General features: G+C 46.2%; 1 long non-coding RNA gene across 1 annotated transcript; it reads right to left on the bottom strand.

Moving 5' to 3' along the window:
• Positions 1 to 37,544: 37,544 nt before the first annotated feature.
• LOC138510998 (uncharacterized) lies at positions 37,545 to 71,758 on the bottom strand. Its single transcript, XR_011280524.1, has 2 exons — positions 71,509 to 71,758; positions 37,545 to 37,962 (listed from the first exon to the last, which is right to left on the bottom strand). It is a non-coding gene; the product is annotated as an uncharacterized lncRNA (long non-coding RNA).
• Between the last annotated feature and the right edge of the window lie 331 nt (positions 71,759 to 72,089).

Raw genomic sequence — 72,089 nt, 5'->3', positions numbered from 1 at the left:
GATACCTGCTCATTAGCATAAGCAAAACATATCAGATACCACATAATCCCACGTTCCCCATTGGCTAAAATGTAAACAAAATTTGAAACACCTGCTATAGTTCATCACCCCATTGGTAAGGCATATCTAAACACAATGGGGGTCATTTCGAGGTTGGAGGTAAGGGAAAAAGGATGCCGGTAAAGGATTACCGGCATCACTTACCGCTACAGGCTATTCTGACCAACCAGACCGCTTTTTACAGCATCGCACTTAACAATGCCATAAATAGAGGTCTGGGCACGTGCGCGCGACACACCATGCCGGCATTAGTGCTATGCCGTAAACCGGAGCTGATCCCAAGTAATGCGGACATGCAAATAACGGCGCCCTGAAGGCCGAAAAAGAGCTTACCAGCATGGAGTAAATACCGGCATCTCCGAGAAGGTGTTAAGAACCCTGAGCAGTGTTTAGAAGTGCCACAGGTGCACACAATCAACACAGGTGGAGTCAATGGAGAGAGGTTCAGCACAAAAGGAGAGCACCCACACACCACACCCCCTCCCACACCAAGATGATACCAATAGTAGTAGCATTACTGGAGCTGGAGGCCCTGCTTGCAAGGCCTCAACAACAACAACAACATCCCCCACCACAGAGGAGACACAGGAGGAGAAGGAGGGTGACACAGGCCCAGCATGCCAACCAGTGCAGCCACCATTACCATGCCGGCAGCCCCCAATCCCTTGCATCAGAGCCCCCTTCTTCAACCTAACACCTGAGCAGATCCAAACCCTTTACTGGCTTGACCGTGACACCATCACCACCGTAGTGGACCTGATACACAACGACATAGTGAGCCTCATAGAAATACGCACTGCCATCCCCCCTCTACTGAAGGTAGTGTCGGTGCTCCACTTCCTTGCCACAGGCACCTACCAGCACACAGTGGGGCACATGCATGGCATATCACAACCCTTATTTTCCCGGATACTGAACCAAGTGCTGGATGCCCTCCTCAAGCACACAAGGGACTACATATCCCTACCGCAGACTCCCCAGGAGATATTCGATACAAAAGTTGCCTTCCATGCACTGGCAGGCATGCCAAATTGTGTAGGTGCCCTTGACTGCACCCACGTGGAGTTGGTAGTCCCGCATGCCATGGAGGTGGTGTATCGCAACCGCAAGCAATACCACTCCGTCAATGTGCAGATGGTATGCAATGCCAGCAAAATCATCACACATTGCTGTGCCCGATATCCAGGATCAACTCATGACTCTTTGGTCCTGCGGAACTCCACGCTACCACGCTTCATGGAGCGACCTGCTGGACGCTGTGCCTGGCTGCTTGGTGAGTTGCCTGACTGGCCCATGGCAGTGCATCTGGGTTGTGAGGCGGGTGGCTGCATACTCCACCTGGGTGGGAAGGGGGGTGCATACTCCACCTGGGTGGGAAGGGGGGATGCATGCTCCACCTGGGTGGGAAGGGGGGATGCATACTCCACCTGGGTGGGAAGGGGGGATGCATACTCCACCTAGGTGGAAATGTTGATGTCACTGCATGATGTGCACATCACCGAACGCTGTACCCCAAAGCAACTGAAACGGCACATGACAACCAAATTCCATACTGATGAAGTAAGTCTGACACCTATCACTACATGACTAACAGTTAACCAGCCCACATCCCACAACACATGCACCACTCAACGGCGGCCCTCACACACCATAAGGCCATCCTGCACTATGCACTGCATATGCACTATGTTGCTGTATCCAGCATATCACCACACATGACAGTCATCCCTGGGAGTGCATTGAATTGAGCCAACCAGGGATACCACAGTGTTTCCCTTGTTCTGCACACCCATAGGAGCGCTGCAAGTCACCATGGAACTGATCTGTGCAGAATGACTAATATATGGTACTGACTACAGCCAACACTCCCTACTACAAAAGTCTCACCGGACACGACATATGAATGGTTTTACTCCAACACTGCTGCATGTATATATGATGCGCGTGCAACAAGATGCCAGTGCACACCATGACCCATCTCGTAGATGCAACCCACTCCATCAATCCATTGCACAGGACACATAGGGTGGCCAAAAATGGGGCAAATGCATCCAGGGACATGTGCGTGTGGGCAGAAATTACCTGCTGCCATGTGAGACTAGGTCTGGAAATATCGCAAGCAGTAAATTATGCACTGGAACGGAATTGGATTTCCCCCAAGGAAGCAGATTTTCTTACAACACCGGGAGGTAGGACTCCATGCTTTTACGCCCTACCAAAGATACACAAGGACTCAATCAACCCACCAGGGAGACCGATAGTCTCAGGGTGTGGATCGATATTAGAACCATTGAGCAAGTTTGTGGATAAATTCCTGCAACCACTTAGCATCCAAACAAATACGTACCTGAGGGACACCGCACATACCATCAGCATATTCGAGAACTTACCCTTCGATCCTGACACCCAATACCTGGTTACGATGGATATAAAAGCACTTTACTCCAACATCCCATAAGAAGAGGCTATAGAGTGCATGAGGGAGTGGCTTACCAGCAACCCTACCCAAGACAGGGTCCCAACAAACTTTATTATTGAACTGATGTCTTTGGCCCTCCAGCGCAACATCTTCAAACTAAGGGCACGGCAATGGGGGCAGCATTTGCCCCCAGTCTAGCCATTTTGTACATGGCGAAGTACGAAGAACAACATGTATTCTCCCAACAGAACCAATGGAAAGAACAGATACACCATTGGTATAGATACATCAACAATGTGATCTTCATTTGGACAGGGCCATTGGACCAACTTTTACAATTCTGGGAATGGTTGAACTCGTGTAGCAGCGACATACAGTTCACCATAGAACACGATAAATCCCAGATAACTTTCCTTGACCTCACGATCCAACACCACGTTGGCAGACTGATTTGCAATCTACACCGGAAAAGCACAGATAGGAATACTCTTCTCCACCACATGAGCAACCACCCGATGCACATTAAACAAAATTTGCCCTATGGTCAATTCTTAAGGATACGCAGAAACTGCACACAGAAAGAAGACTTTCAAACGCATGCAGAGACCCTATCCGTGAGACTGAAAGACAGGGGGGATCCTAAAAGACTTTTAAATCAATCCATGAAGAGAGCCTTGAACATGAATAGAGAACAGCTCATTCAAAGAGGAAGAACTCAACAAAGGTGAGGACCGGCTCACATGTGCTGTGACACATGGCAAACACACTGCAGCAATCAAAAGAATAGTGCAGAAACACTGGCACATTGCCAAACTAAACCTCCCGGAGGAAGAACCTCCCAGATTTGCCTATAAGAGGGCTAAAAACCTGAAAGAACACCTTACACACTCACTATTTCAGGCCGAACCATTCCGCACAGGACAGAGAACACTACGACCCATACAGGGACATTATCCATGTGGTAACTGTGTGGCTTGTCGTTTTACCATGAAAATGAGATCTTTCAAGATTGGACAAAGGAACTGGATTCTAAAGGACTTCACGAACTGCAAAAGTGCCCAAGTGATTTACTGTATTGAATGTCCATGTGGTCTTAAATATGTCAGACAGACAATGAGATCTGTCCATTTGAGAATCTCTGAGCACAGATCTAAGATCAGGTGCAAAACACTGACAGCACCACTGGTCCACACTTCTTAGAGACTAGACATGCACCCAATGATATTAAGTGGTGGGTTCTAGAAAAAGTCAAAGGAGGACCGGATCTTACACATAGCCTACTGAATGAGGAATCGCGGTGGATACACCGTTTAAATACATACCACCAAGGACTCAATGAAATCTTCCATCCGGTCACTTAGCTAATAGCCACAGAGTACACAGGGAAATTTAGCTCCCACACACAAATTCTTGCACACAAAGGCACGAGTTACTTGCCCAACTACAATAAGAGAGCACACATGTACCAGCACCTCCCTTTCTCCCCGTAACCGTAGGTTCCACATTCAGTCTCTTCACAGCTAGTCAATAGAGCTCTAACGTGTCACGCTCACCGGTACACTTGCATCTACCGTTATTGCTTCCCTCAGGTAACCTGCTACCTCGGATAAGCAGGATGCGAGTCAAACACAACGCTTTGGCAACCACAATAATCAAAGCTACCACTTAGCTCCCAGGCAGCAATTACAGTGCCATAGGCTCTCACAATGCCCACCTGTGAGTTGCACACACCCGCAGCGCCCAGCAACAAGTGTTCACTGCCCTGGACTACAACTCCCAATGAGTACTGTAGTCCTTTCGCCACCAGGACCTTCGGGAACACGTACCCCAATCAGACACGCGTTCCCAGTTCTCATGGCAACGAACGCCGCGTATGCGTACGCGGCTTTCGTTTACATGACAACGCAAGCCGCTCAGCAACACCATAGCTGACGGCCATAGACAGAGACACGGAAAGGCTTTGTTCCCCTCGCGAACAAGTTACTGCCACAGACAAACAAGTAAGTGATATGCCCGTGGCAGTCTCTATGCGCACGAACACACAGAGGCAACATGTAACAAATCACTCTCATGGGACTAACACTTCCACGCTGAGTTCCGCGTTGTCCTTCTGCTGCAATAAGCGATGTACACGCTCACGGGGCAGATGTACTTGTCCTCCTGGTCGCTTCTCAATTTCACTATGCCCGGTCACGACTTGTAATTAGCTGAATACGCTCCGTAGTAGTATGCATCAAGGAGACCCACACTCCCGCATTTAAGCACTGCCGCTAGCTACTATATTATTTGCCAGATAACCACCGGCTGACAAACGTTTTTATATATAATAATATACATACATACCCTTCTCTCAGGCCTATGCAGATGCGAGTATCAATCCCGGGAAAATCAAGAACCCCCAACCAAGATGCATACACAGCGCCAGAGCCACTTGTCGGACCTTAACGGCCAGCATATCGGATCAACCCCCGAACAAGGGCACAATTGTTGACTTGGGAACAGGTATGTCCTTTATGTGCACAATGGATTCCAGTTACCTACATGCAGAAATCAGAGTTACACTAGGCGTTGACCAGCATTCCTCTTTCATTGTTCTTTTTCTTCTCTTTCTTCTTCTTTCTTGCTACCCCCTTGGTCCCCTAGAGATCCACAACAATCTGAACCAGAACCAAGGAAGGGATTACGGACATCTCACCACAGACCACTAGTGCCTACATTAGGCATAGCAGTAACTCCACAGGAAGACAAGGGGTGTCTCGCCTCTCCATCCCACTCTACAACCCAGACCTTGGGATTAGCTCAAAGGCAGGTAAAACTACTATCATTAGAGCAGAGAAATATTTGTTTAAGTGTCAGTATTATTCTGACAGGTAATATGAGGGATTACCTCAACCTTATTTTTTGTTTTTTCCACACCTACACAGGGTCCCGAAATAATACGCCCTGACGAAGGTGGATGCATGCGTGAGCTGCAAGACCGCCGAAACGTGAATACCTGGGACATTCCCACCCAGCACCACGTTGGCAAAGAATTCTTTTACCGCACAAAGACCCACAGGTTGGGCAAAACTGAAGCCCAAAGAAAATAAATTTAGCCAACCCTATGGACAAAGGATCAGTTTAGTCATACCTATCCATACAGGGAATCAAGGGAATCCAACTAGAGAAGAATTTCCCATACACCCAGGGACAACTACCGTTTGAGTTTCCCCCTAGTTTTGTTGTGTGTTTTTCGTACCCCCGTATTTTTCGTTGGATTATATTTAGATGCACACTTGTTGTAATTTTAACTTTTGTTTGTCAAGTTGTTCTAATGTTTTGAAACAATTTCATTATGTTTTTCTTATTTTTCTTGCACAATGAATCATGCAAGTGAATGATCTCTGTTATGTGTATTCATGTACTATACTTTGAAGCAATCAATATAAAGTTTTTTAAAAAATGTACAAATGTGTTGAACTAAATTACTTCTCCGAATGAGTACTTTATTTATGATTTTGAATCCTTCAATGATTATAGGTCAAATACAGGATTGTTGTTTTCTCCCTCTAACCAGCTCAATCTCATTAAAACGAGGACAAATGTCAGCATTAGTGAATTGGGACAATTTATAGCACTCTCGAAAAGAAATTGTCATTTGTTTGCACCCCCAGAATTTACTTTAAATCAGATTGAACCAAGGGGGTAGGGTACACTTATGGTTTATTAGCCATGTGAGACTAGTACAGTTGTCCACCATGAATGTACGTACACTTACCTTCATTCCCCTCTCATGCAGGTGATGGTGGCTATCCCTTGAAGCCATGGCTCATGACCCCTGTCCGAAACCCACAGAACAGGCACGAAGAGGACTACAATTGTTCCCATACCCGTACACATGTGGTGATTGAGCAGGCCTTCGGCCTGTTGAAGGCACGATTTTGCTGCCTCAGTCGGTCGGGTGGGGCACTCCTCTGCAGCCATGAGAATGTGTCCAAGATCACCATGGCATGTCTAATGCTGCAAAATATGTGCATCTGCCGGAACGTGCCCCTGCCCCCTGACATGGACCTGCTACCACCAGATGATGATGAAGGGTAGGAGGAAGATGTGGCAGGACATCATCAGGGTGCCGATGCACAGGAAGGAAGTGCCGTGCGCCAGTCATTGATTGGACAATATTTCTGACACACAAGTCAGCAGAGGGTGTCATAATCTGAGGACATAGGGCACTGGGTGTGGGGATACATGTACACTATGCACTGTTATATATTAAATGGCACATGCGCAATGATGAATGTCCACTCTGGTTTTTCTTTGCAACACAACCAGTGTATTAAAAGTAAAAATGTCTAAGTGAAAAACAAACCCTCCACCACCCTACCCCCTCCCCCTCCCCCCAACTCCCCCACACACCCTCAGCCCCCTCCCCCTCCCCTTCCCCCAAAACTCCCCCACACACCCTCAACCCCCTCACACTCCCCCCAACTCCCCCACACACCCTCCACCTTCTCCCCCTCCCCCCAACTCCCCCACACACCCTCACCCCCCTCCCCCCAACTCCCCAACCCTAGTCCCATATGGTCCACGTAGCCCACATGTGACTGGCAGTAAAGTCACTCTGTGCTCCCGGAGCCAGGGGGAGGCATGTCCCGGCGGTGCTGGCCACGGAGCGACCGACGGAGAGGGCTGGTCAGGGCCGAGTTGCTCGTTAAAGGGGTGTCCTCATGCTGGGGCTGTTGGGCAGGATGAGCAGCCTCCAGAGCATTGGCTATGCGGCCGAGCACCTCACAGAGCCGGTTGGTGCTGTCCATTATTACCTGGCCCAGTGCCCTCAATTCATCATGCCACTCCTCCCTGGCCTGCCAATTGTCTTGCACACAATCTGTGATCAGGGCTGTGAGCTGCTCAGCCTGCTGTGCATCTGCGGATGAGGTAGTGGCCCTGCTGGGGGTCGGGCTGACATGTCCTGCCGGCGTTTCCTGAAGGGAACTGGGCACGGGACTGGCATGTCCCTGTGTTGGTCCTTGGCCAGATTGCTCAAGTGTGCCGGTCTCACCCGAGTCACTAAAGGAGACCTGGGGGTTAGAGTAGGCTTCAGGGGTGTGTACGACTTCAACTGTGGGGGCCATGGCTGCCACCTCCCCAGCCACACTCGACTCCTCAGACCGCGGCGTTGGGCATGTGTCTGCAGCCAGTGCAGGGAGGGGTGGTGGTGGGAGTGGTGCACCATCCACGGGCCTTGCTGGAGCTGGTGGTGTACGTCCAGGTGTTGTCTTCCTCGCAGGGAGACGGCAGCCACTGCCTTGGCCCCTGGAAGTGATGGGACGGTTGCTCTCCTGCTCCTCGCTGTCATGCTCACTGCCTGTGGGGGTGGAAGAGAGGGACAGCATGAGTGATGATTTGAGTGCCAGCATTTATACAGGGCTACAATGGCACATTCAGATATTTGTGGGTTATCGGCATTTAGGTAGGGAACGGCACAGCATTCAATACTTGGGTGGTAAATGTGAGCATATGTCGGTGTCACTCATGTTGGCCGGGAACTGTGCTGTCTAACATGCGCACTGTCTACATCAACTGCCCTGTGTACCTCATGGAATGGGCGACTTTGTGTGGTATGTGTCATATACGTTACGGCCTTGCACCTGGCACTAGCTTGGATCTCACTTGCTTCGGCATGATTTACAGGGGGGGTGGCCGACCATGCCGTGACTCCTTGGCCAGACCTTAGCAGTGACTTTCATAACATTGGCGTTGGCAGTATTGACTTTGGACACTCACCTCCATCAGCGGATGATGTTGCACCACACTCCATTTCTCCGACTCCTTCAATGGATTCGGAGCCTATCATGGCCGCGGCATGAGTTTCATGGGCGAACTTGGGCATCCTCCAGTCTCCAAGGCATGGCTTCTATTCACAGAGAGGATGCTCTGCACCCTCAGCCACAGGTCGTCCCACCTTTTGCTGCAGTCCTTTGTGGTGCGGGGGTATTGCCCACAACGCTCACCTTCTGGGCCACTAGCGCCCAGATGTCTTTTTTTTTAAGCACTGCCACCCTCCGCATGTCATTGCTGAAAACAGTTCCAGCATGCTTGTGGAATTTGCAGCTCATCTGGGCTGAACCGCACCTTTCGGAGGCGGGCAGCTCCCTTCTTTGGCACTTTGGGCATTCCTCAGTAGTAGTGGTAACTTTCCGGTAGGTCAACAGTGTGCCAGGGATCCTGTCTGGTGAGGATGGCAATGGATTGTGTTTTTAAAGATGGCCGCCCTGCTCCTTACAGTTCCTGTGCTATGATGCTATTTCCGGTTCCACATTTTAACGGTGACTGCATTTACTGTCACTGCTAATGCCGCATTGCTCTAAGGCGGTAGTGTTCGCTACGGTGCGGTCCATGCCGGTAGGGTGTTTTTCGGGCATTTTTGCAGCATGCCGCTACATCCATCATTGACATGGCGCAAAGCTTGTGCCCGCAAACTCGTAATAGTGCGCTTTTAGCGGTCTATTGACAGCTCGGACACGCTATTTGCGCCATGCCGGTAATGGACGGCACTTACCTCCAAACTCGGAATGAGGGCCAATGCCTTACATAATGACCTAATTGTGCAGTAAGCAGTAAAAACTATTATGTGATTGGCCCACTGCATTCATGTACTTTGTTGCAACAATGGGTTCTCCTTGTTTGCCAAGATAACAATGACCAATTTATGATTTGGATACCACTGATTGGACCGAATCAGGGAGCTAGTGTGAATAACCAACTCAACCCTGCCTGTTAATAAAATGGCTTCCTCATACAACCAGACAGTTTTGAACTCCCGAATGGCTTTTTCGGCCTTGCAACTGTACTCTTTTGGCATCACCTCTTGCTACACCCATCTGAGAACATGGTGCATCCCTAGCAGACCTCCTACTCCATATATCTCATGGGAACTGGGTGCTTTATAGAGACACAGTCAAGGCACTGTTCTTGGGAATTCATTTCTCATATTTATTCACTCTATTTACTCAAACACCTGTAGTTCAAATGAACCAACCACTTCTCAATGGGCTCAATGGGGGCAGTTGTACTCCAAAACCTAGCTCTCATCCTGGCCCAATACCAGGCCTTCTTCTCCTTCACAACTGCAGCACTAATCTAATTGTCTGAAACATTCCGTTCCCAGTTCGTCTGCGCTGCACAACCTGACACAATTAACTAGCTATCTCCTTCTTTCCTCAACCTTGGCTGTCTGATCGATTGCTGGGATGAAGTATGTATAAACTCTAATTAAATGAACCGAGCAAAAGCTCTGATAGCTGGCCTAATTCTCTACAACGACCTATCCCCAAAAAGGCCTCAATCAAAATGGCAGAACTCACACGTCACACAGCCCTCATGTTCCTACAACACAACCCATACGGTGGGATATTTTGACCCATTCCAATGTGCCCCACTGCATCACTTTACACATGGTGAACGAAATAGCCCAAAATGGATGCACTGACTCCTGTGCATGCCAAAATCTTCAAAACTGCGTTTGGGTCACAACCGGAAAAAGCTGCACACCCTGCCACACACAGTCAGGCGGGGGTGAAAATAGAGTTCTCATTGCAGGAGCATGCCAGTGGGCTCTGCCACATTCAACATGGAGCAAAGCAGCAGAATTGTGCTGAAAACCAAAAATGCCTTTTAAAATGTTAGCTTTGCAACCTTCAAAAGTGCTGTTTTCAGCACTAGATCCATTTATTTCCATTGAATCATTGAGATTAAAAGGGTACTGCAATGCCCAGGTTCATCCAGTGTGGCTCAGAGGAACTGGGCCTCATTGACTGACAGCTCTATAAAATGTATCTAAGGAAAAAGCAGCCCAGGAACCTTTGTTCTCATTTCCACGGGAAAACCCGGCTAACATTACAACAAGTGACAGAATCAGCTGTGCAGAGATAAACTCTAAACAAAGGCAGGATACATGTATCCAGACTGCAAACAAACCCAACACTCAAGGGAAGAAAGAATGTTGAATCAAGTGTGTATGTGCTGCATAGGAAAATCAGATTTAAAGAGATCAGTCTGATGTGCTTTTTATGAATGAAGTGCAAAATCGCCTGTTGTGAACACATGTTTTTGTTTAAAGGCTTAATTTTTTAAGAAATGTCAAAGGATTGCTAATACAAAAATCCACCTATAAACTGGGTTCATTTTATATGTTTAAATGGAAGATTTATGTGAAACTTAAAGTTAAAACCCAGTCTTGAATTAATTAACTATTTAAAAAAAACAATTCTGCTTTGATAGTCTGGGAAAGGTTGACACTTCACTGCTGGCAGGAAAGGACTTGTTGCTACTGGGAGGCCTCGCATGCTCATGACAATGCACTTCATTAGGCATTCATCTGGTTCCCAGGCAAAGACAATAGAAGGTTTGGACACTCATCCTTCCAGGGGAGGAGTAGGATGCCCCATTCTCCTGGGAGAGGCTTCTCATTGAACTTCAAAGGACTTGCCATTTGCTCACACTTGGGAAGGAAGAATAAAAAACTGTGTTATTTTTGGATTTAAAATGCTTATTTACCACTCAACTTCAAGACATTTAACTTGGCAGCAGAAATAAGTAAACGAGTGAAAAGGACATACTTATAAATCTGAACTTATGCTAGCCATTTGAAGACTTGGTAGGATTTCTTACTGCATAAGGAACAGAAGTTATTAAAAATGACTAATCACGCAGAAACTATTAATGCTGCAAATCTAATATTGTGTACCCACGTACAAGGGGTGATTGCACATATATGTACCGACTTAGGAATTGTTAGGCCAAACTTTTGTGATGAAAAATTGAAAGAATTCAACCGAAAGGCAGAAACAGGTCCTACCGACTTGGGAGTTGGATGTAAATGTGACCCACAGAAATATGTAATTTGTTGGATGTCCTGACCCACGTTTGGACTATTATGCTGCAACATTTGGTGCTCTGGGCTTAGGAAATCCAAGAGGGCGGAAAAGCCCACATTTGCACCAGAATCCTGGAGAACCGTGCAGTTTTGCACACAGCAAAATGGTCCCCTGACCTGCCACCCACCAGTGCAAAGAAAGATGGTTCTGTTCAAAACCCGTTTTTATGAATGTCAAAAATTGCTAAGATCATGGGCCCGGAACCACCAAACAAAAATCCAACTATGGTTGAGTGTTTTACTTTACTCTACTACAGATCCACATCAATGCCATGTCAAGCAAGGATCATATACTATCAAGTAAAATCCTTTCCTTTTGAAATGTATTAATTCAAGACAGCTGTCAAAAATAGGTGCAAGACTGGCATTGGACACTGACCGGCGCTGGCGCTCTATAAATCCTGACAGGAGAGCTGTCTTGCAGAACTGTGCAGTGAACAGAAAGGGTCTTATGTAATTAAAAGTTCAAAAGACATGCCTTTCCTGAGAACTCTTAACACCCCAGAGACCCACACCAGGAGGCAGGATATCACATGGCCCTGTTAATTGAGAGGGAGGGGTTTCCCTGCAGCCTGCTGGACCCAACACAATAGACCCTTTCAATTTGAATCTAAACTCAATCCCGTACGATGTTCTGGGACCAAACCCCACAATTCTTTCATGTTGCAGACACTGGGTTTAAGCTAGAGACATGGAAATTTACTGGAATATGTGTAGAGAGACAGGGTACCTCTCTGTAAATTTGGGTAAAAGTCCAATATTGGGAAACCAACCAAAAAGCGCAAAATGTTGTCATATCTTAATCCAAGCTCTTAGAAACATCAGAGTTGGAACAGAGACTACCTTATGTGATATATGTTGTGTGTATGTAATGTCAACCACTTGTGTATCTGGGAAATGTGTTTAGTTATGAAAATGATTTTCTAAGGTAAAAGCAAAGGGGAGTGTTCTTTCTGTATTCCATAAAGATGACTCACTCTGACTCACTGCTCCCTTCTCAAATCAGGTCAAAGAGAAATCCTTGACCTATCAAATCGTGAGTGGGTTGGGCAAAGAAAGTTAGCATCCACACCCATTTTCAAAAGACATAAAAAGAGCCACTGGAAGCCAGACAGGAGATTCACTTTCCACTTTCTTGCGGGACGCTTTGCCGGAAGACTCCAGACTTCAAATCCATCAATCTCCAGAGACCAGAACTTTGAATCCAGACTCCAGAACTTGTAGCAGAGAGGCCTGAATCAACAAGCTGCATCCTTTTTCAGCAGGCCTCAAAATCATTTGCAAACTATTCAACAGCCGGGCGAGCTGTTTGAATTCTTTGCCAAGAACTTTTGCCAGAACCGTTAGCAGAAACACCCAGAAAGCAGAGCTGTATCCAGAACCGCAGACCGGACCCAGACCAGATCGCTGTGAGCAGAACCAGAGATCCAGACCAGACCAGAACCAGAGATCCGGAATCAGAGAACCAGTACCAGAAACCGCCCAGAAGTCCAGTCCAACCTGACCCGATCCGTGATGAAGTCGCATTCCTGTCCAAAATATAGTGTGAGTACTCAGCCAGAACTGTGCAAAACCAATCTCTTAGTTTAAAATAATCTAATTCAAACTATTTTAACCTATTGAGAACTGCATCATAGAAATCGTGTCCCTCCTGTTGATTCAAAGCTGCAAAATTGTCATCTGTCATTCTGAGCTTTACTTTTATTTTGAGAATCTACCTTCACAAAATCGCCTGTATCTCTTGAACAGTTTGTCATAGCGTGATTTAACTTTTATTTTAAAGCTGAGATTCTAAGCTTTCCAACAAGCTCTAAACCGACTTGCTACTCCCTATACTTCCTCCGTAATTGCGCTCGACGCACGCGACTAAATTGCCGCGATTTGACATTTTGCTTCATTCCAGCCACATGTAAAAACATTTGTCTTTTGCTTCCATTACGGAATTCCGTTTTCAATCTGGTAGCCATCCCTGAATCATTGATAGGGCTGGCCTGAACTGATTTAAAGTATCTCTCACTCACCCTGAACCTATAGAGGGAATTCAAATAATTTTTAGCATATTTTTCCCTTCTTTGCATACCACCTTTAAAGTACTTTGCCTGTGTTTAAAATCATCCCTGTTGCTCTCAGCTTGCTAGGGGGGAACTGAATTCGTATTGTACTGTGATTGTATTCCTGAAGACTGTATGTGTTACTTCCACCTCCTTACATTGCATAGAGGGGGGTGAATTGCCAAAAGGGGAAAAGTGATTATATTATGTTTTGGTGAAATCATATCAAGTTTATTCCTGTGTTGCTTCTTTTCCACCTTGCATTTCCTTGTACCATATAAAGCATTCTCAGCTACCTTATCCTCTATACTACTCCTAAGTAATTAAACCAGTATGCTAGTCTAACATCATCCATTGTTGATCACTCACTGTTATATGTCTAAGTGTGATATCAAATATTAAATTATTATAAAAGTGTGATATATATCTATTATTTAATTTTTCAAATAAACCTTTTTAATTTGCAAAACAAACCTACTTCTTGGCTCAGTGGGGTCAGGGGGATTCTAAGAGAGGGGCGTTATATAAGGGTTTATCATCCAGAGTATAACTTGTCATAAAAATATATAAATAAGGGCTTCCCTTGGGCGTCCCAGACGAGGCGCTGACTTAGTGGGATTGCTGAATTGAAGGTGCTTAACAGAGTGGGGGCTCGTCTGGGATTCTGGATTAGATCTATCACTTGTGCAGATTAATAGAGTGTGCTAACAGACAGGATATATAAATTCTGTTGGATCACCACGCCGTGTTACACTGTAAAAACACCTCTCAAAGGAACGCTTTAAGGAAACGGTCTGTTTTGCTAAAGAAAATACAAACTTCTGTAAGTCAGGAAGGAAATCAAGTTCCAGAATGATGACCTTGGTAGATATCAAAATAGCCAGAGAACACCTCTTACATAAGCTATTTGTGAGAGGTGAGTGGGCTCATCAGGACCAGGCGGTCTGGTTGCAGGCAATCGCGCCCCAGATCACTGAAACAGGGTCAGACATATGGAAAGATCTGGGTCCCTTACATGTGGCCCTGAGTGAACTATATATGGCTCCTAAGGCCAAGGATGAGCACAACAAAATTGCCAGGGTAGCGGCATTTTTATATTTACATATGGGAGCCATACAGGACACATGTGCTGAAGGCCAAGATCTGGCAAATAGGCAACTGATGGCATTAGAGAAGGCCCAATCTGACCTTGTCTCTTCTGAGCAGAGGCTGCAGAGGAGCCAGGAGTCAGAAAATGATAGTAGGCAGTATATTATTAAAATAAAGGAGGAAATGGATATCCTGCAACAGGAAAAGTCTGACTGCAGAGCCAGAAAAAGCTGGAGCAACAACTGGACTTCAATAGGGCATGCACAGAGAAGGTAGTCACCCTGCAAAGCCACCTAGATAGGGAGAAAGAGGAAAGCAATAAATTGATTTTGAAAGACCTGGATACCCAAGCAGAGTTTGATCAAGAACGCCAGAAAGCTGGTGCCTTTCAAAGGCAGAGGGACGACCTGGCGGCACAGATGCAGGATCTTAGTCAGGAAAGGGACACCTTAGGCCAGGAAGTCTGCCAATTAAAAGAAAAAATTGAAGGAAATCACCTGGCCCTCCAGGGGCTGGGTGACCTCCAAAAAGAGCATCAGAACTTGTTAGAGCACACCAGGAGGGTGGAAGATGCTCTGGCAAGAAAGGAGCAGGCCAGTAGGGATGGGACTCAGGAGGTAACCCTCCTGCAGCAGAGACTGGCCCAGTATTCCAGGACCAATCAGAAGGCACAGAGAGAGAATGAGGCTCTCTGTCAGCACAATGATAGGCTCCAGCAACAGGTAGCCATGCAGGACAGACTAGTAAGGCCTTAACTGAGGAACTGGAAGCGCAGTTTCTTGCATTGCAACTGGGAGCAGGGGCTGATAGAGATGAAGTTTGCTGGGAAAGGGAAACACCTGTACATAACCTCAGGAGCCCTAGTACCAGAGGCCTTCATCTTTCCCAGTCCTTGGACTCTGCCACCCCCATGTCCCCTGGCGCACATGAGCACAGGGCCACAGGGAGGGTAGATTAGTATCCGGCCAAAAGTATGGGGTTCATAGGCCAGTACCTCCCAGGAATGGATGGGCGGGCATCCGGGTATGGGCACCCAAGCACAGTGCAATTTAGTGGGGAACCCCAGGAAAGTAGACCCACTAAGGGCATCCTGAAAACCTCTGCCCAGTTAGGTCAGTGGGGGGTACCCATCAAATCCTGGCAGCAAGGAGGGATCTGAAGACTCCTCTGAGCGGCCCAGGACACAGGAGACCAGGTCCCCACATTCTGTCAGCCATTCCCATGCTCGCAGAATCCGGGAGAGCCTGGAAGATCAGACGGGCACCTCTGGGAGCAGTGCTTCTGAGTCAGAGGAGGAATGGACCAGGGTTACCCAAACCAAAAAGGTCAATAAGGCAAAAAAGGCCTTGCTTAAGTACCCCTTAAAGCAGATCAAGGCAATAAGGAGTGTCATCACCCCTTATCACAAGAACTCCAAGTATTCTGTTTGGGAACCCTAGGAGCTCTATGAGCAAATGATGGAGACTTTCCATTTGAAGGACAGCAGGAGCTGCATTCAGTATGTCAAATGGACATTCTCCCCAGAATACTCCAGTTTCTTTGCGGGGCTGGAGGACCAAAACCATTCAAGATGGTCCACATACAGGGCGGCCATCTTGAAACATTTTTCTGTTCACCGGAATCCCCAAGAGGCTCGCAAGGCAGCCTACAATTTGCAATGTGGGGAGGATCAGGCCCCACAAGAATTTGTGCAAGAATTGCAGCGTGCCTTTGCGCAGACCACCAGAAGGGTGTGCACGGACAGCAGAGAATTCATCAACACATTTTTCCATGCACTCCCCAAATACATAATGACCCAGCTCGTGAGAGATTTTCACGAGAAAAGATCTTTAGACTGGGTCATTGAGCAAGCCACCCGCATCTATGAGGTGCAGAAACCGGTGGAAAATAAGAATCAGCCCAAAAACCCCAAAACCAACAGCACCCCTGCTGCTGCCAAGGTGGCAGAGGTAAAGGTTGCCCCCGTTTTAGATTTGGAGATGGGGGGCCTAAAAACCTGCCTGCACCAAACAATTCACAGCCCAGAAGGCCCTCGGGCCAGTCACAGACAGGGAGTCAAGGAGGTGATCCCACAAATGCGGTCCCTTGCTCCCCTGACTATGTAATTCCCCGCTACAAGGGAAACAGCCCAATCCTGGGTTATGTGTGGACTCCTCCAGCCCAAGGGGGGGGGTCCAGCCAAGCACCTGACCCAGGGAACTTCCCTCCTAACTTCCCACAGGAGGGCAGAAATTCCCCAAACACTGGGCAGAACTTTTTTCCCAGGTATCCACCCAACTTCCAGCCCCAAAATCATCCATCCTTATTTCCCCACTTCCCTGAGCCCAGACAACCTAATCCGAGAGAGGGGAGGCCAAGGGTGGAGGGTACCCAAATCTTCCCAACCCGGGGCACTACCAGAGAAGGGATAGCTACCCTTCCCGGGATCAGCCCATGGGAAAAAACAGAACCCTGTATCAGCCTGAGCGGGTTTCCCAACTTGAGCGCCAGGTCCAAAATATGGCACGGGATCTGGGTCACATACTGAGGGCTCAACAGAACCCTCAGATGAACAATCCGAGGCAGAATGCTCCAAACTCTGGGCCTGGTGCTCCAGAACAATGACGGGGGCAGCACCCCGATAACCCACCGGTTTCCAGGGAGGAGGCACAAGGAGAAGGGGGGTGTAAAGCCTTGGGGGAAGCTTCCTTCCCAACTTGTAAACAGCCCCTGGAAAACCAGGAACCGGAAACAAAATCTCCTACCCCTGAAAGTCTGCCACCCAAGGAGCAAAGAGGAGGTAGGAGAAACAAAGGACCCAAACAGACCCATTTTGTGGAGGAGGTACAGGTCTTCCAATTTGAGGGAGAGGGATCCTCAGAGGATCCTGGGAAAAGGATCTTCTCCTTCAGAGATGGGGAACTCCTCCCAAGGAAAAATGGGTCCCAAGGGATTCCAACCCAGACTGGGTAGATGTGGGGATTGAGCTATCGCCGCCCATCATTCTATCCCAGAACCAACAAGACCGAAAACCTCTGGTTCAAACCCATCCTGGTGACTGCCTCCAAAAAGGGGGGGGCAGCCCAGAACCGGAACCAGGGGAACCTAAAACCGAGTCAATAGACTGGGTAGATGTGGGGATTGAGCTGTCGCCGCCCATCATTTTACCCCAGATCCAACAAGACGGAAAACCCCTGGTTCAAACCCATCTCGGTGACTGCCTCCAAAAAGGGGGGGGCGGCCCGGAACCGGAACCAGGGAAACCAAAAACCGCATCAATATCCAGTTGCAAACTTTTTCTTTCAGATTCCCATGACTCTCCATAGAATCCTGGCCAAATCTCTTCTCTAGCAATGTCCAAAAACAGAAAATTAGCCCACCAGTTGTCCAAAAATGTGCATTATCTGTGCCCCCTTGAGGAGATGGAGGGAAGATACTATGCCCCGGTACAAGTACAGGGGCAGGGTACAATTTTGGCACTGGTGGACACTGGATCCCAAGCTACCCTTCTGTCCAAAAAGGCCTTTGATGAAATAAATTCAGGAAGGGGGGAGAAATACCAGATTCCTCTCACCTCTCTTCCTGGACAACTGCAGAACTTTGACGGGAAGGAAATTCCAGTCGAGGGGACTGCAGATTTGGACATCAAAATTGGGCGACACAAGATGAAACACCCGGTCATAGTAGTGACTCCAGAGGGCACCCCATGTTTACTAGGGAATGACCTCCTGAGAAGGTTGTCACCCCTAATAGATTGCGTAAACAAGTGTCAACCATGTTAGTTTAAACGGCACCTACCACATGGTTGAACGAAAATCTAACCAAGTAGAATTTCACTTCCAGAACAACCAAATTCCAGACGTGACAGTAATAGCAGTAGGACAACAGACTGGTGATGGGGGGTCCTCTCTATTTCTGAAAATCAACCTTCCTTCCAGTTTGAGGTGGTATTCCACACTGAAAGGAAATACTCTGAAATTCTTTACTAATCCACAATTAGACATTCCCACTCCGATAGTCCAGAAAGATGTGAAATCAGCTCAGAGCCTGGCTGATATTCAGCAAATTGGAGAGCAGTTGTTCATCCCTGTGCAGTTAAATGATGGGAAGGACTCTGTTCTCGCCCGAGTGTGTGTGAACAACAGTAAGAGCTTCATCAGCGAAGCCATGTTCCGCCAACTCCCGAAAGATCCAGCCATTCCCACATTCAAACTGATAGACAAATGGGAAATGGACCTGGAAGCACCTAATTCCCAACATCTCCTGCCAAGCAGGTGTATGCTCAAAATACCCATTGGCAACAAGAGCATAGTCCATAATTGTTGGGTCATGCGAGACGTCACTGCTGCCTTTTACTTAGGCAGTGACATTCTCAAACGCTTTGCCATTAGTTTAGACCTAATAAACTTCAAAGCTTGGTCCCGATTAGCGGATAATCCCATGGGCTTTGATGATCCAGAAAAAGCATTTAGGTCAGCTCAATTGCTACCTTATGCAGTTGAAATTCAGATTAAAGAGGAAGTCACCATCCCAGAAAGGACCCGACAATTCTCCCTGGAAGTGAAAGTTAAAAGAGGACACAAATTGAAAAACCCTGATGCTCATATTCATCTAAATGCTTTCCTCCAACAGCAAGGGTTAGGGGTAAACCCAACACCATTAGTCAACATAGAACATGACACCATTCCAATAAAGGTGGATAACAGCGACTTAAAGAGTATTACTCTAGCCGCAGGCACCATTATTGGAATGGCAGTTGATGACCGACATTTCTCCATTGATTTAGGAAATGAACTGTTAGGACCAATCCCCAAGGACAGTGACAGTGATGACAATACAACACCAGACAGGATCTTTACCCGGGAATGGGGGGAACTTCCTGGTGTACACTTCTTGCCCTTATGGTAAGGAAGATGTGACTTGTGACTTCAGAGGGGATGAGGTGATTTTCCAGGTCCATGAGAGCTGCCTTGCCCACCTGAAGCCTCCGGTCCAAATTAGCACTCTGACCAGGGACTTCTCCACCCAGCTGGAGGAGGCCGCTGAGATAGCAAAACCAGAAGTCTTTCCAGGCTTCAGGCAGATGGTGGAAGAGAGAGTCAACCTAGCTGATGCCTGTGTGACTCTGGAACAGAAGCAAAAGTTGAAACAAGTTTTCTTGGATTTCCAAGTGCTCTTTGCGGTAGTCTCATATGACTGTGGTCGCACCGACATCCACACAACAACAATTCCCACGGACCCTGGCATGACTCCAGTGTTTGTGAAGCAATATCGCTTGCCTCTCGCATCAATGGAGTCCCTTACTGAAATAATTAAGAACCTTGAGTCCCGGGGAATAATCCGTCCAGTACACAGCACCTTCAATAATCCGGTGCTAGGAATATTGAAGCCAAACAGCCAGTGGAGACTCTGCGCCGACCTTAGGGAGCTCAACAAACGGGTCCATACTTCCCGATGGCTTCTGCCCTACATTGACCAAGGGCTGGCCCAGATTCAGGGGTCACAGGTATTCACTGCAATAGACCTGACCAATGGATACTGGACCGTGCCTGTCAGTACGGAGGAACAATACAAACTGGCTTTTACCTTTGGGGGCCAGCAGTATACATGGACCCGGACTCCCTTCGGATACCTCAACTCCGGCAATGAGTTCAACATTTTCCTACATAAGGCCATGCCCGACCTGGGTGCGAGGGGTAACCTGGCTTATGTAGATGATGTCCTCATCAAAAGTTCATCTGTGGAAGAACACATAGCGGAGATCCGTTATGTTCTGACACAGTTGAGGGCCGCTGAAGCAAAACTTTCCTTTCAAAAAGCACAGTGGTGTAGAACCCGTGTTAATTTCTTGGGGCATGAGATTTCTCCTCAGGGTCTCTGTCCCCAGGAAAGGAAAGTGGAAGCACTTCAGAAACTGAAAGATCCCACAACTCTGCGGGAACTAAGGAGCCTCCTTGGACTGACTAATTACAGCAGAAAGGGGGGGTCAAGTGGGAATGGGGTCCAGAACAATCTGAGGCAGTAAGACAACTCAAAAGAAGCCTCTCACAAGCGCCTTGCCTAGCTTACCCTGTCAGAAACAAGGAGTTCTTCCTGGAGACAGGGTTCTCTAATACGTGCTTGACGGCAGTATTATACCAAAAGCATGACAATGTCAATAAAGTAATCTCCTATGCGAGCAAAACTTTATCCTCTGTGGAGGAAAAATTCAACGATTGTGAGAAGGCACTCCTGGCAACGGTGTGGGCATTGAAGAATTACCGCCCGTTCCTCCAGGGGGAACACATCATAGTGGAGACTCCACACCAGCCTCTGCAATATCTCCAAAGTGACAGAATCCGGGACGGAAATGTGAGTAATTCCCAAATTACTTCCTGGATTTTGTCAATGCAAGGCATTCCTGTGGAGGTCAGGTGTGGCCAAAACAAGAAGAGTCCCCTCGTGCAAGGTCTGGCTGACTTGCATGGTTGTGCCAGAGAAAACTGTCTCGAGGACGAAAGTCTAAAAATCAAGGACAACATGGAGGCATGCCTTAATTCCCCACACAAAGTCTTTGAAGAAGACAAGTGTGATGGAATGCCACTGTCTATGTGGATGGATGCTCTTACCATGTTGACAACAACAGGGAAAACAAACTGGTGGCCGGCGTAGGGAATGCATGGGTGAATGAGTCCCCAGAACCCTCCGCTGGGTACAAAATTGGTCCCCGAAGTAGACAGGTAGCAGAGTTGATGGCTGTGCATCAAGCCGTCCTCACTGCTGTCCAACATCAACTCCACGAACTGGTCATAATCACGGATTTGGATTATGTACGGAACGGGTTCGTGGAGCACCTGGTTAATTGGAAAACCAGAGGCATGTTATGTGCTAATAACAAACCCCTTAAACATGGGAAGTTAATCCAAAATATTGATGATCTGGTCATCTTGAATGGGATGACCATCTATTGGAAAAAGATCAAGGGTCATTCCAAAGTAGAGGGACCAGACAAAACTGGGAATGACTTAGCTGATCAGCTGGCCAAAACCGGGGCCATCCAAGGGAATCTAATAGAGATTGAGTCCCTGTTGGGGGAAATCCAGGTCACGGCTATCACTAGTTCCCAGACAAATGCTCACAATGATCTTTCAACTGCACAATGGAGTAAGGAGACCCCAGATGCTGATTTGATTACGGCTCAAAAGGGGGATCCAATAATTGGTAAGTTTTACCAACACATTGAGGATCCTGAGAACTTTCCCCTGACGGATACCGACTACGTTGGAAAGAGGACCTAAGAGTGTTGATGAAATGACCAAAAATGTTCCGAATCCGAGACGGTTTGTTGGTAAGGAAATCCCAAGCTGGCCATGATCAGTGGGTGGTCCCTACCTCATTCCAAAGCCTGATGTTAAGTCACAGCCATGATGCGGCCACAGCCGGTCATAGGGGGTTTCACACAACACTGGAAATCTTAAGAGAGGTTGCATACTGGCCACACATGGGGCAGGACCTCGACCAATACTTGAAGGGGTGTCTGGTGTGTGAACAATTTCAGCCATCATCCCTCACACACTGGGCGCCTCTCCAAAAGAGGGGGATGACACTGCCATGGTCAGATTTGCAAATCGACTTCGTAGGCCCTGTGATTCGCTCCTCTAGGGGAAACAAGTACATGTTGACGGTCACATGCTTGTTAACCAAGTGGGTGGAATGTCTCCCGGCCCCAAACTGCGAGGCAGAAACAGCAGCTGCCCTGCTGATTAACAACATCTTTTCCCGTTTTGGTCTACCTCAAAGGATTGAGTCAGACAGAGGTAGCCATTTCACCAGCGAGGTAATGACAAAGATGTGGGAGATACTGGGGGTCAAAAGGAAGCTACATATTGCTTACCGGCCAGTCTCTTTTGGTGCAGTGGAGAGATACAACAGAACCATTGTGAGCATATTAAAAACGTTTGTGGCAGATTCTGGGCCAAGTTGGGATATCTGATTACCTCTTGTCCTAATGGCCATCAGATCTACCCCTTCATCTGCAACCAAAATGTCACCATTTGAGTTGATGACTGGACGCAAGATGGTGCTTCCCCAGCATTTACTCTACAGGACCCAAGAGCAGACGTTGATAAATGCCTCCACAACTCATGAGTATGTGGAGAATTTGAGGAAACGCCTCCAACATGCTTTTGCCTATGCTCAGCGGAATCTAGAAAGATCAGCTGATAGCATGAAAACTCACTATGATTTGAAAACCACCAGTAACGAATATAATGTGGGAGACCGGGTCTATCTATACAATTTCCAAAGGAACCCAGCCAAACAGCGAACATTTTTGCCTACATGGAAGGGACCCTTTGAAATTATAGACAAGGTCTCCCCAGTAGCTTATAAGATCCGCATCCCCAAAGGTAGTCTGGCAGAAGGGGAAGACAAGTGGGTACATATAAATCAGCTAAAGTGTTGCCATCCCAGGCACACTCTGCAGCAACTGGAGGAATCCTCTGGAATCCCAGAGGGGGCCGCTCCAGAGTAATTCAGTTCCAACCCTAAAATATCCTGCATATAGTCTCTAAAATATCATGATTCTGGTATGAAAATGTTTCCTGTTATATCTTGTTTTTTAAAATAAGACTGCAAAATGTATCCGGATAGATAAAATGTATATGTTCGCCACACCATTAATAGTGGTGGAAAAATGTCTAGGAATGTGTATTGCCACTTTGCTTTATCATCCTAGGAGAGATGAAACCATGGAGACTGACCAAGGAGGACGACCCGGGGACCGGGAGCAAAGATCCGAGGGGCCCGGGGTACCGCCCAATATTCCCATCAGGACAAGCGAGGAGAACTGATCGATCCAACCGGATGGAGGAAAAGATGCTGAACTGTGCCATCTGCGGAATTGGAAGAAGATGATGCGGACATACCAGGGCGTGGATCAAAACATCCTTTGCACCCGACTCCCCCTCGACTCGAAATCAAAGCGCAGTCCGGCGGGGGGGCTTGTTGGGTGTCCTGACCCACGTTTGGACTATTATGCTGCAACATTTGGTGCTGTGGGCTTAGGAAATCCAAGAGGGCGGAAAAGCCCACATTTGCGCCAGAATCCTGGAGAACCGTGCAGATTTGCGCACAGCAAAATGGTCCCCTGACCTGCCACCCACCAGTGCAAAGAAAGATGGTTGTGTTCAAAACCCGTTTTTATCAATGTCAAAAATTGCTAAGATCATGGGCCCGGAACCACCAAACAAAAATCCAACTATGGTTGAGTGTTTTACTTTACTCTACTACAGATCCACATCAATACCATGTCAAGCAAGGATCATATACTATCAAGTAAAATCCTTTCCTTTTGAAATGTATTAATTCAAGACAGCTGTCAAAAATAGGTGCAGTACCGGCATTGGACACTGACCGGCGCTGGCGCTCTATAAATCCTGACAGGAGAGCTGTCTTGCAGAACTGTGCAGTGAACAGAAGGGGGTCTTATGTAATTAAAAGTTCAAAAGACATGCCTTTCCTGAGAACTCTTAACACCCCAGAGACCCACACCAGGAGGCAGGATATCACATGGCCCTGTTAATTGAGAGGGAGGGGTTTCCCTGCAGCCTGCTGGACCCAACACGATAGACCCTTTCAATTGAAAAGGAGTATGCTGATTTGGGTGTGGACTGTAAACAGAGCTCTGCCTGAAAGGAGAGACACGTGATCCCTGACTGCCCCAGTTCCTAGGGGCGGGCCAGACACTTTTTGTGAATTGAATTGAAGGCAAATATATGTTTTATAAAAACACTGATAACTAATTGTAACCAGATGACAGGAATGTACAATTTGGAAATCCTTAAAATGGAATATGTACCTACAATTCAAGTCTAAACTCAATTCCGTACGATTTTCTGGGACCGAACCCCGCAATTCTTTCATGTTGCAGACACTGGGTTTAAGCTAGAGACATGGAAGTTTACTGGAATATGTGTAGAGAGACAGGGTACCTCTGTGTAAATTTGGGTAAAAGACCAATATTGGGAAACCAACCAAAAAGCGCCAAATGTTGTCATTTCTTAATCCAAGCTCTTAGAAACATCAGAGTTGGAACAGAGACTACCTTATGTGATATATGATGTGAGTATGTAATGTCAACCACTTGTGTATCTGGGAAATGTGTTTAGTTATGAAAATGATTTTCTAAAGTAAAAGCAAAGGGGAGTGTTCTTTCTGTATGCCATAAAGATGACTCACTCTGACTCACTGCTCCCTTCTCAAATCAGGTCAAAGAGAAATCCTTGACCTATCAAATAATGAGTGGGTTGGGCAAAGAATGTTAGCATCCACATCCATTTTCAAAAGACATACAAAGAGCCACTGGAAGCCAGACAGGAGATTCACTTTCCACTTTCTTGCGGGACACTTTGCCGGGAGACTCCAGACTTCAAATCCATCAATCTCCAGAGACCAGAACTTTGAATCCAGACTCCATAACTTGTAGCAGAGAGGCCTGAATCCACAAGCTGAATCCTTTTTCAGCAGGCTTCAAAATCATTTGCAAACTATTCAACAGCCGGGTGAGCTGTTTGAATTCTTTGGCAAGAACCTTTGCCAGAACCGTTAGCAGAAACACCCAGAAAGCAGAGCTGTATCCAGAACCGCAGACCGGACCCAGACCAGATCGCTGTGAGCAGAACCAGAGATCCAGACCAGACCAGAACCAGAGATCCGGAATCAGAGAACCAGTACCAGAAACCGCCCAGAAGTCCAGTCCAACCTGACCCGATCCGTGATGATTCCTGTCCAAAATATAGTGTGAGTTCTCAGCCAGAACTGTGCAAAACCAATCTCTTAGTTTAAAATAATCTAATTCAAACTATTTTAACCTATTGAGAACTGCATCATAGAAATCGTGTCCCTCCTGTTGATTCAAAGCTGCAAAATTGTCATCTGTCATTCTGAGCTTTACTTTTATTTTGAGAATCTACCTTCACAAAATCGTCCGTATCTCTTGAACCATTTGTGATAGCGTGATTTAACTTTTATTTTAAAGCTGAGATTCTAAGCTTTCCAACAAGCTCTAAACCGACTTGCTACTCCTTATACTTCCTCCGTAATTGCGCTCGACGCACGCGACTAAATTGCCGCAATTTGACATTTTGCTTCATTCCAGCCATGTGTAAAAACATTTGTCTTTTGCTTCCATTACGGAATTCCGTTTTCAACCTGGTAACCATCCCTGAATAATTGATAGGGCTGGCCTGAACTGATTTAAAGTATCTCTCACTCACCCTGAACCTCTAGGGGGAATCAAAATAATTTTTAGCATATTTTTCCCTTCTTTGCATACAACCTTTAAAGTACTTTGCCTGTGTTTAAAATCATCCCTATTGCTCTCAGCTTGCTAGGGGGGAACTGAATTTGTATTGTACTGTGATTGTATTCCTGAAGAATGTGTGTGTTACTTCCACCTCCTTACATTGCATAGAAGGGGGTGAATTGCCAAAAGGGGAAAAGTGATTATATTATGTTTTGCTGAAATCATATCAAGTTTATTCCTGTGTTGCTTCTTTTCCACCATGCATTTCCTTGTACCATATAAAGCATTCTCAGCTACCTTATCCTCTATACTACTCCTAAGTAATTAAACCAGTATGCTAGTATAACATCATCCATTGTTGATCACTCACTGTCATATGTCTAAGTGTGATATCAAATATTAATTTAATATAAACATGTGATATATATCTATTGTTTAATTTTTCAAATAAACCTTTTTAATTTGCAAAACAAACCTACTTCTTGGCTCAGTGGGGTCAGGGGGATTCTAAGAGAGGGGCGTTATATAAGGGTTTATCATCCAGAGTATAACTTGTCATAAAAATATATAAATAAGGGCTTCCCTTGGGCATCCCAGACGAGGCACTGACTTGAATTGAAGTCGCTTAACAAATTTATGTATCCGATTTTCTTAGAGGGCATAATTATAAATTATTAAATTATATAAATGTGTATTTGTGGGAAAGTTAAATTTTGGTCCCAATAACTATGGGAGGTTTCCAAGTCACATCATAAAACATGACACCCCTTTCTGTCATCCAACCAGCAAAAATCAAGGTGGAAACTGTGCCTTGGACCAATCACAGCATTGTAGGTGGGTTGTAAGTCTGCCCCTACCATAAACTTAGTGATGTCATTTGGCAGGATAAATAAGGGAACATCACAACACACAGACACACACTGATTCCTGACTTCACCCTGATTTCCGTGTGGTGCCCTGTTCCTGAATTCTCCATCTTTGTTCCTGATTTCAGATTTATTTGCAAAGCCAAGGCCTCAGCATTGCTGGACTCTTTTTCAACTAGGCCCAAATCCTGAAACCATCCCAAAACCAAAGGGAAGACATTTTGATCCAGTTTGGCTTGCTACCATTAATGCTTGCCTGTTGAAACTCGCCATCCCACTGATCTACAGTGTCCAGCAACCAGAAGGGCCAATCCAATCCAGTGCAGTCCAGTCTGAGGTACCACTTCAGTTGATCAGAACTGCCCAGCCTACCCATCCCGCCAGAAGTGCCCTGCTGTCCGTAGACCCGATCCGTGATGACCAGAAACCTTGACGGTCCAAAATCTTAATCTAAAGTGGACTGTAAGTATCAAGAGGAATCATAGTAACCCATAGTATATTGCCTTACATTGTCCTATCCCAATCCCAATAACCCATCCTATCTTTAACTTAAGAACTTGTTACATTGTTACCCCAGTATTGAAACCCTGCCTTTGATTCCATGTGCTAGTGATAACTTCTTTAAAATCCTTTTGTCTTGTGAAATCCCAAACCCTCAATCCTCCCTCGGGTAATCGGACTGAGTCTTGCAGGGCGGACACGGAGGTGCTGGGGTTGGTTCCGCAGATCAACTCTAGAGCTTACTGTTTTTCAAACTGGTAACCAGCCTGAATGATCTAGTGTAAAGCATAATAGTCATTGTAAAAATTGATTTCTGTTTTCTTTTTCGCGCCATTATTAAAAATCGTGAAAATTAGGCTGGAATTCGCATTTCTGCATAGTTTTACACATGTGATTTCCAATTCCAAGTATTTCCAAACTTCCATTCTGATTCAAAGTGTGTATTGTTGCTCATATTATAGCTTATGTTGGTTAGGCTCTTTGTAGTGTTGCTCCCATAGAGATTTATCTTGATTTAAGGATTTTTGCACACATTTGATTGTTTCACAGAGCCATTTTCGAATGTCATTTTAAAAGTGAGATTGTATTCAAACTTTATACACTGTTCTTGATTCCTGAATACCTGCTGCTTACTTACATCTTTGTAGAATTGCTTCTTTGTAAGTTGAGAAATTTGCCGGGGAAACCTTAACTTAAGCGCTATCTTTCAACAAGCCAAAACTGTCTTTTCCCTGTATTTTAGATTCCGTGTTGCTATAAGTGAATTCAACTGCCTTACCTGCTTTCTTATTTGTTTTGTCACCACATTGGTGACTGCTGTCCCATATATTAAAACCTATGTTTGATTAGAATTTTAAATTATAAATAAATATTACCTTTACCAACCAGCCTGATTCCTGGTCCATTGTGACCTGGGGGTATTTTGAGAAGGGGTGTGATATGAGTGTTATATCACTCAGAATAATGAACCTGTAGACACCATAAATAAGTATTTCACTTGTGCATTGCATGCTAGGCTGAGACCTGGCTGTATTGCCTGATTGAAATCCTTAACAGATTTGGGGGCATGTACTGTGATTTTGATTTCGAGTTACCACCCATGACAGTCTAGCACAGCAGACTAACCTGCAGGGTACAGACACCTTGTGCGGTTGGTGTACTGTGCTACACTGTACAAGCACCTCTCAAAATAAATACTCCAAAATCAGGCCTGTTTGTAAAAGTAAAAGTAAATTAACCCTAAAATAATTCATAAAGAAACTGATAGTTCCAAAATGGTGATCCCAGTAGAAATCAGTATAGCTAGGGAACACCACATGTACAAACTGTTTGTCAGGGGTGAGTGGCCAGAACAGAATGAACAGGGCTGGCTGCAGGAAATCAAAGGTCACTGCCATGGACCTAGATACATGGCAGGACAAGGTCCTATTACACCAAGCTCTTAATGACCAGAAAAGTGAAAGAGGAGCAGAGTAAAATTGCCAAAATAGCAGCCTACCAATACCTCCACATAGGAGTAATGCAGGAAAAGCATGCTGAGAACATAGTTCTGGCAAAGAATCTAGTGGAAACACTAGAAAGAATCCAGACTGATCTAGACTCTGCAGGGCAAAGGCTGCAGATGAGCCCAGAATTAGAGATAGAATCTAGGCAGTATGTTACAAAATTAAAAGAAGATCTGGCTCTTCTACAGCAAGAGAATGTGGAGCAAGACACCCATTTACAGGCACTGAAACGAGAAGTGAAAAAGAAGTGTCAGGAAAGGGTTGACTCTTTACAACAGAGTCAACAGAGTCAACAGAAACTGGCACAACAATTAAATTATAATAGAGCATGCACAGAACAGATAGTTACCCTGCAAAACCACACACAAACCTTGAAAGAGGAAAATAATAAATTCATTATTAAAGACCTCCACTCTCAGGGGGAATTTGATGAGGAGCACCAGAAATCCAGTGCATTCAAAAAACAAAGGGACGACCTGGCTGAACAGAGGGGCACCCTGAGTCAGGAGAGGGACGCCTTAGGCCAGGAAGTAAGCCAATTAAAAACCAAGCTAGAGGGAAGAAAGCTGGCCCTCCAGGAGCTCAATGAAGTAAAAACAGAATATGAGAAGCTACTAGAGCACACCAGAAGGGCCGAGGATGCTCTGAAAAAGAACACCCAGACCAATGATGATAAAACTCAGGAGATGAGACTCCTGCAGCAGAAATTGGCCCAGTATTTCCAGACCTGGTAGGAAGCGCAGAGAGACAATGAGGCTCTCTGTGAAAAGAATGATGTACTCCACCAATAGATAGCAATGCAAAAGCAAATTATTGAGACCAGTAAGGCCCTGATAGAGGAACAAAAGGCTCAGATTGTTGCATATCACCAGGGAATAGGGGCTGAAAGAGAAAAGATAGAGAGGGATAGAGAAACCCCTGATCCTAACATTAGGACCCCTGTACGCAGGGACTCAAACCCTTTCAGTACCATGAACTCTGCCACCTTCATGTCCACTGGCGCATATGAACCAGGGGCCATGTGGATGGTAGACTTCAACAGAATTGGTAAAATGGGACTGACAGATCACCGCCTCCCAGAAATTGATGGCTGAGCGTCTCTGTACAGATCCCCAAATGCTAGAGCTAATATCTCTGACCAGGAGGACTCAGATGAGGGGAGAGTCAGGGAATTGGATCTTCAAAAATACTGCCTACCAAAAGATCAGTTAATTAAGTTTGGCGGGGAACTCCAGGAAATAAAGCCCAAAAAGAGCATCCTAAAGACCTTTTCTCAGGTAGGGCAGTGGTGGGGGGGTACTCTGCCAATCATGGGAGCAGGGGAGAGTCAGAAGACTCTTCTGAGCACCACAAGAATAGGGAAACTAGGCCCCCACATTCTGCAAGCCCTTCTCAAGCTCGCAGAAGCAGGGAGTGCCTAGAGGATCAGATAGCCACCTCCAGTAGTAGTGCCTCTGAGTCAGAGGATGAGTGGACGCCGGTGACTAAGACCAAAAAGGCAAACAAAATCAAGAGGGCTATGCAAAAAGATCCCCTGAAGCAGATCTAGGCCATTAGGAGTGTTATAACTACCTATCATAAAAATGCCAAGTATTCAGTCTGGGAATACCTGGAATTATATGAACAGATGATGGACACTTTTCATCTGAAAGATAGTCAGAATTGCATCTAATATGTGAAATGGACATTCTCCTCTAAGTACTCCAGCTTCTTTGTGGGGCTGGAGTATTAGAACCACTCAAGATGGTCAACCTACAGGGCGGCCATCTTAAAACACTTCTCTGTCCATAGAAATCCCCAAGAGGCCCGCAAGGCGGCCTACAATCTGCAGTGTGGGGAAGATCAAGCCCCACAAGAATTTGTGCAGGAACTCAAACATGCCTTTGCGCAGACCACAAGGAGGGTGCGCACAGATTATAGGGAGTTCATTAACATCTTCTTCCAAGCACTCCCCAAATACATCATGACTCAGCTGGTGAGGGACTTTCACGAGAAGAGATCACTGGACTGGGTCATAGGACAGGCAGAAACCTGTAGAGAACAAGACACCAATAAAAACCCCAAACCAGCCAACACCTCTGCTTCTGCTAAGGTGGCGGAGGTGAAGGTTGCCCGCATTTAAGATCTGGAGATGGGGGGGCCTAAAAATATACCTGCACAGAACCCATCATATGAAGGAAGCAAATGGCCCTCAGGCCAATCCGAGACAGGTAGTCAGGGAGGTAATACCACAAATGGGACCCCTAACTCCCCTGATTACATTAGCCCCCAATACAAGGGCAACAAACCCATCCTGGGGTATGTGTGGACTCCCCCAGCCATATGGGGATCCAACCAGGTAGGTACCAACCCAGGAAACTTCCCTCCTAACTTTCCCCAGGGAGGCACTAATCCCCCAAATACCAGGTTGAGTTTCTTTCCCCGCTACCCTCAAAACTTCAACCGGCAAAACAACCCTCCGTTCTTTCCCCACTTTCCTGAGCCCAGACAGCCCAATCCAGGAAAGGGGAGGCCAAGGGTTGAGGTTTACCCAAACTATCCAAACCCAGGGTACTATGGGAGAAGGGATAGCTACCCTTCCCGTGAGTCACTAAGAATGGACCAGAGACCCCTGTACAAGCCTTAGTGGGTGTCCCAACTGGAGCGCCAGGTCCAGAACTTGTCCCAGGATCTGGGTCGCATGTTGATGACTCAGTAGAACCCTCAGATGAACATGGCGGCTCAGAACTCCACAAACCAGGGGTCTGGTACTCCAGAGCAATGACGGGGCGAGAACCCCGACAACTCACCGGTTCCAAAGGAGGAGGCACGGGGGAGGGGGTGTAAAGCCTTAGAGGAAGCTTCCTTCCCCACTTGTGAAAAGCCTCTGGAAACCCAGGAACCAGAACCCAAATCTCCTGCCCCCAAAAGTCTGCAACCCAAGGAACAGAGGGCGGGTAGGAGAAATAAAGGACCTAAAAAGACCCATTTTGGCCAGGAGGTTAGTGTCCTCCAATTTGATGGAGAGGGGTCCTCAGAGGACTCTGGGAAAAAGATCTTCTCCTTCAGGGATGGGGTAACTCCTCCATAAAGAAAAATGGGTCCCAAGATGTCCTAATGAAGACTGGGTAAATGTGGGGACTGAGTTAGGATCCCCCATCATTGAACCCCAGAATGATATACCATAAAACCACCTTGCACAAACCTATTCTGGGGACTGCCTCCCAAAAGGGGGGATGCCCCGGAATCAATATCATGGGAGCCCAAAACTCCCCCAATATCCAACTGCCACATTTTTTTGCAGATCCCCAAGCTCCCACACAGAATCCTGCCCAAAACTATCCCTGTGTCAGAATCATGAATCAAGAAACTAACCCACCAACTGGCCCAAAATGCACATTATCTTTGCCCCCTTAAGGAGAAGGAGGGAAGATTTTATGCCCCGGTCCAAGCGCAAGGGCAATGTACATTTTTGGCACTGGTGGACACTGGATCCCAAGCCACTCTTATGTCAAAGAGAGCCTTTGATCAGCTGAATTCAGGAAGGGGGAGAGATACCAGATCCCTCTCACCCCTCTTCCTGGACAACTTCAGAACTTTGATGGGAATCAAATTCCTGTCGAGGGGACTGCAGATTTGGAAATTAAAATTGGGCGACACAAGGTGAAACATGCGGTCATAGTCATGACTCGGAAGGGCACACCATGTTTACTGGGGAATGACATCCTGCGCAGATTGTCTCCCATAATAGACTGTGTAAACAAGGACCTCTGTACCCAGACTAACCGACCAATAAAATTAAAACATAGTGTCAACCATGTTAGTTTAAATGGCACATGCCACATGGTTGAACAACAACAGGATCACATTGAGTTCCATTTTCAAAACAACCAAATCCCTGATGGGACAGTAATTGCAGTAGGACAACAAACTGGTGATGGGAATTCCTCTCTATTTCTGAGAATCAACCTTGCTTCCAGTTTCAAGTGGCATTCCACACTGGAAGGAAATACTCTGAAATTCTATACTAATTCACAATCAGAAAATCCCACTTCCATAGTCCAAAATGATGAGAAACCAGCTCAAAACCTAGCTGACAAACAGAAGATTAGAGAACAGTTATACATCCCTATTCAGTTAAATGAGGGGAAGGAATCTGTTCTCCCCCGAGTGTGCGTGAACAACGATAAGAGCATCATCAGCGAAGCCATGTTCTAAAAACTCCCAAAAGATCCAGCCATTCCCACATTTTAATTGATAGACAAATGGGGAATGGACTTGGAAACTACCAATTCCAAACATCTCCTGCCTAGCAGGTGTATGATGAAAATTTCTACAGGCAACAAAAGCATAGTACATAACTGTTGGGTCGTGTGAGATGTCCCTGCTGCATTCTATTTAGGCAGTGACATTCTCAATCGCTTTGCCATTAATTTGGACCTGATAAACTTCAAAGCCTGGTCCTGATTAGGGGGTAATCCCATGGACTTGGATGATTCAGAAAAAGCATTTTGGTCAGCCCAATTGCTGCCGTACGCAGTTGAAGTTCAAATTGGAGAGGAAGTCGCCATCCCAGGACGGACCCGACTAGTGCCACTTGAAGAAAAAATTAAAAGAGGACAGAAACTGCAAAATCTTGACGCATATGTTCACCTCAACGTCCATCTCCAACAGCAAGGGTTGGGGTTAAACCCAACAACATTAGTCAATATAGAACACAACACCATTCCAATATTGGTGGATAACAGCGACCTTCGCAGTATCACTCTGGGCACAGGCACCATTATTGGAATGGCGGTTGATGACCGACTTTTTTCCATAGATTTAGGTAATGAACTGATAGGACCCATCCCCAATGACTGTTTTGACAGTGAGAGCGACAATGACACAACACCAGACAGGATCTTCACGCGTAATGGGAGGAATTTCCTGGTCTACTCTTCCTGCCCTTATGGTAAGGAAGTTGTGACCTGTGACTTCAGGAGGGATGAGATGATCTTCCAAGTCCACAAGGACTACCTTCCCTGCCTGGAACCCTCTGTCCAGGTCAATACTTTAACCAGGGACTTCTCCACCCAGTTGGAGGAGGCCGCTAAGATAGCCAAACCAGAAGTCTTTCCGGGCTTCGGGCAAATGGTTGAAGAGAGAGTCATCCTAGCCGATGCCTGTGAGACTCTGGAGCAACAGCGAAAGTTGAAACAAGTTTTCTTAGATTTTTAGGATCTCTTTGCGGTGGACTCATACGACTGTGGTCTCACGGAAATCCATACAACAACAATTCCCATGGACCCTGGCATGAATCCAGTGTTTGTGAAGCAATATCGCTTGCCTCTCACATCCATGGAGTCCCTCACAGAAATAATTTAAAACCTTAAGTCGCGTGGGATAATACATCCAGTCCACAGCACCTTTAATAATCCGGTGCTGGAGATTTTAAAACCGAACGGCCAGTGGAGACTCTGTGCTGACCTAAGGGAGCTACAAACGGGTCCATATGTCCCGATGGCCTCTTCCCTACATTGACCACGGGTTGGCCCAGATCCAGGGGTCAAAGGTATACACTGCCATTGACCTGACCACTGACCAATGGGTACTGGACCATACCTGTCAATAGGGAGGACCATTACAAGCTGGCTTTTACCTTTGGGCGGCAGCAGTACGCATGGACCCAGACTCCCTTCGGATACATCAACTCCAGCAATTAATTTAATATCTTCTTACACAAGGCCATGCCTAACTTGGGTGAAAGGGGTAACCTGGCCTATGTAGATGATGTTCTGATCAAAGCTCAACTGTGGAGGAACACATAGCGGAAGTCCGTTATGTTCTGACACAGTTGGGCTGCCGGGGCAAAACTATCTTTTCAAAAGGCACAGTGGTGCAGGACCCGTGTCAATTTCTTGGGGCATGAGATAACTCCTGAGGGTCTATGTCCCCAGGAAAAGAAAGGAGAAGCACTCCTGAAACTAAAAGACCCCACAACTCTGCGTGAGCTAAGGAGACTTCTTGGACTGACTAATTACAGTAGAAAGTTCATAGAGGATTACGCAGAGATCACAAGACCCCTGATCCATCTGCTGAAGGGGAGGATCAAGTGGGAGTGAGGTCCAGAACAAGCCAAGGCAGGAAAGCAACTCAAAACAAGCCTCCCACAAGCGCCTTGTCTAGCTTACCCTGTCAAGGAGTTCTTCTTGGAGACAGGGTTCTTAAATACATGCTTGACCGCAGTATTATACCAAAAGTATGACAAGGTCAATAAAGTCATCTCCTATACAAGCAAGACTTTATCCTCTGTGGGGTAAAAATTCAACAATTGTGAGAAGGCACTCCTGGTAACTCCTGGTAACGGTGTGGGCATTGAACAATTACCGCCCGTTCATCCAGGGGGAACACATCGTAGTGGAGACTCAACACCAGCCTCTGCAATATCTTCAATGTGACAGAAACCGGGTCGTAAATGTGAGTAATTCCAGAATTACTTCCTGGATCCTGTCAATGCAAGGCTTTCCTGTGGAGGTCAGATATGGCCAAATCAAGAAGAGTCCCCTCGCGCAAGGTCTGGCTGACTTGCAAGCTTCTGCCAGAGAAAACTGTCTCTAGGACGAAAGTCTTCAAATCAAGGACAACATGGAAGCGTACCTGAATTCCCTGCACAAGGTCTATGAAGAAGACAAGTGCGAGGGAATGCCCAATGTCTATGTAGATGGGTGCTCCTACCATATTGACAACAACGGGGAAAAGGAACTGGTAGCCGGCGTTGGGAATGCCTGGGTGAATGATGCCCAGAACCCTCCACTGGGTAAAATATCAGTCCCCGTAGTAGTCAGGTGGCAGAGCTGATGGATGTTCATGAAGCCATCCTCACTGCTGTCCAACACCAACTCAACAAACTGGTCATAATCACTGATTCAGATTATGTACGGAACGGGTTCATGGAGCACCTGGTAAATTGGAAAACCAGAGGCATGCTATGTGCCAACAACAAACCACTCAAACATGGCAAGCTAATACAAAATATTGATGATCTGGTCACCTCTAGTGGGATGACCATCTACTGGAAAAAGATCAAGGGTCATTCCAAAGTAAAGCGACCAGACAAAACTGGAAATTATTTTGCAGATCAGCTGGCCAAAACCGTAGCCATCCAAGGGGATCTCCTTGAGATCGAGTCCCTGTTGGGGAAAATCCAGTTCACTGCTATCACTAGGTACCAGACAAATGCTCAAAATGAACTCTCAACTGCCCAGTGGAGTAAGGAGACCCCAGATGCTGATTTAATCACAGCCCAAAAAGGGGATCCAATCATTGGTAAATTTCATCAACACATTGAGGACCCTGAGAACTTTCCCCTGATGGATACCGATTGCATTGGGAAGGAGGACCTCAGAGTGTTGATGAAATGTCCAAAAATGTTCCGAAAACACCTTCAACATGCTTTTGCGTATGCTCAGCGGAATCTAGAAAAATCTACAAAGAGCATGAAGACCCACTATGACCTTAAGACAACCAAAAAAGAATATCAAGTAGGAGACAGGGTCTACTTGTACAATTTCCAAAGGAACCAAGCCAAGTAGCGCACATTTTTGCCCAGCTGGCAGGGTCCTTTTGAAATTGTGGACAAAATCTCACCAGTCGCCTACAGAATCTGCATTCCCAAGAGCGACTTGACAGAAGAAGAAAAGTGGGTCCACATCAATCAGCTAAAGAGTTGTCACCCCAGGCATACTTTGTGGTAAATAGAGAAAATACAGAAAACCAAGAGGGAGAGAATTCTGAAACCTAGGAAATTTTTAAATCGTCATTGAATACATGCGGGGAATATTGTAAATTGTCACTGAATGCATATGTATATCCTACGGCTGTCATCCCTATTGGAGGGCAGTAGTGGGAACATGTTTGTAACTGGGTTGTGTTCTGTTTTCTAGTATTGGCATTAAGTGAAACTAACAACCAAGGAGGACCTCCTCGGGGACCCGGGAGGAAAAAGCAAATAAATCCAGAGTGTCGCTCCACACCGGAAACTAAAGCATGAGAGAAGACAGCGGTATTGTTCTTATTCCAACCAGAGTCGGCAAGGAGAGAGTGTCACATCATTCGCTGATGGAAGAAGACCTTACACTGGAAGAAACCTGTGTTCTTCATGAACAGAAAGAAAACTTGCACGTGCCCGACTTCCCCACGACTGGTAGTCAAGCTGAAGTCGGGGGGCGTCTGTGGGATATTTTGACCCATTCCAATTTGTCTCACTGCATCACTTTACAAATGGTGAAAGGAATAGCCCAACATGGATGCGCTGACTCCTGTGCACGCCAAAATCTTCCAAACTGCGTTTGGGTCACAACCAGAAAAAGCTGCACACCCTGCCACACACAGTCAGGGGGGGTGAAAAACTGAGTTCTCACTGTAGGAGCATGCCAGTGGGCTCTGCCACATTCAACATGGAGCAAAGCAGCAGAATTGTGCTGAAAACCGAAAAATGCCTTTTAAAATGTTAGCTTTGCAACCTTCAAAAGTGCTGTTTTTGGCACTAGATCCATTTATTTCCATTGAACCATTGAGATTAAAGGGGTACTGCAATGCCCAGGATCATCCAGTGTGGCTCAGAGGAACCGGGCCTCATTGACTGACAGCTCTATAAAATGTATCTAAGGAAAAAGCAGCCCAGGAACCTTTGTTCTCATTTCCACGGGAAAACCCGGCTAAAATTGCAAGTGACAGAATCAGCTGTGCAGAGATAAACTCTAATCAAAGGCAGGATACATCTATCCAGACTGCAAACAAATCCCGCACTCAAGGGAAGAAAGAATGCTGAATCAAATGTGTATGTGCTGCAAAGGAAAATTGGATTTAAAGAGATCAGTCTGATGTGCTTTTTATGAATGAAGTGCAAAATCACCTGTTGTGAAAACATGTTTTTGTTTAAAGGCTTAATTCTTTAAGAAATGTCAAAGGATTGCTAATGTAAAAATGCACCTATAAACTGGATTCATTTTATATATTTAAATGAAAGATTTAGGTGAAACTTAAAGTTAAAACACAGCTTCCGGTTAATTAACTATTTAAAAAAAAAACAATTCTGCTTTGACAGTCCTTAGCCTGGGAAAGGTTGACACTTCACTGCTGGCAGGAAAGGACTAATTGCTGCTGAGAGGCCTCGCATACTCATGACAATGCGCTTCATTAGGCATTCGTCTGGTCCCCAGGTGAAGACAATAGAAGGCTTGGACACTCATCCTTCCAGGGGAGGGGCAGGATGCTCCATTCTCCTGGGAGAGGATTCTCATGAAACTTCAAAGGACTTGCCATTTGCTCACCCTTGGGAAGGAAGAAAAAAAAAGCACATGTGATTTTTGGATTTTAAATGCTTATTTGCCAATGAACCTCAAGACATTTAACTTAGCAGCAGAAATAAGTAATCGAGTGAAAAGTACATACTTATAAATCTGAACTTATGGTAGCCATATGAAGACTTGGTAGGATATCTTACTGCGTAAGGAATCAGAAGTTATGAAAAATGAATAATTGCACAGAAACTATTAATGCTGCAAATCTAATATTGTGTACCCACGTGCTAAGGGTGATTCCACATATATGTACCGACTTAGGAATTGTTAGGCCAAACCTTTATAATGAAACATTGCCAAAATTCAACAGAAAGGCAGAACCAGGTCCCACTGACTTGGGAGTTGGATGTAAATGTGACCTATGAAATATGTAATTTATGTATCCGATTTTCTTAGAGGGCATAATTATATAAATATGTATTTGTGGGAAAGTTAAATTTTGGTCCCAGTAACTATGGGAGGTTTCCAAGTGACATCATAAAACATGACAGCCCTTTCTGTCATCCAACCAGCAAAAAGCAAGGCAGAAACTGTGCCTTGACCAATCACAGCATTGTGGGTGTGGGTTGTAAGTCTGCCCCTACCATAAACTTAGTGATGTCATTTGGCAGGATAAATAAGGGAACCTCACAACACACAGACACACACTGATTCCTGACTCCATCCTGATTTCCGTGTGGTGCCCTGTTCCTGAATTTTCCATCTTTGTTCCTGATTCCAGATTTCTTTGCATAGCCAAGGCCTCAGCAATGCTAAACTCTTTTTCATCTAGGCCCAAATTCTGAAACCATCCCAAAACCAAAGGGAAGACATTTTGATCCAGTTTGGCTTGTTACCATTAATGATTGCCTATTGAAACTCGCCATCCCACTGATCTACAGTGTCCAGCAACCAGAAGGGCCAATCCAATCCAGTCCAGTCTGAGGTGCCTGTCCAGTTGACCAGAACCGCCCAGCTGACCTATCCCGCCAGATGTGCCCTGCTGTCCGTAGACCCGATCCATGATGACCAGAACCCTTGACGGTCCAAAATCTTAATTTAAAGTGGACTGTAAGTATCAATAGGAATCATAGTAACCCATAGTATATTGCCTTACATTGTCCTATCCCAATCTATAACACATCCTTTCTTTAACTTAAGAACTTGTTATATTGTTACCCCAGTCTTGAAACCTTGCCTTTGATTCCTTGTGCTAGTGATAACTTCTTTAAAATCCTTTTGTCTTGTGAAATCCCAAAACCTTAATCCTACCTCGGGTAATCGGACTGAGTCCTCAAGGGCGGACACGGAGGTGCTGGGGTTGGTTCCGTGGATCATCTCTAAAGCTTACTGTGTTTCAAACTGGTAACCAGCCTGAATGCCCTAGTGTAGAGCATAATTGTCATTGTAAAAATTGATTTCTGTTTTCTTTTTCGCGCCTTTAGTCTTCAAAAAACCTTTCATTCAAACTTGCATTACTTCCTCAATTTAATAGCTAGATATTTCATTTCAACTCTGACTTAAACCTAAGACCTTCACCAACATCCCTACCCAGGTACCGCATCCAGAAACAGTGTATTTGACCCATTTTTCTTAACAAACGTTTAGTGAAAATTCGGCGGGAATTCGCATTTCTGCAAAGTTTTACACATGTGATTTCCAATTCCAATTATTTCCAAACTTCCATTCTGATTCAAAGTGTGTACTGTTGCTCATATTATAGCTTAGGTTTGTTAGGATCTTTGTAGTATTGCTCCTATTGAGATTTATCTTAATTTAAGGACTTTTGCACACTTTTCATTGTTTCACATAGCCATTTTAGAATGTAATTTTAAAAGTTTAAAATTTCCAAAACGTTTTTCTCTATTGTTTGGGGAGGGAAGTTCTTGTTTGGTGTTCTTTATTCCTGAATACCTGCTGCTTAATTACATCTGTGTAGAATTGCTTCTTTGTGAGTTGAGAAATTTGCAGGTGGAAATCTTAACTTAAGGGCTATTTTTCAACAAGCCAAAGCTGTTTTTTCCCTGTATTCTAGATTCTGTGTTGCTATAAGTGAATTCACCTGCCTTACCTACTTTCTTATTTGTATTGTCACCACATTTGAGATTGCTGCCCCATATATCAAAACCTATGTTTAATTTGAATTTTAAATAATAAATAAATATTACCTTTACCAACCAGCCTCATCCTGGTCCATTGTGACCTGGGGTATTTTGAGAAGGGGTGTGATATGAGTGGTATATCACTCAGAATATTGAACCTTTAGACACCATAAATAAATAATTTACTTGTGCATTGCATGCTAGGCTGAGACCCAGGTGTATTGCCTGATTGAAATCCTTAACAATACCCTACCTTACTGCTAAAAATCAACAAATTCTTAACCAACCAAAACCAAAAGACCGAAAGACCATTTTGATTACCATTTTGATTACTACCACTACTAGCTACAAACTATGAAATACGCCCTAGCTCTAACGGCTACATATATAACCAACATAACCAATATTATTACACTTGCTGTTCCTTCTTTCATTGTGTAAGGCTATGTGGTGTTCTCTAAAAATGTGTCAACGTTAACAACAAATAACACCTGTGCAGAACTGCCAAACCAAATGTCAAAATACTCACACTAAATGACCAGCTAACACAATTTACACAGCCTACACCTTTTTCCATGGTTGGGGCCTTGTACCTGGCAGGATGAGAAGATTGGCAGAAACGATATGGAACAGGGTAGCAGGAATGAGCCAGTAGAGGCTGAGCGAAAGATCAGTAGAATGATTGACAGTGTCAAAGGAAGGGCAGAGCTTGAGGAAGATAAGGATTAAATGATATTTATAGTCATGAGTACAGGCAATACAGTTGGAGACATGGGTGCCATTTCAGTGGTCCATTGAACTGTGGCCACATGGTGACGCAGTTGAACACCACATGCTTTAGGCTTTAGAACCTTAGTCTTCTGAGTAAGATGACACCCACCTTGTAGCAGGCTAAGGAGATCCCATAGGGCAGTGACAGGTTTAAGGAAGGAGAGAGAAAGAAGTAGACAAAGGATATCAGTGCTTTGATGGTTTAAGATATTAAAGGGGTCGCTGGTGCACAGAATGTGATATCAGCACAGAGAATGGGTGCACATTTGGCAAGGGTGGCAAAAGGAAAAGGGTAAAGAGAGGAGAGGGTGAGGCTGGGATTGTGGTATGGGAACAAAGGAGTGGGAGGGATTAAAAGGCTGGAAATTAAGGTATCTCTTATCTTGGTTATTTGATAAGATTGTATAAGAAAAGTATTGGGCCTGTAAGGAACGCATGGCGCCAATAGTAAAGACAGACATAAGTGATCACAGTGGCCTCATTACGAGTCCAGTGGTAAATGATTCACTTATCCCATTGAACTGAAATACATTTATCACAATACTGTCTGGTGGTATTATTGCCAAATTATGAGGCTACGGATTTGTAACCCAACCTTCACCGTTATTGGTAATTTCCACTTGGTGGAAATTGTTTGAAAATAATTACTGATTGGTAATTCCTCCTTTTTGACATTGGCCCTCATTACTAGATTGCCAGTAGGCCGCTCTGCTACCCGCGGCCTACTGGGAATCTCGTTTTACCATTAACACTGCCCAATATCTTGGTAATACCAGAATATTACGGGCGGTGGCGGAACAGTAAATTCCCATTGCTGTGGGAATGGGAACAGTGAACCACCAGCACTGTTAATGGTGCTGGTGCTTCAGTGAAAAATCTGCTGGAAGGGGCCTGAACTACCAGTAAGTCAGGCCTTCCCATACTTCACAGCCACTACCCGCAAACTCAGAGTGACCCGTCCGGAAAAGGTGCCGGTAACCATTGTTACCAGCACTTTTTTCCAGACCAGGTCATTCATAATGAGGACCTTTGGAACTAGAATAAACACTGGAAAAGTGATGGAATGACTGATTGGTTAGTTTGACAATAACTTGCAGAATGTTTGCCACACAGAAATAGCATAGCATCACTCCATAAATGTGAAGCTCAGCGTCAGCCATCTTTGAGAACTAAATCAGTCCAATATCACGTATTTCCTGTTGCCATCCAAGCCCACAAGTGCTGACAACCAGGCCAGTGAAAAAAGACAATGAGAAGGTGCCTGAAATATGGGTGCAAAAAACTAATTCAATAAGGCAGAGCTCCAGGTCCTTGCTGATGAGTTGGTCGGCTAACCCGAGGAACCGCAGCATCGCAAAACCACTCTCTAGAGGAATAACATAATCTGTATAGAAAGCTGTGACAAGGTGGGGGTTGTGGTCACTGTCACGTGGGTCAATGAAGACTCTTACAAGTTGTGGAAGGACTCCAAGACGAGGGAATGGAAAACACTGTTCAAATATAGGTAGGCTTCTGAGTGGGTGGTGGGTACTGAATCCTGCAGGCCCCAAGTCCCACATAAGGCCCGTTCTGTGGCACCACCTGCCCCTCCAGCACAATGTTTAGCTGAAGGCCCCTTCCTTTATCAGTTACCCACTACACAGGTACAAATCCCAGATAAAAAATGCCAATCCAGCCTACTACACCATGATAGCTCAGCACAGTAAACCAGTCATGTGCGCTCGTGGAACCCATGTTCAAAATCCCAAAAGTGTTTTTTTTGTGCTGGCTCTACTAATAAATGTCATTAAATTCACTAACCAAGAGCTAGGCAACAGAACACCCACAGTCATATCTCTTCCCCACACTTACCTTAATACTTGCAGCTCTAGTTGTCATTTGGAGGGAGAATAAGCTGCTTTTCCACCTCCCCAGCTCCCCGGTAAGCCTTTCAGATCTGTGCTTCTTTTCCTTGTAAGATTACCCTTCTTTCTCCACACACCAGGAAACCAGAATCCCACTCCATGTCCCTCCCCAACCCTCTTCAGCCAACAGGAGCCTGCTAAGATGGTGGGGTGGGAGAAGGGTTGGGAATTACTGCCGAAAGTAAATAGGTCTCCAAAGAGCTTTCGTCACTTTTTGTTTGACACTATTTCTACAATCCCAGAACCAGCTGTTTCAAAGGCAGTGACAGGGGTCAGAAAGGAGTTTCCAAGGGTAGCAGCTGCTACCTCTGGCAACCATCAAATGACATCCCTGTTTAAAACTAGTGTAGTAACTTAAGAAACGGGTCCACTCTGGTCAAAAAAGTTATCCATTCGATCATAAAAAGGTGCCTCATCCAAGAATCATGGGGTGGCATTTTGGGCATTGCTCTATTGCCCTATAGGCCAGTCTGAGCCTGATTCATACCTGTGAAGACCCTGGGCATGGCCCCCCAACAACCATGATACAAGAAAGTGACCCCTGACTCTCCATGCATCTCCAAACCACTTTGACTCATGAGTGCCTCACACATCTTTACATGTGAGACCCGCCGTCATCTGCTTTCCCAACTTGACACCACCTGCGTGATTACTAACCTCTTCGAGACCAAATCTTTTGCGGCAGCAGTATCATGATGCCATGTTGATCGTGTTGAGCCTGTTCGCCACCAAAGGCAAGCCTTTGCACGTCTGCGCACGAGGCTGCTGAGTCTTCTAGCGCTGATGACCCAACACTGCCTGCGATTTCCCAGCATCTTTGAACTGTGAGGCATCAATACTGCAGTATCACACTGGATTGTTGGTTCCAATCATTGTTATTCCCTGACGTGACCCCATCACAGCGCTGGAAACACCCAGACTCCTGGTTCAATGTCAAAAAGCCTGCAATACAAGGATACATATACTGATAGTGTTTCCGTCCTACTGGCCTGGTTTAAAGGGCCATTCTCCATAGTAAAACCTCACTCTCTACCTTTTTAGAGACCTCTTCACTGACTTTGACATTGCTGCTGAAAATATGGCCTGTGCACCCCTGTCTTCAAACCCAGAGTAGCATTTTCTTCCAAATTCGTAATTCTCTGTTTTCCCTTAGAGTGCTTGTATTAGTTGTGTATGTTTTCTAGTTAAATTAAGCAGCCTATTTTTTATAAAACCTTTGGATTGCTCCTGTGACAGCTCACATTCCACCTGAAGGATATAACCTGCGCTAGTCAAAGAGACGAACGAGGTATATCTGTCGGCAGTGTCTGCTTCACCTTCATGATTGGGATTATTAATGGTTTAATACTAGTGTATGGCTGAGTAGGAGTTTGATTCACTACTCATGCTGTACTCCTGCAGAGCAGTAGTCATTTCATCACAGTGAAGGAAAAGGCAACCACTCAGTGGAAGAGAATTCCAAATCCCTTGAAGGATAAAATGAGGCCTGCAAAGGGTTCTATTTGATTTTTCCGCTTTTTGAAGGGCGCACATAAAAAAAGACTGATTTATTGCGGTCAATTTTTGTGTGGCCCTCAAAAAGCAGAATTAGCACATGCCTGGGGGGTTTCACAATCCCAGACTCCCAGGCTAGCTGTTCTCCTAGCCCCCTGCACTCCCTACCCCTCCTGCACTGACAGGTTTTCTTATCAACCAAGGGGTTTCACCCCCAAGTACCCATTTTCTTCTTGCCCCCCAAATCCCCCACCCCTTCCTCCTTTCACCCTAAGCATTCCCACCCAATCCCCCACCACATAATCACAAACACGCAAGCATGCAAAAAGTTACATTTACCCCCTGCCCCCTCACCCTTCACAAACATTCTCCCTTTTCACACACACACACTCACCTAGGACTCATGCAACTCCTCTTCTGGGTCCTGCAGTGCCTGTCCGCCCCTGGACGCACTCAAGAGCATAGCAGGGGTTGACAGTGCAATTTAGAAAGACTGCTCTGGTCGGTCTCCGAGCAGTCTTTTTAAATCAGTCGTTTTTCAAATAAATCAATGTATTCACTCAGTGCACCGCAAACAACTTCTGACATGAGGGGACTCATTTTTAGACACCACATCACACACTGCACGGCTTCTCCGAACTGATGCGCAGCAACAACTTTAGGCACAGCAGCCTTGGCCTCGTCCTGCTAACCCATTAACCATATCATACTCTTGTTGTTGTTACCGGCACCTTATTGTTGGATCAGCAAGCTTATAATGAGGACCAATGTCATACAGCACAACACATAAACATATAAGGTATAAATAGCTCCTTCCACACACCTAAACCTAATTGGCTAACTCGTGTTATAGATATATTGCTTTAACTTCAATCATATCTGCCTTGAAAAACATTTGGGTATACCCTCCCTGCAACCTGAAAAGGGCAAGAAGTATAACACTACTTTACTGCTCTTAACACCGCTGTATTAAAGACCCACTACCTTAATTCAATGATTTTAACACAGTGAATGCTACAAATAAGCTTTTACAAACAATACTCCCTAAAAAACCTGCCCTACTGTATACACATGTTTCACAAAACAGATTACATTTTTATTTGTTTATTTAAAAATCAGTTTATTTGAATTTCGTCAAAAATACACTGTGTGAACAGCATAGAATTGTGCAGACTCAATAACATTTACAGGCCTATTCATGGAATTAATGTGCGCCGAAAATATCGGCGCAAGCGTGCGAAAACGTGTGATTCGCAGTGAAAGAGTGAAAATCGCAGTGCAAGTGCGATTATCGCACAGAAAACAGCGCACATCTATTCATGGAAGTCCGTGCATGCGCAAAATGTGGGATGTGCGCTGAAAAAGTGCGCGGCGCACGCTGGCGCACGCTGGTGCACAGGTCATCGAACGCTGTGCGATAAGGCCAAAGCGAATTCGCACATAGCGCGGCGCACATAACAAAAGTAGGCGTAACACGGGGCGTTACACGCAGAATGGGGAACAAATCGTGAAAATGTGGGCGCCACGGGGGAAGTACAGGAGGCAAGTGCGCGGAACGCCCACACGCTCGCCTACAACACGTATTCATGGAATGGAATAGGGAAAAACAGCGCACGGCCAAAGACGCGCACAGGCCCATACATGTCCGCCACACGAAAGCAGGCGGTAGCGTCCCTGCGCAGGCAAAAAATGTGCGCCAAAGTTCTACACGTGCGAGAAGTTCCACACGCGATCGGGCCTGGGGGAGCGTGTGCGTGTATTTCAGGGGTGCGCGAGAAGTTCCACACGCGATCGCGTCTGGGGGAGTGTGTGCATGTATTTCAGAGGTGCGCGAGAAGTTCCACACGCGATTGGCCTGGGTGCGTGTATTTCAGGGGTGCGCAATCAGTTCCACACGCGATCGGGCCTGGGGGAGCGTGTGCGTGTATTTCAGAGGTGTGCGAGAAGTTCCACACGCGATCGGGCCTGGGGCAGCGTGTGTGTGTATTTCAGAGGTGCGCGAGAAGTTCCACACGCGATCGGGCCTGGGGGAGCGTGTGCGTGTATTTCAGAGGTGCGCGAGAAGTTCCACACGTGATTGGCCTGGGCGCGTGTATTTCAGGGGAGCGCGAGAAGTTCCACACGCGATTGGCCTGGGCACGTGTATTTCAGAGGTGCGCGAGAAGTTCCACACGCGATTGGCCTGGGCGCGTGTATTTCAGGGGTGCGCGAGAAGTTCCACACGCGATTGGCTTGGGCGCGTGTATTTCAGAGGTGCGCGAGAAGTTTCACATGCGATTGGCCTGTGCGCGTGTATTTCAGGGGTGTGCGAGAATCCACACGCGATTGGCCTGGGCGTGTGTATTTCAGGGGTGCGCGAGAAGTTCCACACGCGATCGGGCCTGGGGGAGAGCGTGTGCGTGTATTTCAGAGGTGCGCGAGAAGTTCCACACACGATCGGGCCTGGGGGAGCGTGTGCGTGTATTTCAGAGGTGCACGAGAAGTTCCACACGCGATTGGCCTGGGCGCGTGTATTTCAGGGGTGCGCGAGAAGTTTCACACGCGATCGGGCCTGGGGGAGCGGGGTACATGTATTCCAGAGGCTCGCGGGTGGTTTTACACGCGATCGGGCCTGGCGGAGCAGGGTACCACTCACCGTCTGCCTTGCGTGTAGAAGAATGCGTAGCCAACACCCACCTGCTGTGAGGTAATAGCGTGTGAACCCCAACGCCTGCAAAACACACGCACCGTACCCCACGAAAAGCAACGCCCATGCGCGATACGTCACAGACGCGCATACGCGCTAAGGGCCTTTGGTCCAATGGAATCGCGTATGCGTGCTGACGTGCTTACGCGCTAAGGGCCTTTCCTCAATTTACACGCTGACGTGCAGAATTTTCACGTGCCAAATCAATCCGTATCAAGCTGGCCACGCGTAAGCACACGGAAGACCACGCTCCTGCCCAAAAGGCCGAATTACTGCCCCCCAGAGCCCCGAGCAGCCTCCCACGAGCCATCTGCTGCTGCCTGCCTGCCTGCTGCCACCGTGCCCTGCCATTTGGTGCCTGCACATCAGCCATCTGCAGGGGTCCAGTTGCTGTGTCCACCCCTGCTGGAACAGAACACTCCTGACTGGGAAACCATCGCTCCACAGCCCAGCCCCAGGACCCAGTGTCCCACCCACGCCTGCCTCGGGGGTCGCCATGTCGGGGCAAACACCATCCGAGACCACTGGCGACCCCCAGCCAGAGGGGCAGAGGGCCACCAGCTTCAGTCAGAAGGAAGTTGGTGTCCTGGTGGAGCTTGTCCTGGGGCATTATGATGCCCTCTTCGGATCACCACGCGCCGACAAGGAAGGACGGGACAGGATCTGGGACGACTTTGTGGTTGCCATCAACGCGGAGGGGGTGGCAACCCGCAACATCAAGCAAGTCAAGAAGCGCTGGGAGGACTTCAGGTCCAGGACCCTCGTGGAGGGGGGCCGGGGCAGCATGAGTAACATCCAGCTGAGGGTCCTGGAACGCGTACGCCCAGCGCTCCATGCCCAGATCCTTGAGAGGCAGACCCGTCTGGAGTCGAGCGGTAAGTGGCCAAGCATTGTTGTGTGAGACAGGGCATGTTGCAGTGTGCTGGTTGTCTGATACCTGCCGGTATGTGTGACATAGGCCATGTACACGTATGTGTGTGCAGGGACATCATGGTCATGCATGTGAGACCAGTAATGTGTGAAGCACACAAAGTTGGTGTATGTGTTTAAATGCAACATGGGGAGCCCTATGCGGAATGGACACATGAGAGCATGCCAGTCTCTGTTCCTGGACATGGATGGGGGTGAGGGATGGGTGCTGATGCCATGTACATGTATGGTGTCCATGTCTGTGTTTCTGACCTGCGTGTCTGTGACTTGTGAATGCCACTGATGCATGACACATATATGTGACAATGTTCAGAATCACTGATGCAGCCTAGTTATCCTTGCATCCACTGTGTCTGGGGTGTACGAGTCCAGATGGATGAAAGTACGTTGAAGTGTGTGCATGTAATAGGCATGACCCATGATGCATGTGAGTCCAAAAACAACATTGTATGCTTCAAGAGTCCCTTGGACATGTTTGCTTATGTCCATAGCATGCACCATGCCTGTTACTGCATGTGTTTTGCCTGCACTGACCCATGTGTTGTGGAGGGACATGATGGAAGTGATCTTTGACAGTGCCACTCATCCTCCCTCTACACAGCGCAAAGTGAAGAAGAGGGCGGAGACGGCACTGTGGAGCTAAGCGGCGGGGATGCCCCCACGGCTGCAGCGGAAGGGGTGGGTGAGTCCCCACAGGGGCTTGCAACGGCGGAAGACGGTGTGGAGCCATCCAGGTTGGTGGTTTCCACAGAGGAGGAGGAGGCCGCTACTGAGCCGCACATGGGGCCTGGTGGGGGCATCCCTGCTGGTGCAAGTGGTGCAGTCCAGGGGCAGGGGCAGGAGGCAGCACAGGTCGCCGTGGAGGTGCCTGTGCATGTCACTGTCCCTGACACTGTGACTGCACCACCATGCACCAGCAGGGATGCCCCATCCCAGCCCGTCCGCAGGTAGGGGGGATGTCCATGTCATCTGACTCCCCTCCACCTGCAGACGAGGGGACCCCTGGCCGTATGGAGAAGGTCCTGATTGGTGTCGTGTTGCGCACGGCTGTCATTCGTGATGAGGTGCGTGCTTCCCGGGGGGAGCACGCACGTCATCACGAACAGCACCGTGGCAACGTGGCCCAGTTGGGAGCGGTCATGGTCGGGGGTCTCGTACATGTGTCGGGCACTCTGGCGACCCTCTCCTCCGCTGTGGAGGCTATGCGCCAGTCGTACTCCATGCCGTCTTCCGGCCCAGATGCCACCAGGGCCCCCTGTGGACCTGAACCGACCAATGCAGCCACCTCGGTGGGGATCCCATCCCTGCCACAGTCGGGAGTCGGAGGTCCAGCAGGGGTGGACACACCAGCAACTGGACCCCAGCAGATGGAGGATGTGACGGCATCATCGGGCAGGGCACGGGCACAACGGCGTTGGTGGATTCCATCAGCCTGGATGCCGTCGTGCTGGCACAGGCAGTTGCGTCGGAAGCAGCGGCAGGCTCGACGTGGGAGGCATCATGGCTCGGGGCCATCAACATCAGGGGTGCAGGCATCGGCCGCAGGGCAGAAGAACCCTGGAATGGGAGTGGCTTCCGTGTGGGAGCGGTTGGGCCAGCAGATAGGTGCAGAGCGGCAGCGGGCAGTGGAGGAACGGCTCACAATGGTCAGGGCGGAGAACTCCATGCAGAGGGCGCTGAGGCGGGCTGAGTGCCTTGAGGGTCTTCGCAGGGAGTTGGAGCTGGACACTGCATTATCCATGCGTGACCTCGGGGCCAGGGAACATGCCCGCCTCCAAGCCATTGAAAAGGAGTTTGATGATGCCCTGGCCCATGACAACAACCAGTGAGCCGTCGGACTAGCCCGCTGCCCTTGTAAATAGTTATGTAGTTAGTGTTAGGTTTCCTTTGCTTTTTTATTTATTTTGGATCTTTTGGACAATGGGCCACATTTTTGTATATAGTTTTTTTTTATTAGGTAGTGTTGTTAGATAGATTTCATTTCTTTTGTTGGGATCATGGACCCTGGCTTGTTCATCTGTACATAGTTCACTGTTGGATTTTCTTTTTGTTTTAGAATTTACCCATGGAGCAATGGCTTTCGATTATTATTTTCCATAGGATTTTCTTTTGTGGACTGTGACTTTGGACACCATTCCTTTGGATTATGATTTTTGGTTTTGCATTTTTTCACGGACATGCTTCTTTTTATTTTTTTACATTCCCATTTCTGTTTGTTTATTTTTGATTCAATTTATGTTTCCTTTAATATATATTTCTTGATCAAACTTCAATGTGTAGTATCATCTCATTGGTTTCATGCATATCATGATATGGGTTTTGAGATTCACTGACACCCATTGGGTGTATGTGAGGGACATGTGTTCGTTTCCAAACTTGCAATTGGTGATCTATCATGTTATTGCCATTTATAAGTGGGTGGATGCAATACTCAGGTGAGTGTTTTGCATTTGGAGGCTGACCATAGGGACCAGGGATCTAGATTGTGATGACATGTTGGCTGGGGAACATGAGTTGGGGCCTGCTGGCAGGTGCCCCACAGTGCTGGGGGGTGGGGTGCAGGGAAACATGAGTTGGGGCCTGGTGGAGGGTGCACCACAGTGCTGGGGGGTGGGGATGCAGGGAAACATGAGTTGGGTGCCTGGTGGAGGGTGCTCCACAGTGCTGGGGGGTGGGGGTGCAGGGGAACATGAGTTGGGGCCTGGTGGAGGGTGCCCCACAGTGCTGGGGGGGTGGGGGTGCAGGGGAACATGAGTTGGGGCCTGGTGGAGGGTGCCCCACAGTGCTGGGGGGTGGGGGTGCAGGGGAACATGAGTTGGGGCCTGGTGGAGGGTGCACCACAGTGCTGGGGGGTGGGGGTGCAGGGGAACATGAGTTGGGGCCTGGTGGAGGGTGCCCCACAGTGCTGGGGGACAGGGTGCAGGGGAACATGAGTTGGGGCCTGGTGGAGGGTGCCCCACAGTGCTGGGGGGTGGGGGTGCAGGAGAACATGAGTTGGGGCCTGGTGCAGGGTGCACCACAGTGCTGGGGGGTGGGGGCCTGCTGGCAGGTGCCCCACAGTGCTGGGGGGTGGGGGTGCAGGGGAACATGAGTTGGGGCCTGGTGGAGGGTGCATCACAGTGCTGGGGGTGGGGGTGCAGGGGAACATGAGTTGGGTGCCTGGTGGAGGGTGACCCACAGTGCTGGGGTTGGGGGTGCAGGGGAACATGAGTTGGGGCCTGGTGGAGGGTGCCCCACAGTGCTGGGGGGTGGGGGTGCAGGGGAACATGAGTTGGGGCCTGGTGGAGGGTGCCCCACAGTGCTGGGGGGTGAGGGTGCAGGGGAACATGAGTTGGGGCCTGGCGGAGGGTGCCCCACAGTGCTGGGGGGTGGGGGTGCAGGGGAACATGAGTTGGGGCCTGGTGGAGGGTGCACCACAGTGCTGGGGGGTGGGGGTAATGGGAGACTTGAGTTGGACATGAGTGGGGGCCTGCTGGCAGGTGCCCCACAGTGCTGGGGGGGTGGGGGTGCAGGGGAACATGAGTTGGGGCCTGGTGGAGTGTGCCCCACAGTGCTGGGGGTTGGGGGTTGGGGGAACATGAGTTGGTGCCTGGTGGAGGGTGCCCCACAGTGCTGGGGGGTGGGGGTGCAGGGGGACGAGTGGGGGTGCAGGCTAGTCCCCCGTGGTGTGGGCTGCCTGCAGGGGCCGTGGAGGTTGTGGAGCGAACACCTGGGAGGACCCACACGGCCAATTCACGTGTAGTACTCCACGGAACCCCTGAAATACACGTACCCTGCTGATGTCGCGTGTGAAACTTCCCGCGCACCCCAAGATACACGTAGCCAGGACATTCGCATGCGGAACTTCCAGCGCACCCCTGGAATACACGTACCCTGCTGATATCGCGTGTGAAACTTCCCGCGCACCCCGAAATACACGTACCCAGCCCAATCGCGTGTGGAACTACACGCGCACCCCTGAAATACCCGCACCCAGCCCAATCGCGTGTGGAACTTCACGTGCACCCCCGAAATACACGCGCCCAGCACGATCGCGTGTAGAACTTCACGCGCACCCCCGAAATACACGCGCCCAGCACGATCGCGTGTAGAACTTCTCGCGCACCCCTGAAATACACGCGCCCAGGCCAATCGCATGTGGAACTTTTCGCGCACCCCTGAAATACACGTACCCAGCCCAATCGCGTGTGAAACTTCTCGCGCACCCCTGAAACACACGCACCCAGCCCGTTCGCGTGTGAAACTTCTCGCGCACCTCTGAAATACACGCACACGCTCCCCCAGGCCAGATCGCGTGTGGAACTTCACGCGCACCTCCGAAATACACGCGCCCAGCACGATCGCGTGTGGAACTTCTCGCGCACCCCTGAAATACACGCACTCAGCCCGTTCGCGTGTGAAACTTCTCGCGCACCTCTGATATACATGCACACGCTCCCCCAGGCCAGATCGCATGTGGAACTTCACGCGCACCCCCAGAATACACGCGCCCAGGCCAATTGCGTGTGGAACTTCGCGCGCACCCCTGAAATACACGCACCCAGGCCATTTGCGTGTGAAACTTCTCGCGCACCCCTGAAATACATGCACACGCTCCCCCAGGCACGATCGCGTGTGAGACTTCTCGCGCACCCCTGAAATACACGCACACGCTCCCCCAGGCCAGATCGCATGTGGAACTTCACGCGCACCCCCGAAATACACGCGCCCAGCACGATCGCGTGTAGAACTTCACGCGCACCCCCGAAATACACGCGCCCAGCACGATCGCGTGTAGAACTTCTCGCGCACCCCTGAAATACACGCACCCAGGCCAATCGCGTGTGGAACTTCTCGCGCACCCCTGAAATACACGCACCCAGGCCATTCGCGTGTAAAACTTCTCACGCACCCCTGAAATACACGCACACGCTCCCCCAGGCCAGATTGTGTGTGAAACTTCTCGCACACGCGTGTTCCCGAAACCCGTAATACACGTTCCCCGCTTTGCGTTTGCTGTTTGCCAGTCTGGTAAACTGGTACAGGGTTGGCGCAGCCCTTTGCGATGGTTTTGCGATCTTGATGGCTTTTCCTTGCGCGAGGGCGTTCTTGGGGGCGTAACTGGCGCTGCTGCAGGGTCGCTGCACCACTCTGCACCACGTCTGCTTTTGGAGGCGAGAATCCATGAATATGCTGTGCGCGGAAATTGATTTTATCGCACGCGGCTGGCACAGACATTCGCACAGGCACGCTGTGCGCCAGCCGCGTGCAACACTTTTGTGCGAATTTCCATGAATTACCCTGATAGTGTGATATGACGAGCCAAAAGACTTTTAGTAAGAGAGGGGAAGTAGGATAAAAAGGGGGTTATAGAGTAACTGGGAGAAGAGGGGGGACAGAAAAAGAGGGGGGAAAGTGAACCAAATACCCAACCAAAAAAGTGAACGTCGCTTATGTTCATACCATTCTGCGACAACACAACAGCTTATTGCATCCGGAGTCCAAAGGGCTGATGCAATATAATTCCCACAGTACTAGGCAATGTGCATTTTTTAAAACAGTTCATGGTGGTTTGTCATCAGTGGGGTAGAGGACAGAGTTGACCAATGCCTTTCATGCTTCGAACAGGACTCCGGTCTCCCCACCATGCACATTTATTACATGGCTCCATACCGTAGTTTCGGCTACGCACCAGCGCTGCATTTCTTTTAGCCATACCTCAAACTGCGGACCTCTCCTTGATTTCCAAGTCATGGCTATGCACCTCACACTTAGTATACAGGCTAAACCCATGAACCTAGAAACATTCTTGTATTTACTGGTTTTGGTATACATGCCCAGTATGCATTCTTGTGGGTCCCATTTGTATCTGCTGATCCCTGCACTTTCGCAAGTGTATTTGATTTTGCCCAGAATCTCTGCGGCTACACCACACTCCCAAAGCATATGCATCAAGCAGGCATTTTCATGGTTGCATCAGGGTCAGGAAGATGGTGCTCAATTTTTAAATTTGGCAACCCTGGCCGGGGTAAGGTATGTGCAGTGTACCACAGTGATCTGGATCAATTGAAATATCGCATTGCGTGACCCATTTTTTACATGGCTGAGCACCCACAGCCATTCTTTTGTCTGTGATGTCTATTCCCAGAGCCGTCTCCAATTTCAGCTTAAGCTTCGTGAGGTCAGTGGTTGTGTGCTCAATGAGGGCCTTCTACAATCTTGACACTGGCCTCCATCCATTTTCCAAATCGTACATGAGTGTTAGGAGTGCATTCGGCTGGGGTTCAACCATTCCGGCCAGGTACGATTAGCGAATTTAGTTACCTTCATATATCACAAGAACTGCCCTTTCGGGAAGTCTCCTCTTTGGGTAAAGTCTGTAAATTATCTGTAAGTGCCACTGTCACACATATCCTCCCATGTTGCAACACCAGTCTCCTTCCAACATCGTGCCACTTTCAGCTCCTGAGGGCCCGACTGTGTATTGACCAGAATGGGTGCGTGTGGAGAGTAGGGATGCATAAACCTCATGATTTTTTGTGTCCGTAGCCAGACCTGTCTGCCTACCATTAGTGCTAATGGGAAGGTTACCCGTTTACATGGAGGATGCCATAATGCTTCTCATAGTCGCATGGGGCTGATTGGAGCATTCAGCAGGCTGTGCTCTATGGTGGATTTTTCTGCTAACCATTGGGTGATGTAGCTGAGTTGTGCTGCTAGAGAATAATATTCAAGCCTCGGTAGTTGGGCTCCGCCTCTTTCTAAATGGAGTGACAGGATAGTGGTTGACAGTCTATGCCTCTTGGGACCCCACAAAAAGGTTTATGTAACCTAAATGTATAACATTCCATCTACTTCGCCATAAGATCATTGTAATTCAGGTCGCTTTTTTATCTCGCCATCGGAACAGTTCATTATTTCAAAGCTGCTCTCTCTGCATGCTGGTGTTGTACAAGACACTTTAGTACATTAATAATTGAGGTTTCTGACCTTTGAAACATGATCTGCAACTATCTGTTTGCAAAAATGACTGTCTTTCTCCCCTGTTAGATACTCAAAAACGCACAAGCACATTCATACACTAGAGCGCCAGATGATATCAAAATGCATCGACACAAAATAGTCAATCACCAAGGTCATTGGAACACAAGTCCCTATTTAAAAAGAAAGAAAAAAGAAATTGAAAACAATGCAAAGTGGTTTTTGTCAAAATAAATTACCACAAAACAATTTACATCGGCAAAACAACATAGAACCAACGATTCATGCAAGTTTATACTTTGAAATGCAGCAGTAAAACCCTACACTTGTAACTTTTCCAGCCTTACTCAGCATTCATTGAGGATGTACTCCAGAACATGTGAGCCAGGGGTGCACAACTGATTTTGCTGGGGCAGAATGTAGCTAACAAGACTTCTGTGGCGAACCGTAGTGTCTAAGGACGATCAGACGATTTACAAATTGAAAGGTTTAAAAAACAAGACAAAAGGAAGGTTTATTTACGTATACTTATTGACTTTATATCTCTAGTCTTTAACTTTAGCGTGTGCATTATATTTTATTAAAAATGTTGAATTACCTAATTAAGCAATAGAACCCGAGTGTCGGGGGCATTACCGTCCGAGGTAATGCCCCGGGGCCCATAGGTAAGGACCTGAGCGAAGCACAAACACAAGAACTCTAATTATACTGTTTGCCCATGTTTGCCCATGATCACAAGGATGCACTACCAGCCCCCCCCCCCCGCACATCCCAATGGGGATCGTCTTACTCCTCACAGTTTCAATCTAGGAGCTCTGAATGTACTGTGTTCCCAAGATCAGAATTTGCAGCAGTTGAGATTAACACACCCCCTTGGATGCCACCATTGTATTGTAACAACTGTCATATTGTACTACAAATGTAATACTATGCAGTACTTTTCCCAGTAAGGTGTGCTGGATAGAAATAATTGGGTACATTCCGAGGACAACAGTTCTTTTGTCAAATTCATCTATATTGAAATTAGCGTTGTCAGGTCTCCAGATAAGTGTTGTACAAGGCCTTTTTATGCATTAAAATCTTGCAAAAAGGACATCTTTTATCTTTCTAAGCGTACACTCACACACCAGTTGAGAGCCGAGGTCACTGCAAAGGGCAGGTGCTTTGAAAGAAACCAGAACACATGCTTTGATTTTTATCTGCATGCATGAAACTGCCAACCAGGATGGAGAGTGGTACAGACATGTTTCTCTAAACTGTGTTATCTGAGCCTGTCAGAAAGAGCCCCCAGTGAGATGAGAAATTGTTTATTTCTGTTCAACTGCTGCTGTGCTTTGTGTCTGGAGAGGGGCAGTATGCATGCATATTTACTTCCCAAGCATTTTATGATTGTATCAGTAATAAGATGGAAAACTTAGTTACAATTTGGAAGTATCCTTTTAGCAAATGAGCAATGCTTTTTCAGTGAATGCTTACTTGCATTGTACAAAAGTATCTTTCAGAGTTCCTGTGTTGTGCACATTTATCATAAAGTTGCATCTACGTGATGTGTTCATACACAATTTGTTGGAGAACCTTTTCCACAAATGTAATAATCTGTTTGAAGTCAGACATCGTTACCACAAAACTGTTTTGGTTATAAGTTCTATTCCTTTGTAAGACCATTAATGGTTGCTTGTCACATACTATTTACACTTTTTCTGAGGCAAAACATTTTTACTCTTACAATTTACTTGGTTTTAAAACAGTGTGTAAAATACTCCCCACCTTACAACCTTATCTGGGGTATGGATTAGTACTCAATGTTTAGTTCAGGTGTCCATTAAATCTTAATTTGTGGTCAATGTGGTAAATGGTGCTATAAATGGTCAGCGGCAGCTGGGACCTTAGTCAATGGTGAGTGAGTGTCACTGCACCACTAACATGGTTCATAGCCTCTTTCAAATCTACAAGACAACACTAAAAGCATTGAAAACCTGGCCCTCCAGCTTGTGCAAACGCTGCTACAAAACAACAATGAAATGGTTGCATTTGCAAATGAAGTATAAACTCAGCAAAACATGTAGTGATAATCCAGATAGGTATTTCAATTTTGTATGTAGCACATCAAGCAGGATTCCTCTAACTTCTAAGCACTGTGATTCTCGGGCCATCCAACATTTGACCATGAGATTAGATGTAGATTTTAGCATTGAGCACTTCCCTCTCTGCGCTGTCGTAGCACAACAGTTGCATACCATTAAGCACTACCAGTTCCAGTAAATGAGGACTTTCATCAATCATCAGTCAATTCTGCTAGCAAACTTCAAAACACATGCTACAAGTCATGTTTGCATTACTGTGTAATTGGCCAGGTTTGTTTGCATCTGAAAAATTAAAAGATGTACTCAAATGTGCAGACCTTTGTAGGGGAAAAATTAAAGGCAAACTGGAGGATTTCGCCTCCTGTAATATTAACATCCCTTTCTGCAACATGAAAGTGGACCAGCTTGTAGAGTGGCCGGGAAATAATACACAAATCGTTTGTTGTTGTAAGGTTGAATTCCTTCTAATTATAGTTTACTAAATTGCTACTCTGTGGAGTTTCTGATTTGTGTTTGAACTAGTTGCTATCAATGCTACATTAGTTCTGTCTGTGCTGAGCTAGCACTGCAGAGGCAATTCACTGCTCCTGTACTATATGAGTTGTGCTCCCACTGCTGTTATGTTATGTGTGTTCTATGCGAGGAGAGCATGGATCACTTACCCCCTGCTGTGCACGTTCTTTGTTAGGGGAATATGAACTGCGAAAAATATGATGTTTCAGTTCTATGCAAGTGTAGCTTGCATTTCTGATGCCCTGGGCAGCTCATATTCAAAGTTCTAACATTGGATATAAGTTCATTCAACTGTGTTTTGGCTTTAATTCCAGTCTGGCCCACATCGTAGAGTCCACCGGGGCATCTAATATTGTATTTTACAGCACTGCTGAGTGTTTGATTCCATGCATTTATTTGATTCACACTAGTTACTAAACCCTTCCCTAGCCAGATCCCCTGGATCAGGTGGTCATGGGGATTATGACGACATGCTAACTGCATTGTCGCCCCACATCGTGGTACCAATGTTGTCCCCAAGGTACGTTGTGCATCCCAGTAGTGGTGATGTAATAGCTTGAATACACCATGTCCCTTTTATTTTATTTTCTTCCCATTATTGCCCACTTGAGTACACATACACATTCGGGCGTTTTCCCCATGTACATTTATTTCATATCTTCCATAGGAGCTTTGTATGTATTTTATGCCTACTGAACTCTCCGTATTTGGTATCCAATCCGGCTCTCCTGCACTCGGATGATTACAGAAGACTTTTCTGTACTGTCATCCCACTGAGGATGTTTACATACGTCACGCATACAGGTGCACCTACATACCGCATACCCAGGTCCCAAGACATCAACATGCACACACGCTTGTCGGTGACGTCACAGAGCCAAAGGCTCATTACTGAGTGGCCACAGGTAGGTGGCGGATGCTTCGTAGCATCTTAGTGCAGAGAGGCTTTGCCCGTTTGGATTAAAGAAACTGAATTTAGTGTTTGCTAAATTATTAGGTCGATGTGAGTTAGTTTGTTATGAATTCCTCGGCGGCCATTTATTTATTTTGTATTGGTAAGCATCATCAGCATCAGCCCCATTTGAGGCATTTGGGCACCATTTGAGCCGTTTAGATTTTCAAACACTGTTTATTTAGAAATGCATAAATATTCATAGATACTGGGGGATGGCGGAATAAGGAATCTACCTTATATTGATGTTTACACTCTTGTAAAACATGGCGCCACCCTGTAAGAGGTAATAGCTTACACAGATTGGGGATGGGAAAATTAGGACCCATCTCAAAAACACTGCTTTATTATTATTGATTATGTAGATGATGATGTTTTTTACCCATATCCTGGCTACCGAGCAGGACCTACTAATGAATATGAATGGATGTTTGTTTTGGAATGGAGTTACATCATGGTAGAGAGTTTATATCAAACTAGTAGGCCTCTTGATTTTAGCTCTTCCTTTCTTTCTTTCTTTCTTTCTTTCTTTCTTTCTTTCTTTCTTTCTTTCTTTCTTTCTTTCTTTCTTTCTTTCTTTCTTTCTTTCTTTCTTTCTTTCTTTCTCTCTATAGTTTGAACAAGGAGTGTTTTTTGAGGTACAATGATTATCACTGTGATGATATGTTGACAATGACTGTGATGATGTGAAGACCATCTGGATTTACTAACAGTATTTTATTTATGTCTTTATGTCTTTCTGTATGTTCACACTTTTTTGTTTATGTTTTTTAAATTGTTTCTGATGATGTATATTGTAATTTATCATAATTAAAGGGTTCAGCCCTGAAGACAGATTATATCCAAAATGCATAGGCAATTTTGAACCCATTCTATATCACTGCCTCAATTTTATATTAAAGCAAATTGCATCATAAATGTGATTCCATATGTTTTTTTTACAAATGTGAAGGAGAAATGATCAAATGAGTAGTTTCGTACAATTCATGAGTTTGTAGTAATTTCAGCTCATTTATTGAGCAAAGCGAGAGCATGTGGTTCTTGCAGGGGCAATACTGGAAGTATATTATTTGTATGATTACAGCCTGGAGTAATTGTTGTTTTTTTTGCACCACTGAGAACCGATGATCAAATTATGAGGATTTAGCAATGGAGATAAGTTAAATAATTTAAATAATTGAACAAGAACATTAAGAAATGTGGTTTTATGTCTACACATGTAGCCATAAGCATATCGACTATATAATTTGTGTGCATGTTAAAAAGCATTATTGCTAAGACACAGCCCTAGCATACGCCATTACCTACTGACAATTAATATGTAGAAAGACTTCAGGGAATTGGTGGTTTTCTTGCCCATGCCAATATCTAGCAGGACCACCTAGAGGATGGTTATGCATATGCTATCAAAAGTCATTTTGAAGTCACAAAGGCTAGGTGTAGTGTTCCCTTCTTGGACATTGTACATTTCATTGTAATTGCTGATGGTCAGGAGCTTGGCAGGGCAGGGGAACTCAGCACATGGATTCTCCTGAGCGCCATTTACTGAGATGCGAATCAGGAGGGTGAAGGGGCTCTGGTGTCATGTTATAGACTTGTAATAACATCCTAGGTCCTTGGGTATGTTTGAGCTCCAAATTTAACTGTGGCTGGTGGCCTGGACAAGAAGATAGAAACGTCTTCCAGACGAGCTGCAAATGGCAACCACACACTGGCTCTAACTCCAGCCCATAAGTATGCAACATCGTAAGTGGTGGCTGGTAGTCCGGAGCCTATCCTGAAGTGCTGCTGACTTCCTTCTTTGATAGGAGATGAGGGCTGGAAGAGGAGAGACCCAGCCCCCAAACTTGAGTGATGCAGTTGGAAGGACCTGGGACAGAGAAATGTGGGCCTAACCTGGGGGCTCCCAACTGAGTGAGCATTCTGTGGGCAAGCAAAACATGGCAGCCATGCATAGACTCTGACCTGCAAGTGTGAAGCAATAATACTGTTGTATTTCAAAAGTACTTTGCGGCATCACTGTGTTCTGATGTGCCAGAAACATCAAAATGGCCGCAAAACCCTTGTGCGCGCCAAAACCTCTGAAAATCGCGCTTTGCAAAGAACAGAAAGTTGGCTACCCAATCTGCCATGCATGTTGTCAGTGGTGGAACAGAGATCTCACTCCTGAAACATGTCACTGGGCTCCACAACATGTGAAGATGGAGTACAGAGGGAAAAGCAGTGCTCTGCTAAAGGAAATCCAAAAATCTTGCTTTAAATCTGTTTCTTTGTTGCTGAAACTGCAGAATGTCGGTACAAAACACCCTCAAACAACCAAAATTCTTGCTGGGTGCTACAATTCACTTAGTTCAAGAAATCATTGTGAATTGACAATGTCCTGAAAATCTGAAAGTATCAAAGAAACATCCACAGCAAAAGTTGCCTGCCTGTGGAATCTGTCAAAATCTGGGCGCAGTACCCTCGGCCGCCTGAATGACAGCTGTCAGAAGCCTGCAGGATTAAACTTTGAAACCTGTATAGACAGAAATTAAATGTTGCAATCTAAGTGGCCTGTTGCTGAGAGTAACCTATGTTGTAACTGTTTTTATCCCATGGTTTAAAATCTTGAATAAGTCTTCTAGCTGATATTTTGGGGTCACAAGTTTGTTTTAAACTAAGGAAAAATGTGACAGAAATAACATTTAAATTTAAGCCTGGCTAAAACCACCCAATCTGGAATAACAGCTTTCCTCACAAAAGGAGGACACTTAGCCCCAGCTGAAACTCATGAGGAGTTGCGAATTGCTGGTGAGCCCAGGACTAAACAATGGACATCCTCCAGCTAAAGGAAATGCTAAGTGTGAAGGGTCTTAAATGGCCTCTGTCAAGGAAACAGGGAGGAGACTGCTCCAGAACTGAAGGGAGACAAAAAGAGTCAGAGACAAACAACCATCTGTGGCTGGACATTCACAAACAACATTTTGTTTAAATGCATATAACTTGCCACTGAAAATTGTCAAGAACACAAAAATAACATAATTGTAAATCTGATTTTTGGCTGCACATTTCAAGAGGCGGCAAAATCGTGTGACATAATTTGTAAGGAAATGGCAGAAAATGTGATTTTACACCAAATGTATTTCTGCTAGAAGTATGAAACTTTATACACGTATGCCCATGTTATACGTGCACACTTGTAGACATTTGTGGATAAATGGGACATTGTGTTCCTGATGAAAAGGGCGAAATTCTGGGAAAAGCAGACATAAGAACTTACAGCTACGGGGTTTGGAGGAGTAGCTGCTGTACAAAATATGTAATCTGTATATGTGGTTGTTATAGAGGTTGCACATGTGGAAATATGTATTGTAGAAAAAGTAGATTTTGTGTTCAAGAGGCCAGGGGTGGACTCTAAGCCTCATAAACCCACAACATAAAGATGGCACACGGTTTTCTCCTCCTATCAAGGTAAAGAGGAGATCCTGACCAATCCCTGTCAAAGGGGCGAGTTTAGGCTAAACCAGCACACACACACCCCTTATCATAAGCATAAATAGAGACAACTCAGCACTCAGAAGGACACACAGATTCACCCACTATCCGAATGCTGGCGGAGCACCCTGCTGCAGAACTATCCATCTTGCTCCAGACTCCAGAAACTAGGCAAAGCAGAAAGGCCCATTACATAGCTGAACCATTTTCAGCTACGCCCTAAATTTCCAGAACCAACCCCAGAAACCTAAGGGGAATCATATACAGCCGGGCTGTGCTGTAATGCTTGTCTGCTGAAAATAATTATCATCAGAACCAAAAGGTCCAATCCAGTCCTGTGCCGTGCTGTGACCAGAGCCATTGCAGATCCAGTCCTGTGCCGTGCTGTGACAAGAGCGCCTTGACGCTGCCAAAATCCGATGTGCCCAGCAGTCTGTCCTGACCAGAATCCTTTACCAGAATCCCTGACCAGAATCCCTGACTAGAATCTTGATGGTTACATTTGAAACATATATAGTGAGTATCTATAGATAGAACTGTGCCACTAGCATATGTACCTTGCTTAGTCCAATCCCTATCTTAAATCCATCTTATCTTGTATTCAGAACCTGCATTGTTAGGAGTACTTTTGAATTGCCTGAACTGTCTATCCTATCCCTCCTATCTTCCTCCTGTGCTAGTATTGCTAGAACTATCTTTGCGCTGATATTTTTCATCTGAAGAAGGCGGGACCACTGCAGGCAATCGCCCTGATCAAGTGACTGTGTTCTTGTGTGGTATCTGTTTATTCATAGTCATCCTCTAATCCTCTAGCGTAAAAAATCTTTTTTGTCCTTTTAATAGCGCATTCCCGTTTTCCCATTCTTGCACCTATCTCAAAAAAACGACTTCCACTAAAACGTTCATAACTCCCTCAATTTTTGTGCTAGAAAAATGTCAATGTCTACTTGTAGCTAACATCCTCGGCTTTAATTTGCATCTAAAACCGCATCCCAAATCCATATATTTCTCCCGTAATCGCGATTACCCCGCGCTGAAAAGTTTACCACGGATTTCGTTTTAGGGAAATTCTGACACAAGTAAAACAGCTTTTGATCGCTTCCGACCTTAATTTTAAGATTTCACATTTTTTCTTAGTATGAGATCATTGCTAGTGTTTGTGTGCAACTATCCAAAGCGGCTTCCGTAAGAATTTAAACAATTTCAGCAATTTAAACCATATTTAGTGTTTTTACCCAATCCATTCTCAAGATAACTTTAAAACCATTCTGACCGCTTGCTAATCAATTCTGTTTTTCTCTTGTGTTGCTGGGGGGAAAGTGGGATTGTGATTTTGTTTGAATTCTGCCATTTCTGAATGCCTGCTCTCTCCTCCTATCTCTTTACACTGTCTATCGGGGGTTGAGGGGTTTGCAGGGGGAACTAGTAGCCACACTGCTCTTTGATCTGAACACACGCAAAAGTATTATTTCTGTGCTGAATTGTTTTGCTCACTTTTACTCCTTGTGTATTAAATAGATTATTTAGTGTTACATCACCCCATTGGTGATCATTGTGTACCCATTAAGACATAGTGTGATTAATTTGTAAATACATAAATAAATATTTTAACTTTGCAAACCAGCCTGATTCCTAGTTCAGTGTGACTGGGGGGATTCCAGGAGAGGGGCGTGATATGAGTGGTACATTGTTCAGAATAAAAGAACTTTTAGACACAAATAAATAAGGATTTCAGTTGTGCATTACATGCTAGGTGTGCCTGATTGAAATCACTTACAGTACTGTAGTTACCGGACCGGCAAACTACAAGTTCTGCTCGTGGGTGCCTTTTCGCCTGCCAGGTCGGACCTGGTGGGCAGACGGGCACCAGCGAGCAGAGCATGTTGGATGCACCGGCACCATTTTTTTTTTAATAACAAATGTTACTGTATTTTCTGCAAAACAATGACATACAATATTCAAACAAAACTTCCATTCATACATCAAAGGCATTGCAACCTGCTCCCATGCTTAGTTAAGTTTCATCAGTTCGTACAGGACACTAATCGGAAGATCTGCATCCAGCCTCCCCATTCCCAATGAGCCCTATGGGGCTCAAATGGGAATATGGAGCATTTTTTACCGGCGCACGGGATTGGGCAAATACCGGGTCCACCAGGGCTGTAATGACCCGGTAATTGCCCATTCTCGGGCGCAGGTAAAATGTGCAAGTTCGGCAGCAGCCTGCCGATTTTACCAGCAAGGCTGCCGCCGGACTCGTAATGAGGCCCAGTGTTTTCTTTACCCAGTAACCAACTCTGCTGTTGACACACATTTGTCATTAAGCCGTGTACACTACTACTCTTGAAGATGTAGGCATCATGGGCAGTGCCAGGGAAGTTGGTGTAGCAATGAGTGATCTGCATATTGGCTTTACATATCATCTGCACAATCAATGAATAGTGCATGCTCATGTTCCTGAACATCTGTACCCTTGCATATGGATGTACCAATCTGATGTGTGTCCCGTCAATGGCCCCATCTACCTTAGGAAATCCTGTCACTGCATAGAAACCTAATTTGAATTGAGATAGCTGTGCAGAAGATTCTGGAAATGAAATGAATGTGTTCACATGTTGCATCATTGTCCCCAACACCAGTGTGACTATCTTGCTGAATGCTAGTTAGGACACACCAGTTGCCATTGCCACAATTCCCTGGTATGATTCCGATGCACAAAAGTGGATGACAGACAGTAATTCCACTATGGGGGCAGGGAGGGTAGCCGTAATGTTGCTGTTGGGTTCCAGATCAGATATCAAGATTCCTATTAGGTTAGCCTCAGAAATTCACCTGTACAGTTTGATGACCTCATCCTCAGTCATGGCCAAAAGGTTCTCTCTTGCTCGGTATCTTCATGGCCTCATCTTGCATGTTCTCCTTTGTGGCGGGGCTGCCTGCATAGCTGCACCTTGCTGTGCTTCCCTTTGCTCCTTGTGATGGTGCACGATATGGTAAGCAACTGCATGTAGCGACATTCGGCCTTCCTTGGATTGACACAGTGGTGGGGAGATCCTGTCTAAGATTTTACTCAGTGGTACTTCTCAAAATGTTACTTCCAAGGTCTCTCACAATGCACAAGGAGTGTGTTACATTAGGTAATGTTTCTCAATGGGGCATTTTCATTGCCAGGTTGATGGCAAATGATAACTAGTGTGTACACAGATACCTTCCTGGATAATAATTACATGTAGCACCCCATGTTTGGCCAAGTAGTCTCTGTGTATGCTAACAATACATGGTTGACCGCTCTTTATATCTTAATGCCTACAAATGCTTGTGAAAGGTGATACGGCGCGATGAATTAAACATAGAAAAAATATATCCACAAAGAGAGCTACACTCATCGGACGAATTAATAAACAGAATCTTAACTGAAACAAAACAGGACCCGTGGAGTGTAACTAAAAAGACTATGGCAGTAGCTTCCGCTCAAACCCCTCCCGTTGCTCAGCCCCTCCCAACACCAGCACAACCACAGACTATATCAGACACTGCACTGCCCACTAGCCAGCCAGCCTCGAGTGTTTCGCAATTACCACAGCCCCAGCAGACGCATCCCGCTCTCACTGCCCCCTTTGCACCTCCTGATCAAGAGGGTGCCATTGTCCCGACTGCCCCTCCCATGAGTGGAATTGAGCAGAATGAATGTACGAGAGTAACTCACAGCGCGATCAGTAAGGAGAGAAAGCGTGAGCTGCAAGAACAGGCGGAAATGTATATAATAATAATAATAATAATAATTAGGCTTTTATATAGCGCTACAAACCCTCAGGTATCCGAGCGCTGCTTATTATTACCCACGGTGTGTGGTGCTCATTTATCGACCTCGGAAGGATGAAAGGCTGAGTTTGGCCCCGCCGGGATTCGAACCTGCGTTAACAGGCTCTGCACGGGTGCCAAAGCGAGCGCTCTACTCGCTGTGCCACTTGACCGGCTAAGATATAGATGATAATGATGAGGTATCCACGCTAGCGTCTCTATATGACTTCAGAAGAAACAACGAAAGACAGGTATTGTTGGAATGCATGGGGGAATATTTGTCGGGACAATGGAAAAAGTTAATTGGGAAGTTACCACCGCAACGATTGTTGGATTTGAATGCATTAGCCCGTTGTAGAGGGAGAGATGAAGAAATAGAAGAGCATGTGAAGCAACTGTCGCTTACAATACAAGTGCTTTCAGAATAAGGCTGCTTTTCTGGGCCATGCAGTATTCCTGGCCTGACTTTGCACATGTAATCCTGTGCAGCATGTCACTTTTAATTGAAGGGCAGACCCTAGGCTTTTCAATGCCTTGAGTGATGTGAGGCCAGCCACCTGTGGTTGCAGACTCCTGTCTGTTCAGTTGGTGTTGGGGGACCGTGCTTTTTTACACAACAGGGGCCTGATTCTGAGCTCCATGTAGAATAAAAATGGGTCATGTTCTCATGGAATGAGACTTTTCCTATTTTACATGGATCTCAAGCTGCTTTTCTGTTCACGAGGAACACACATTTAGGCTGGTGCAGAAAGAGTGCTGCGGCTTTAGAATACAGTCCTTGCCATCCCCTTGCGCATGAGGTGGTTGGCAAGCACTGCTTAATTTGTGGGGGGTGGAGGGGTTTGCCAGGGCTCAGAACCAGCACCTATTTCTGAGCCCCGGCACTCATGTCTCAGATTCAGATTGATTATGAAGTAATGAGAGCCAGAGCATCCATAAACCCCAATGAGCAGGTGCCAGCTGTAGTTTATCCCCCAAATGTGTCAACATTGTGGGGAGCAGCTGTGGGTGGTGGCAGCAATGTTGGGGAACTGACCGCTTGCTGTGTCATAAGTCTGCTAGAAAATATTTGGGCTTTGGAACTTGTTTTCTTACAAATTAAGCACTGTTGGCAAGGCTGTTCATATGCCGTAAATCATGGCACTAGCAGGAGTGGCAGACTTGATTTATAAACCACGAGTCTCATGTTAGGTCGGGATCCTTTGCATCACGTACAATTGTCTTTCTGCTACAACACAGCACTTTTCCTTTCTAACCTGCAACTCTGAGGGGTCAATTCTGAGCTCATGGCAATAATAGTGTGGAAATACCACATTCTCCCCTCCAGTTGCCATCACCGCCATTCTGAAGGGGGTGGAAGTATTGGAGGGGGATGTCATGCTTTCCAGCAGCAAAGCTGCTAAAATCACTCATTCTGGGGGAAACATGTGCTCCAGCGGCATTGCGAGCATTTATGAAAAGACTGCCATTTTTCTAATTTAAGAAAGTGTCGGTAAACTTTCATTATACTGGAAAAGTGCTGCTGCAGTATACAAATGCTACATTTATAAAGGGAAAAAGTGTGAAGTGGCGTTTAACGGCACCTCAAAGGTGCCGAATTTTAACTCCTTTATTTGAGTGTTAAACCAGTGCTGCTGGGAGGAGAATCCCCTCCATGTGGCTGCCCTGCATTCCTGATGGTTGCTAGGGCTGGTGTCAAGCCATACATCAGACACATGCTAGATGTAAGACCTCAAAGGCAGAAAACGGGGCGTTTAATGTGAAGGCACCCTCCCTGTGGAATAAATTGCCCGTCAGACTAAGGAGCCCTAATTCTCTCCCAGTCCTTAAGAAAGAACTGAAAACTCTCCTTTTTTCCTGCTACCTTTCCGATCCGGTTTTAGCAGGACTCAGATATTACACCACTCTGTCTCTTAGTTAATCAGTTCTGATGGGATTTCCTGCTTTGCTCTCCTGCGAGGGACCCAGTTATCAACTCTTGGGGTTTCCTCTTTTCTTGTTCCTTCAGTGTCTTTGGTGTCTTTTATATTGTCTTTGTCTAATCTGCGCCTTTATGCCTGCGGGCCAATAGTGCTTGCAACAAATGTAATGTAATGCAAAAGCCGAGGATTCCATGTCCCTGCACCACATTCTTTCTTCATCAGAATATGGTGCTTGTAAGTAAAGTGTTCCACTCTCATGGAAGAACACCTTCTTACGTTTGTACACACCTCAGAATCGACCCCTCAATCAGGCCTACAGGGCCTATCATGTATTAAAGATGGTCACTAGGGCCGTTGTAAGGCTGTAAACTAGAGTCACGCAGCCGAGTTTTTCATGTCAGCACCCAATAGTGTGCTTTTAAGAAAAGTGTTGTTCCTAAAACACTTTACTATTTTTACACAGATATGTGAATCGGGCCCAGTCAAAAAAGCTTCTCTCGTGCACACTGCTGTTGCGTCATTCATGTCAAATAAACATGAAGCAGTACATCTATATTCAGTCGATCTCCAGGATCTGTACACTACAGCAAGGCTTATGAAAAAAAGTGTCAAGTAAAAAAGTAAAAGTAATTTTTTTTTATTTTAGCTTTACTCAGTGAAACCTCAGTTTTGTCAAAATCTTCTCATTCCAATCTACTTGTGTTTAAATACAAACATAAAATACCTCCCTCGAAAGGCTGGCCCGGCCTGACGCTCGAGTTTGGCGACCTTATCCCGAAACCTAGTGGGCATTATTCCTGAGGATCAATGTTCCGTATCAAGGCCCCCTCAATCTTAAGGGTATTTATCTGGTCAAAAATCGCATCGATAATTTTGGCTGGAGTCCATCTTGTCTTTTCTCCCGAACGAAGTCTGTTCCAGATTTTATCTTCTTGGTAGATCCACATATTTTCAGCCAAAAAAGGGAGGTATGCTTTTCTATTTTCAATTGTGTAGGGACACTCAATCACGAGGTGCTGTAACGTCTCGATAGTTTGGTCGTTTTTACATAGCCGGCACTGATTTTCAGTTCCTGCTCCTCTAATAGTTATGATCTCTCTCATGGGGAGGAGGTTGAGCCTCGCTCTCATGACCGACGTTCTCATCTTCTTGTTTGGAAACTTGACACAATACAATAGGGGTTTTTTCCCCTTATTGAAGGTGGGGGGGAGTAAAAGTAAAATCTAATTTGAGTGGACGGTTGGTGAACAAGCTGCCAAGCAGCTCATTTTGCAAGGACGTTAGAGACGTGTCAAAGCTTACTGCACGATGCAAAGTGGGATTCTAATTACTGCATGCACATGTCTGACGAACTGTCAAAAAACATTGCTGACTTGGGTATGAAAAATTCCTTCCTCCCTCATTATGTACCTGCCTTGCCTGGGATAACCGGCCAGTGATGTGTGATAATTATAATGTGATGGCATTTCAATGACAGTGATTGCAAGTTACCACTGGCCTTTTTATAGCATTTCTCACTTTCTGTTTTACTTTCTGTTTTTCTCCTCCAGTCCACAAAAGGTGGTCCAACGTGTCCCACACGGGGATCCCACTGTGCTTATTTCTCAGACAATCAATCACTGACTACAGTACTTGGAAAGAGAGTCGGTGGGGGCGGGGCGGAATCTAATGGAGGGCCAGGCAGTAGGAGAGAGTGCCCTGGAAATTGCTGCTGAAGATTATTCATCACCAATATGGCGCCTGATGATGAGTCATCATTGTGTGAATGTCTGCTAGCAGAACGTTTGCTGTGATGAGGGGAACTAAAAATAAGTATAGCTTTGCAACAACACGCCTCCCCATCCACAGGCCGCCTTTTGTTGTTGCCTGCTGCTGTTTAGACAACTCATTCTGCACACTCAGTACAAATATGTATTTCTTTTGAGTTTCATCTTTTAAAGCAATTACAGAAGCAATCACGTCTTAATAGCTGTATTTCGCATACACAATAATGTACCTCCAACTGTACGTTGCAATGTTTAGTTTTGTGTTCTTTCAAGTGATGTCACAGGAGCCTGTTATGCAAGCTCGGACCACCTAGATGTAGAAACATTTAATTTGTACGAGTATTTATTTTACTGCGTTTAAATTAAAATAAAATACATATCTGTCCTTCAAGCATTCCCGCATTTTTCTGCAAGATAGGTTGACGACTTGGCATGACGTTGCAACACACACATCTCAAATCTTGTCAAATATTTTAGCTTTGCAGCTTTGTACATCTAACTGGCATTTTAAAAGCCTACATCCCACATGGGTTACCTTTTCTAGATGTGACATGGAACGTGTAACATGTGGTGCAGCTTGAAGGAAGGTGTAGGCTCTTCATGTTGTGCTGCATCGACCCCACGCATCCCCTGAAGACTACTTCCCAAGTGTAATTCCATTCTTTTGGGAGTTAAATCCCACCTACACTCCACCAACTCTCCTCAGCTTATCTTGCAGCTGGATATTTGCCTGGTAGAGAGCTGGACGATAAGGTGGCATAAAATACAATGCCTGGTTTTGTTCTATTTGTCTGCAAACCTACATAAATGTTTCATTTTTCTGTAATATAGGTTGAAGCCTTGCCGTGACATTGCAGCACACACATTTTAAGTCTGTGCCAGTTCAAACTTAATATGTATATATTACAAGGTCTGCGGTAGAGACCGTGTAGTTCTGGTTAAATTGCTCATCCCATAGGAAGAACAGTTTTTGACAGCTTATAACTTCGGCACCGTTCGACGAATCATTACAAAACCTTGCAAAAATGTATAGAGCCACCTCTGAATTATTTTGCAAAGTTGTGTGCAATTTTGTCAAGGGGGGTAGGACATATAGGGGTTCCAAAACGTTTGAAATCTGAATAGGCATGAACGGAAACTATTGGATGGATTAACACCAAATTTGCAAATGCTCACTTTTGGGACAAGGCGGTCACTCCTCACGCAAGTTTGTTGCAAATCCTCCAGGCAGTTTGGGCTGTAGCACAAGGAAAAAAGCGTTTCCATTCATGTCTAACCAGATTTCAAAAGTGTTGGAAGGAACCCCCTATACCTTTGCCCCACTGGCCCCCCTTTCATGAAACTGTACCAAAGTTTGCAAAACAATTCAGAATCAGGTCTATAATTTGTTTGAAAAGTTTCATGAAATTCATCAAACTGCTGCGCCAAGGTTATCAGCCGCCCAAAACGGCTCTTCCTAAGGGAAGTGCAACTTAACCATAACTACAAGGGTGCTACCAGATACCAGAGACCCTGTAATGTTCTTTACAGTTGATAATTTTTGTAAATTCTGTTTTTATCATTTGTTAAATTAGTTTTCATAACTGTGTTTGTTAGGTTTAGGTATCACATTGAAAAGATAAACGCCTTCTTGCTTTGCAAATCCTGGTTCTTCTATGGAATCCAGAAACTCACGTCACAGAATGTCACTATGTGCTGCTATGGAGTTTTAGATCTAGAGTAGAAGCCTTTGTAAGAAGGCACCGCTATGCATGTTGTGCCGCGCAGACATTGCTCAAGGTGAGATGTCTTCACACCTGGGGTAGGGACTTTGGGGGGGTGGTGGGGGCTCTCTCACCCCTGTGATGATGATTGTCCAGCATAGAAATCAACACTTCATTTAACTCAGATATTCTCCAGCCATGTGTGTGCTGCCTATACGTTCAGACGTGCACACAGTGTAGAAATACTGACCCCGTCAAATGTTAGCAAGGCATTAGCAGCACTCCAGTAAGCAAATAATCTCATTACGTTCTCCCAGTGGCATTTCACGTTACCTGACCCACGATTTCGCTTGCACCTAAACGCAGCGTTGTATTTACACTTCCCATTCCCGTCACCAAATCTCTCCATCTTGTGCCATTTAATACAATGTGCTCCAGGTGCTCTGTCGTGAATGTATAGTTAGTTCTATTCCTACCTGCCACCCGCAATCACGCGCTATTCATCATCCGCGGCTGGCTGCTTCCAGCAGGCGCGCCCGCCATTTCCTTGTTCGAGCTTCTGCGGTGCTTTCGGCCCATCTGTCAGCGCTGTCATTTAGAGGGAAAACAGTATCAGTTCCTTAAATATATGGAGTTCTCTGTTGAAATGGCGGCGTGATTGAACTGTCAGCATGCTCGGCGTCACAGGCAGTGGTAATTCATGGCTGGTCAGAGAGCTCCATTTATGCTGCCATTACCGAGGTGACCCGGTAAGGTCCTGCCGGAGCGCTTTTCTGAGTGTTTTGTCTATTAATACTGCAATTAACCTTTCACTACAAGTAATGCATTTGATTATATCCCATTAGCCGGCTCCAGTTACTTTACAGCCTCGAAAATTAAAAAGCATACCATACCTTACGAAGCAGCAGTGCAGCTGCCAAGTGTTTTTTTTTATTATTTTTTTAAACAAATGCACTGCCAGTTCAGCGAGTGAGAAGAACGTTCCACTCTATGGCCGTGCTTTCTCATATACCTGAGAAGAAATGCGAATCTTTCATTTTAGACCTCGCTCCCTGCT

Source organism: Ambystoma mexicanum, chromosome 6p, assembly GCF_040938575.1.
Source record: "Ambystoma mexicanum isolate Mex_15411 chromosome 6p, UKY_AmexF1_1, whole genome shotgun sequence".
Taxonomy (NCBI): Eukaryota; Metazoa; Chordata; class Amphibia; order Caudata; family Ambystomatidae; genus Ambystoma; species Ambystoma mexicanum.
The sequence above is the reverse complement of the archived record's forward strand: the minus strand, read 5'-3'. Positions and strand labels throughout refer to the sequence as shown.